We start from the raw sequence: 72089 nt of genomic DNA, 5'->3' as shown, positions 1-72089 counted from the left end.
ATTTAGAATTAGTGGGCAGCCCTAAGGATGATAGCTTATGATGGGCGAATTTATTCGCCAGGCGCAAATTTGCAACGAATTTCCGCGTTTCACCAGCAGGAAAATGAATTTGCAGCGAAAATTCACCAGAGAAAAATCAACAGCATCAAAGGTTTTTGACAATTTAACAGACGCCCATTGACTTCAATGTGGGTCAAATTGTCGTCGGCATCAGAATTGTCGCTGGCATTGGAATTGTCACCGGCGTCAATTTTGACGCCCGCGAATTGACGCCAGCGTCAACATTTTCCCATCACTAGTGATAGCCTACAAACTTGTCATATGGGAAGTGCTTGTGTCTTGTATCAATACATCTGTTCCTCCTACAGTATAACTGTTCATTGGGATGAGACACAGTGGTGTGAAGGAACAGGTAAGCAAGTGACTAGTGAAGTGCTCTCTCCCTCCTTTTTAATTATACTGTGTTGGCTTTATTTCCCAACGCAGCCCCACGTGTTACTGTGCTTAAAGGAGAACTAAAGCCTAACTAAAAAATAGGCAAGAAATGTTGTACATATCTTCTTTTCTGCTGATTCACTGCACATTCTCTGTGCTGCTGTCACTTAACAACTCTGCATATACAGAATAGAAATATCAAAATATAAGGCTGATAAGTGATTAATATATAAACATATACTACGTCAGCTCAGAAACCAGTGCATCAGAATTTATATCACAGACAAAGCTACTTTTCATGAAAACGTTCGGATTGCTCGATTGTTTCGTGAAAACGTTTGACTTTCACAATTTTTTCATGAACTTTCCGATTTCAAATTTTTTTGCGAAATTATTGCTGTTTCTCGAATTTTGCGGGAAATTTGCGAATTTTTCAGCGAAACAAATCAGGAGAAATTTGCCCATCACTAGCCATGAATCATCACAATTAACAACCCTGTGATTTGGGCCTCCCTATTTACTACATTTTGTATAAATCTAGTCCCTCTGCCCAGTTCTACTGATGACCACTAATAACAACAAAACGTATTTGCTTTCCTTTAACAAACTGCTGAATTTCAATGTTTTCTAAAGCCGTGATGCAAGTCTCTTCTCCAGCAACATTAGCAGTGACGCCACAGACATGTAAGGGCTGCAAACACATATACTTCTGAGTTACCAAGAAGACATGACTAATACATCCGCATTAGGGAATATTGTCTCCATCATTTATTTATTGAGAAAATACGTTTTTGCTCCCCCTCCAGCAACATGAACTAAAATATTCAAATTAAATTATCATCTCTGTTCCTGTTGAGAGAGGGACATGTTTATGAATACATTATTATGAATGCCTCTTTTCTGCAAAACTTTGTTTTTAAAGATTCTTTTTTTAAAGTAACAGATCTTTTGGCTTTAAAAGCAACCAACCTTTACAGAAAGTAGCAGTTTTAAAAAAGACACATTAATAGACAAGTCTCTAAATTTGCTCCAGGTCAATTACCCACAGCAACCAAACAGATGTTTGCTTTCAAGCAGGTGACCAGTGAGTAGTTTTTATTAATTAGACCCTTTGTGAAGCTTATATGACTTTTAGAGTGTTTTATACAGGCGTATGTGTAAGCACTGCAAAATAATGAATATTGTAAAGTGGGTTTATTGTAAAAAATATTGCCAAGTGCTCCTTAACTTAGTTGGTGTCCACGACCGTAGGTTGCAAGAGTGCAGGGTCACCATCATGTGAGGACAAGCTGGATTTCTGTCAAGGACCAAGTCCAAATAGAGAGCTGGACTGCCAGGAATAAAGAGGAGCTTGGGACAACCAGGCCAGTTCTGGGTGGACCACAGTTAGGAATGGGTTGATCAGAGGCATGAACTCCATTCAGGGCAGCCATCAGTGAGCAACAGGGGGGAGAGTTGTAGGGGGCCCCAGCCACGCCGCACTTTCTTGATTAGCCGGGCCCCTCTGCTTTCTGAGAGCTGCTGACTTCGGGAAGGTAGAGCGGGAGCACAAGGGGAGGTATCTTCTGTCCATTACTTCCCCTTATTGGTCACTGAGTTTAAGTCCCGATTGAGCTGCTCAGGGATTGGATAGCTGAGGTTTGAATTTCTCCTCCAGCTCATCCAATCACCATGCAGCTTTACCAGGACTTGAAATTCTGTGACCAATAAGGGAAGAAAATGCTGTCATTGGAAGAAGATGCAGCCACCTGTGCTCCCCTCCTCCCTTCTGTAGTTGGCAGCTCACTGACAGCAGGTGGGCCACACTAATGAAGTAAGTGTAACATGGCAGGGCCCCCCTAAAGATAACCCTTTGTGGTCCCTGTTGTGTGGTGGGGCCCTGGGCACCATTTGTTTTTAAACTTCTGGGGGGAGCAAGTTTTTTTTACATGGACGTTTAAGGGGGGCCTGGCCACCAATTTTCTTATAACGTGGGGGGGGGGGCCCTGGCCACCAATTTTTTTTCTTCATGTGGGGTCCTAGCCACCAATATTTTTTAATGGGGGGGCCCTGACCACAAATGTTTTTTTTAATGGGGGGCCCTGACCACCAATATTTTTTAATTAACATTTGGGAACCATAGCCACCAATGGGTTTTTTGTTTGTTTTTTAGTGTGTGGTGTGGACCGGTGGGGTGGGCAGACCTGTAGGTGGGGCTTGTGGTGGGCGCAGCCCAGGGGGCCCAGGAAATTTTTTGGTATGGGGCCCTGCAATTTCTGATAGAGGCCCTGACTCTATTATGAAGCTTGATAAAGAACCAAGGAGGGTTCAAAACATTGCTGTAGAGAGGGATCCCCAACCTTTTTTACCCGTAAGCCTCATTCAAATAAAAAAAGTTGGAGAGCAACACAAGCATGAAAAAAGTCTCTGGGGATGCCAACTATATGCTGTGATTGCCCATTTCATAGACTGACGGCCTACAGGAGACTCTGTCTGTCTCTGACAGAACACATGGTTTTTATGCAACCAAAACTTGCCTCCAAGGCAAGAATTTAAAAATAATTACCTGCTTTGAGGCTAAGGGGATTGGAGACCATCCTGTTTCTCACAAGCAGGGTCGGATTGGGGGGCCCGGGGCCCACCTGGACTAATGTCCAGGGCCCCATCCGACCCCCTACTATCATGCGCAGGCATCGGTGCGCCTGAGTGAGGGCGCCGCTGGCCGCTCCTGAATGAATAGGTGCCGCGCGCATGCGAAGATAGCACTGCGCAGCGCCTTGATCTGCAGAGGGGACTGGCCCGGCGGGGGCCCATTAAGGCTCGGGGCTCACCAGGTTTTTTCCCGGTGTCCCGCCGGGCCAGTCCGACACTGCTCACAAGCCACTGGTTGGGGATAAAAAAAAGGCTTTTTAACTTCTAATGGAGTTCTGGCCAACATGTGTATTGGAAGGAAGCTTGGAATGTGCATCCATAAATGAACTTCACAAGAAGGTGTGTAATGCCTATGTTCCTGAACTCATCAGAGACATGGCCAGGCAGGTCTGCGGAGCCCCAATATTCCTGATGACAACCCTGCAAGAGTGAGCGATTAATTGGTAGAATAGGGCAGGATGGTGAAAGTAAATGTCTATTGCCCAACTTGCAGCCATTTAGTTGTAAATTGAAATACATCTTCCAACACACTCAGAAAGAGCCAAGATTTATAAAGGTTTATAAATTTAAGGGCCATGTCAGCTGCCAACAATAGGATCTGCATAGGAATTGACAGCTTTGGTTTAATACAGCACATCACTCATATTTGCTGTAATAATAACTGTCTAGCAGCCTTGCCAGGAGGGGTCAAGCCAACTGCACACTATGATACCTCAGTAGCTAGAAAAGGGATATATATATATATATATATTGCATCTCCTGGAGAACCACTAAATCCCAGTCTGTAAAGATAAAAGTGTCAAGTTCTAAAATCATAATCAGCCATTTTTATTTTGTTGCACGAGGGACAGTCTGGTCCATTACTTTAGTCAAGCTTCTATAAACCCCAAGGCAGAGCAAGTTGTATTTAATAAAAAAAACCATTCCATTTAGGGTGAGATAGGCTAAAAGGAGCCAAAGAGCCCTTCACACATTACATGCAGTATAAAGCTTCTATCAGAATCAGAAAGTACTCACGTGACTTATGTTACACACATCCAGTAGCACAAGTGATGGGTGAATGAATTTGCCTGGCACAAATTTGCGGAGGATTCCCGCGTTTCGCCACCGGCAAATAAATTCGCAAATCTCCTGCGAAAATTCGCCGGCATCAATTTCCGGGTTTTTTTTTCGTTCAAATTGCTCGATTTTTTCATGAATATGTTCGAATTGCTAGATTTTTTTGTGAAAACGTTCGAATTTCTAGATTTTTTTGTGAAAACATTTGAATTGCTCGGATTTTTAGTGTAAATGTTCAAATTGCTCGATTTTTTTGTGAAACCGTTCAAACTGCACATTTTTCCGTGAAAACGTTCGAATTTCACAATTTTTTCGTGAAAACGTTCCAATTTCACAATTTTATCGTGAACTTTCTGATTTCACGATTTTTCATGAATGTTTTTCAGCGAAACAAGAGAAATTCGCCCATCACTACTTAAAACCAAAAAATCTGAGGCTTTAACTCTCACTCAAGGAATCATGGATGGAGACATGGAAATCTATTAAAGGAAATGTAAACTCTCGAAAACAAATGAATGTAAAATTGCTCAGTAGCACTTCTGTAGTTTACATTAATCATTTTAAGGTATTAGCAGTTTCTGAACTGGTAATACAACACATATGAAAGGGGTCAGCTTCAAAATACTTTTTTTCTTAGAAAATACATTTTCAGCGAAGGTAGCCAGTCCGGAAGCAAATTTGTCCACTGGTTATACATGACCCCCACTGTTTAAAGTCGTACACATTTTTTTCAAATACTCAAGGTTTTTTCTCCCCCCATTCCAATTTTTTTGTATTTCATAAATTGTGAAAATTCAATTATAAAAAATGGTGAAAATATTTTTCTGTAAAAACCAGTGTTAACTAATTGCACAAAAATGTGCAATCTTGAATACTGTTAGATTGGACCCTTAGTCTACAGGTATGGAATCCGTAATCAAGAAACCCGTTAACTAAATAACTCAGAATTACAGAATGGCTGTCTCCCATAGACTCCGTTTTATGCAAATAATCAAAATTTTTAAAAATGATTTCCTTTTTCTGTGTAATAATAAAACAGTAGCTTGTACTTGATCCCAACTAAGATATAATTAATCCTTATTGGAGGCAAAAACCAGCCTATTGGGTTTATTTAACATTTACATGATTTTATAGTGGTCTTAAAGGGAATCTATTGCGAAAATGAAAATGTAATATAAGCTTGTAGGCGCCGAATGCAGGAAAAATGCAGCATGTTGCGTCTCAACCTGCGTGTGAGTACAGCTCCATTGAAAAAAGCTTAATGCGTCTTCAACCATTCGTCAGTAAGAGCCCTTAGACCTAACTGTCAATCAAAAACTGACCCCACTTACTGCATGAAGACAAAATGAAGAGAGACCGGTTGCTCAGAGAGGGAGAGTGAAGAGTAACTTGATTAGTTTATAAATGGTACAGAATATTTAATTGATTATATTTAGAAATTTTCTTATTTCAGCAAGATGAAGCTTATATAAAATTTTTATTTTCGCGATAGTTCCCCTTTAAGGTAGGAAGGTCCAAATTATAGAAAGATCCGTTATCCGGAATATCCCAGGTCCTGATTATTCTGGATAACAGGTCCCATACCTGTACTGACAACAGCACAGAACGTGAGCTACTGTGGGCATATTCTGCAGCACAGCTGTTCATCCCTAAAAGACTGTGGTGCTCTGTGGCACTTCTAGACTAATTCTTTGTTAAGCTTTACTTCTCCTTTAAGACCCAATTCATATTGTAGTTGCGTTTTTGGTTAACCCCTTCAGTGCACCAATGACCTCGGATGCATCACAGTGACCTGCTTTAACTGTCTGGAACTTGAAGCTTATCTGAATGTACTGCTAGAACAGTGAGTGCAGTTTTTATATCTGTTGTTTATGTATAAGTTGATAATAGTTGGGAACCCAAAGGATGTTGCCCATTTTCTCCCTCCCCATGTATTTTTCATTGTATAGAATGAGCAAATCAGCTGAGCAGCTGTTACCTTTGCCTCTGTGAACTAGACACAGAAGTAGTGGAAGAAAATACAACCTTCGGCTCTTTTGTACTCTCTCGGCTCCCCTGAATTTGCTTCCACTCTCTTATACACCCCAACTGTCCAGTTTTCAGCGGGACAGTCCCGCTTTTGACAGCGCAACCCGCAGTCCCGTCTTTCTACTGGAAAGTCCCGACTTTCTCTGCACTGAACAACCAGAAAAAGAAACAGTTTCTAACTTAATTGGCTTTTGGCAGAGAGCACAGGACAGCTAACGGGTGCAAATAAGAAACTTTGTTGCAATTTTGGGGTAAGCAAATAAGTAATTCTAACAATTTAGATAAGGAGGTCCCTTGGGAAAAGTTAGACTCACAGCTTAAAGGGCAATTCAACCTCATTAGAAAAATAAAATGTAAACGTTGTAGCCAATTTAGCATGCCTGATAAACTACAGGTACAGTAATGACCAGTTATCCAGAATGCTTGGAACCTGGGGTTTTTGCGAAACGGATCTTTCCATAATTTGGATCTTCTTACCTTAAGTCTACTAGAAAATCATATAAACATTAAATAAACCCAAATAGGCTGGTTCTGCCTCCAATAAGGATTATTTATATCTTAGTTGGGATTAAGTACAAGGTACTGTTTTATAAAAATGGAGTCTATGAGAGACCATTGCATAATTTGGAGCTTTCTGGATAACAGGTTTCCATAACGGATCCCATACCTATTTTTAGAATTCAATGGGTTTCATGCACTTCAGTCTGCCTTGTGCCATTGTTTGCTTTTCTTATTTGGCTCCACATGGGTTTAAATATCCCAGAAACAGACAAATCATTTTCTATTTGCATTGCAATAAATTAGTAATATTGTTTTTCTTCTCTACGATTCTACACAGTCTGCCTATGTGTATATATTGTAACAATTGCTGGATATGTTCATGCTGTAAGCTCTTGGGAACAGAACCATCTAATGCCTCTTTTCATTCCATAGCCAGTGTTTGTTAATCTACTTGAATTTCCCTGTTTTATACTTGTAAAGTAGTTTAACGTGCAGGCGCTATATAAATAAATGATGATAACAATGACATTCTCTAGATCCTGTAAGGGAGTAACATATTCTGCTTCCAGATTTTAGCTGACTCAGAAAGCAACTGTGCCTGTATTCGATAGCATCCATCATTCTATTATCTTCTCCTTCGTTTTATTCATATGTGGCTATTATTTCTCAGATGTCTGATGTCCCTGGTGTCATGGTTTGCTCATTGCCTTTGTAAAGAGAATGGTCCAATTTTTAGATATATTGTAGATGACAGAGGCATGATTAAGTTATGGATTGGATATAAGGACTGTAGGATTGGACAGAATTAAAAATAACCCAAAGGCTCTGGGGCTGGGGAAGTGGAGGTGATAATGAAGCTGTTTGCATCAATAGAGATTTCAGGGATATTATGGGTGTTGGAGTGAAGCGGACTATTCTTGATTGTCTTGAACAAATTTAAAGGGATACTGTCTTGCGGAAAAACATTTTTTTCAAAATTAATCAGTTAATAGTGCTGCTCCAGCAGAATTCTGCACTGAAATCCATTTCTCAAAAGAGCAAACAGATTTTTTTATATTCAATTTTGAAATCTGGCATGGGGCTAGACATATTGTCAATTCCCCAGCTGCCCCCAGTCATGTGACTTGTGCTCTGATAAACTTCAATCACTCTTTACTGCTGTACTGCAAGTTGGAGGGATATCACCCCCCTCCCTTTTCCCCCCCAGCAGCCAAACAAAAGAACAATGGGAAGGTAACCAGATAGCAGCTCCCTAACACAAGATAACAGCTGCCTGGTAGATCTAAGAACAACACTCAATAGTAAAAACCCATGTCTCACTGAGACACATTCAGTTACATTGAAAAGGAAAAACAGCAGCCTGCCAGAAAGCATTTCTCTCCTACAAGTCACATGACCAGGGGCAGCTGGGAAATTGACAAAATGTCTAGCCCCATGTCAGATTTCAAAATTGAATATAAAAAATCTGTTTGCTCTTTTGAGAAATGTATTTCAGTGCAGAATTCTGCTGTAGTAGCACTATTAACTGATGCGTTTTGAAAAAAACATGTTTTCCGATGACAGTATCCCTTTAAGGTAGCGATGGAACATCAAAGCTGGAATGCCTGAAAATACTTTAGAATCCAAAAAAAAAAATCCAGTAGGACACCAATTAAAGTTGCAAAAGTGCACCCGTTGTGCATGTGTCTATGGGCTGAATAAACGCTTCTGCACTTTTGCCATTTTAATTGGTGTGCTACTGGATTTCTTTGCATTGACTCCCTCTTTGTGGGAGACTGGTCTTCTCGAGTCTATGAGAGACCATTCCATAATTTGGAGCTTAACCGGACACTGACATCAGTGTGTGATATTGCTTGGGGTTTGAGCTCTTCACTCTTGTGTATGAAAATGCTGAAGAATCGGCTAAGAGACCTGGGTTGAAATATGTAGAACCAGTGCAGAAGTGTTATTGGAAGCCAAAGGTGATTACTAATAATAATAATATTAATACGAGACCTAGGTACTTTCACAGAAAGATCTAAAGGAGAAGAGGAAGCTCCATTGTAGGATACACGAAAAATTAAAAGGGTACAAGAAAAATAATTACAGGGCAATAGCATTAAGGGTAAGAGAATATATTGTGGTTGGATAAGGAGAGGGTGTACAGTAGTGTTAAATAATTGAAAGAAACTATGGAGCATTAATAAGCAGAGTTGGTTTTTAGCTCTAGATAAATGGCGAGTCATGTTAAAGCAGTTCCAGTGCATTTCTGTAGATGGAAACCTGATTGTAGGGGTTCAAGCAGACCATGATCAGGAAGAAATCAGATACACACCTTACTGTAGTGGTATAGTTAAAGAGAAACAGAGAACAAAGATGAAGGTTATCAAGTAAGTTATTTTCTGTATAGGAATAAGTAATGTGTGATATTTTGGGGACATTTCTGTTCAGGAAAGATTGAAGATGGATTACAGCATTTATGAAAGCTGGGATGGGTTTGCATAGAGACTATGGAGTTTTCAATAAGGAAGGTTGGTTGTTAGCAGCAATATCATTTTTTCTAACACCAAAGATGTCTTGATCAGTCAACATAGTAGCATGGGGTAGGGGAGTGTTAGAAATTAAACGTTGAGAAGAGTTGTGCAGGATCCCTAGAAAAGAAGTGTTTGATCCTGATCAGGAATTGGTCCCATGTCGTGTGACCTCATGTGAAAAGCTCTGGTCTGAGCCATGGTTGTGGCCTTGTGTGACATCTAGCAGGAGCAAGCTTATCAGTGGCAGAGGTAAATGTTTTACCATAAATGGTTAATGGTAATTAAAAGATTTAAAAAAAAAAAAAAAAAAAGAGAAATATGCTATATCTGCAGGTCTGGTTCAGATGAGCTTCATGGAGCTGCCATAGTAACATAGTAAGTTAGGTTGAAAAAAGACACACATCTATCAAGTTCAACCTTTCAACTTTTTTTTTTTAACCTGCCTAACTGCCAGTTGATCCAGAGGAAGGCAAAAAAACCCATCTGAAGCCTCTCCGATTTGCCTCAGAGGGGGAAAAAAATCCTTCCTGACTCCAAAATGGCAATCGCACCAGTCCCTGGGTCAACTTGTACTATGAGCTATCTTCCATAACCCTGTATTCCCTCACTTGCTAAACACCATCCAACCCCTTCTTAAAGCTATCTAATATATCAGCCTGTACCACTGATTCAGGGAGAGAATTCCACATTCCACAGCTCTCACTGTAATGGTTTGGAAAGGGTGCGAGTTCTGATCAATGAGGAAATAAATGGGTGGTACAGAAGCTGGGAATTGAGTAGAATCTATAGAATTTAAGATCAACTGAGTAACTATTGGGGCGGGTGAATCTGAGCCCATAAATAAGCTAAAGAAGGATGTTAGTGACAGGAGTTTAGAGACAGCATGGGCATTAGGGTTATTAATGGGGATATAAAATTCACTAAGAATGATAGTGGTATCATTGGAAAGCCAAGCAACAAAATTATCTAGAAACTATGAGGCTGGTCCAGCAGGAAGATATATAACTTCAATACTCAGAAATACAGTAAAAGATTAACTTTAAGGGAGAGACAAATCAAAGGAAAAAAGATGGAATAATGTTACTGCACAGAAGAAGGAAACGTACTGCACATCATGGTATAAGGTATCCTGGAGTAAGGCAATGTAGAAGCATCTCACCCTCTCATTATTTTATATCTGGGAACTTCTGCTCCAGGGGAATTTACATCAGCTGAAACCTGAAAAAACATGACTTGAAATTGTAAGAAAATTTAAGTTTAAGCCCCTGATTTAAATGGTGGTTCTGTTCAATTGTTTTCAGATTATTCACCAGAAATGTTTTTCAATTACTTTTTCATTTTTTTTTATTTTTTGCTGTTTTTTTTAAATTGTAGTCTAACGTTTATTGTTCCTGTCTCTGGTGTTTCAGTCTGGCAGCTCAGTAATCCACGTGCAGACTCTAAACCAGTGATCCCCAACCAGTAGCTCCTGAGCAACGAGTTGCTCCCCAACTGCTTGGATGTGGCCTCAAAGCAGCTGCTTATTTTTGAATTTCAACATCCAAAGAAAACTGTAGCACACCGATCAAACTTGTCTTGTGAAGAAAAGTGTTTTTATTGGCTCACGGCAGACATAAAGTTTGGCAACGTTTCGGGCCACGCAGGGCCCTTTATCAAGCCTAAACTTACATTCAAAGTACTGTGTTAAATACCAAAGAAAAAGAGGGAGGAGTGGAGAAACAATGGTAGTGATCCTTCACGGATTGGTTAAGATTCAATGCTAATATACATAATTAATTGATAAATTTGAATAATGGAGTGACACATGTGAATAATTTAGTGAATCCTCAGAGATAGGTTAAAATTCAAACCCTGCATACATAATTAGTGCAATAATCACAGACCATTATGTTTGATTGGAAATTTTTTGTGCACCCATATAATAAAATATCCATAAAAAGTCCATAAATAGCAAAAACAAAAAAATAGTATGAACAGAATAGTAGCCCCCTCAGGGCCCCCCGGCAGTTCGCGCGCCACTTATTCCCGGCCAGTTCCGGGCGTACGGAGGGGGGCGGGGCCGGCTGCGCGTCATGCGCCAGGGCCCGTCCCCCTCTAGTTACGTTTCTGAAACCAAGTATAGTGCCAAACAGAGTAGGGATGCACCGAATCCACTATTTTGGATTCAGCCGAACCCCCGAATACTTTGTGAAAGATTCGGCCGAATACCGAACCGAATCCTAATTTGCATATGCAAATTAGGGGTGGGAAGGGGAAAAAATTCTTCCTTGTTTTGTGACAAAAAGTCAGGCGATTTCCCTCCCCGCCCCTAATTTGCATATTCAAATTAGGATTAGGATTCGGTTCGGCCGGGCAAAAGGATTTGGCCGAATCCGAATCGTGCTGAAAAAGGCTGAATCCCGAACCGAATCCTGGATTCGGTGCTTCTCTAAAACAGAGTCTCCTGTAGGCTGCCAGTCCACATAGGGGCTACCAACAGCCAATCACAGCCCTTATTGGCACCACCCAGGAACATTTTTCATGCTTGTGTTGCTCCCCAACTCTTTTGACATCTGAATGTTGCTCATGGGTGAAAAAGGTTGGCAACCCCTGCTCTAAACTGCTACATTTAATTGTAGTAATTGTTACAGTTTGCTATATGAGTTGACACATTTCTCAGCAGCATCTGTGGAATATTACCAACTATTGTATTCATTCTAACAGCTGCTTTTAAAGTGATACTGACACATTCCTATAAAAATAGTGAAAAACGTGTCAGTATCAGTGAAAAGAAGCTGCACGTGAAATATAAGCAGCTAAAAGCTCCCCAAAGCCGCCCCCAGCCCGGCAAACCTTAGTAAAGGCGACTCACCTACACCATTAAATCATCTTTCTGAGTTGTTTTGGTCAAGCTAGGCTGGGGGCGGCACAATCCCTCCATAGGCCTGATACCGACACGTTCCTAATTTTATAGGAATGTGTCAGTATCACTTTAATGAAACTCAGGGATTCTGCTCAGACAAAAATAAATCGTATCGCTTTATGTATCAATTAAATACAGTTACAGAGTCACTGCTTCAGAAAGATAAGAAAACAATGATAACCCGGTTTAGAATAATGACATCCTTTGGCTTGATTTCAGTCGAGGAGAGTTGGAGTGACTGAAGTTACTGTTTATACAAGTTGTTCCAGTTAGATAATGATCACAGAGGAGAATAGTGGGAAAGGATGGTCCTATGGTTGCTGGATTCATTTTAATGAACAGCAACAATGAATGCGGATAATTTGTTTACTCAAAGAAATTATTGCTGCCTTTACTCTTAATTGGCAAATAATGGCGGTGCAAAGCTTCACTGAGAACTAAAAATGAAATCAAAACCTTTAACTACTGCAAATGAGGATTGCAATATTACAGGTCTTTTAACATCTAATTACATAGCTCATCCCTAACATCCCCTATACACAGAGCTCCTCCATCTGGCCTTGAACATGTATGCAACTAATTCAACCTATTGGTCAGATATTACATTCACAATTATTATTATTATTATTATGTATTGAGTGTAAAACAATTTGTTAAATGTGAAAAGGTTAACAAAGCTGTGTCAAAACAGTCGCTTAAAGGGAAACTCCACCCAAGAACTGTTTTTGTGCAATGAAAGAAAATGACCATGTTTAGTAGTTTTGAAGTAATCTGCAAATGTAACTGCTATTGAAAATAATGTCTGCTTGTCCATGGCTATTTAACGCACTTCTGATAGTAACATAAGCCTGGTGAGTAACAGACCGAGAAGAGAAATGGCTTCTGCTGTATTTCGTTATGTAATAACAATGGTTAGCTGGCCTTCTCCTTTAATATATCTGATACTTATAGGAGAAGAATGTATTTCAATTTTTATCAAGTAACGGTAAAGTCATTTATAGGAAGTAGAGCTGTGTCTTAAAATATTTACAGTGAATTATTTTCATTATTAAATATGCCTCTACATTTTTGGAGAAAATAAACAAAGATGGAATAGAAATGGATGGATGAGAACCGACCATTAAGAAGAGAATTCAGAAATAATACAATAAATTTATATCCTAGATCTCCAAATTGCCCAAACTTTACAGCTGGTGTGAAGTCCCCAGATACGAACAACATAAACTGAAATGCGATATTCATAACTATTGGTCAAAACTATGGGAAACCATAATTTACCAGCACTGGCATCAAGTATATTTTTAGCAGTTCGGTAGCGACCCCAGGGGTGATAAATGTCAACTGATTCATTGCTGCTGACTTGCTCTTCCTCCAGAAACTATACTGACCAGAGAAGTATTATGGCATTATACAAATAAACTGTTTGAATTGTTTTATGACAGGTTAAATCCAGCTCCACCTAAATCCCTTTCTGGTACAAGATTTTGAGATGATGGCTTGAATTAATAACAGTGTCCACAAAATGGCGCCTGCCTGCTTGCTATAACTATGAGCTTCCAGACCGAAGGAAACCACATTCAAATAATTTATATAGTGTTAATAAAGTTTATTTGCTTGACTAATGTGATAAAATGGTATTTGGAATAATTTTTTTGCGAGACAGGTCCCCTTTAAGCAAGGCATGACACTATTTTGCAGAGAGAGTAAGTGTTTGCATTATGTCTTTGCTATTATCAAACAGCTTTAAATCTCTCTAAAAAGATTCTTGTTTGGCTTTAAAATATCAATGGCATTTGAATGGTATTTGACAGAGATTGTTATTATACACTGACAGGAGCACAGTGCAGGCATTGGTTAACATCTGGAAAACCATCTGAATTTTCCATTTTATAAGAACACCATATATCTTTGGAGGTTCTGCTTGCCCAAGAGAATGCACTAACATGATTTATTATAGCTCTCCCACTAACTTCCACGTATTCTCTATTCAGTCAAATGATGCCCAATATATTCAGCATTACTTTGTTTATGGTTGTTTTTGAGCCTTAGGCATTGTTTTTTATGAGTTATATTTACAGTCCATTTTTAACTATTTGGGAGAACCTGCTGCTGCTTAAATACAGTATTATGTGATGTTTTATGGGTAATCGTATTTCCATCTGAAAGTACTACAAGCAATGAAAGCTACAGAGAAAAGCACTATGGGGTAATGAAAGTTACAGAGACATCATATCATGGGGAATTCTTTAGAGTATAAAATTCCTTTCTCTTTACAACTGAAAGTTACATTTTATGAGGTTTTTAAAGGATAAGTAAACCTTTAAAATAAGTGAATGTAAAATTAATGAGGGAGCTATTCTAAGCACTTTTGTAATTTACATTCATTATTTATTTTGTTTTTATTCCAAGATATTAAGGGATACGTGTGCTGTTAATATGAATGAATTTTGTTACAACAGCACCACCTACTGGTCATTTTCCCACCAGTCTGACCAGCAAGTAGTCAAGGAAGTTGTCAGGAGAAAGAAAGAGGCTGCTCCGATGTTCTTCTTCTTAGGAAAGATGTGAGAAACGGTCCTAATTGTTTTGGTAAGCAGAAGAACATCAGCCTCTTTCTTTCTCCTGACAACTTCCTTGACTACTTGGTGGTCAGACTGGTGGGAAACTGACCAGTAGGTGGTGCTGTTGTAACAAAATTCATTCATATTAACAGTACATGTATCCCTTAATATCTTGGAATAAAAACAAAATAAATAATGAATGTACATTGCAAAAGTGCTTGGAATAGCCCCCTCATTAATTTTACATTCACTTATTTTAAAGGTTTACTTATCCTTTAAAGTGTGGTAGGAGGACAAAGTAATGCAATTATAACACATTAGTATAGGCACATTTGGGTTTCTTTCTAAAGTAATATATTTGTGTGTTTATAAACAGTATAATACACAATATATATGCTGTAAGTAATATCCTTATAAATGGTCACGACTCAATTAAATTTGTGTTTTACAATAAATAATGTACCTCATTCTAAAATATGAGGATAATAGAAGTTCCCTTGATGTTCCATGGCCTGTGTAAAATCACACAGCCTTTGGCTTCTTGCTTTTATTTGATCCTGGAACTCCTCAGTGGTTTAAAATATCCTTATATTTTACAATGCGGGTACATTATTCCCCATAAATACTGTTTTAGTGATGTCATAATTATAATCCATGCTTCATGCATTATTAAAAATAATTTCCCCCAATTATAAAATATGAGTAGAAGTCACCCTAGAGTTACATAACCCGTAGAAAAGGATTATATTTATATAATACACAAAAGCCATGAATGTTATGTAAATGATATCCTTATAATACACAAAAGCCATGAATATCTTGTAAATGATATCCTTATAAGGATAAGGTCTGATGTCATCAGTTACAAACGGTGAGTTCTGATGTCATTTCTGTCACATGACTCACTGAAATTTGTGTATTATAATAAATAAAGTAGCCCCTTCGGCCTCGTGTTTTTATATGGTCATGAAACTCCTCGGTAACTTATTATATCTAGGGATGGGCGAATTTTTTCGCCTTGTTTCGCCGAAAAAAATGACACCCATAGACTTGTATGGCGTTGTGCGGCAAAAAAAAAAAAAAGACGCGCGTCAAATAAATTTCGCCGCGCGACAATGTTTTTTTGACGCCCATAGACTTTAATGGGTGTCGGGGTCATTTCGCCAGTGGCAAATTTTTTGGCAAAACTAAACGGGTCAAATTCGCCCATCCCTAATTATATCCTTATATTTTAGAAGAGGGGGTACTTTATTCACTATATAAACGGCGACTAGTGATGTCATCAGTTATAAACAGTGAGCAGTGATGTAATTTTTGTCACATGACTCACTAAAACTTGTGTATTATAATAAATAAAGTACCCCTTTTTGGAAAATATGAGGATATTAAAAGTAACGTCGGAGTTCCATACCCTGTATAAAAGCACTCAGCCTTCGGCCTCATGCTTTTATATGGTCATGGAACTCCTCAGTGACTTCTACAATGTAATATCCTTCTATTTTACAAGGTATATTATTCCCAGTATGTTTTAAAATTATTTACTCTTCTCCACTATTAATAGATTCTGTATGAATACAACAAGAATTAACACAGCCAGTGGTGCTGTAAATGTTATATACTATTGGTTAGGTGTATAACATTTACAATACTAATATATCATCGTGCTTTCTATAGAGAAATGGTATTTTGCTCTATGTCAATATACATCACATAACAATATAAATATGTGAAATAACAATGTCATAACGGACTTGTTGGAGATGCATTCCATTCCCCACTATCTGCACAAGCACTGGCACATCAGTTTATCTTCATCTTTCCCACAAACATATTAAATAAGTGGCCCAATACTGTAAATGGAAAAATATAGGTGCCAATGGAGTAATAAAATTGTTAATTTTGTTCTTTTACATGATTGTGGTGAAATATGACAATATCAAATTCTTTCTATTAGCAGTTGTATTAAATAATAGCATTCTTCTATAAAACAACTGCAATTTTATAAGGGTAAACTATATTTGCTGACCACTCACAATTGTGAATGTAGTTTAAAAACAACAACAATGGGTCTATTTAACCTCATTTGGATCATTTGAATTGTTTTATTGTTATTGTTTTCTTTTTACTTGGTAAAGAAAAAGTCCCTCATTACTATCTCATTCAGATGTAGCGGCAAAATTGAAAGTGTGACTGCCACTATTATTTCTCAAACAATTTCATATTTCATTCAATCCATACCATGTTAATTTTGTTTAAATATTAGATAGGTTGGAAAAATACAAATTCAAGGTTTTTTTTTATTGATCAGAATGTCTTTATTTGATAATTCCTTCTGCATAAATGTGTAACATATAATTACAATATTACCGTAATGAATCTTTTATAGAGATATATAGAATACACACAAACCAAAATCAAATGGAATAGACTGTACACCTATTCATATTACTCCACCACCTTTTGTATCATATCTCATTCTCCTTCTAGATTGTAAACTATTACTTCCAGCACCTAATTTAAATCCCCAATTTTTCTAGCACAATTACTGTAGGAATGGGATATATTTTGTAGAAAGCTTGGGACTTTCCAGGCAATTGGTCGTTCTTTAATGCCAATATACCATTCATTATGGGGTTTATTTATCAAGGTCTGAATTTATCTCAGTATATCTAATATCAAACTTTGATCAACTCCGAATTCCTGAATGGACCTTATTTATGAAGAAAAAAGCCTGAAAAAATAGGGTCGGGCAAAACTTCTGAGCTTTCCCTGAAAACTCTGAACTGTTCGGAGCTTTCTGCAAAAACTACGATTTTTTCGTAGTTTTCTGCGCTGTAACCCAGAAACCATTGGTAATTGGTACGGACATCATCGCAGACACTGGGACCTTCCCCACTGACTTATACAGGCCCTCGAGAGCATTTAGATGCCTGGGTTTCGGATTCTGAGTTTTGAGACCATCGGACTTTAATAAAAATTAAAAAATGTGTTTTTCCTGCTCCGAACACTACGAATTTTTCGAGGTTCAGATATTTGGAGCTTTGATAAATAACCCCCTAAGACTACTGAATTTTATTTATACACTAAAAATATCATTGAATTTCGGGCCATCTGCATGGATTTATGCTAGATTAAATACCTTCAAATACAAAGTACTGTATTATTACAGATAGGTATTTGTCTAAATAGGACACTATGGGAAAAGGCAAATGCCATATAACAGACATCACTGAATAATGTTATCAAGATATTAGATGCCACATTATAATGAATATTGTTTTGTGCTCTGTTGTTGGTTATATTAATCTACAAAGTTCTGGAGCAATGCATGACACTCACTGTCACACATTAAATAATAAATTATTACCAGCCATGACCTCCAGTAAGCCTGGTACAGTTACCCAGTCCATTAGCAGAAGAAAAACAAACTTGTCTTTCTGTCCACACCAATAGAAGCTTAGTTGTAATTAGTGGTGTAACTATGTGGAGCTGCCCCCCAAACAAATCTTTGGAGGGGCCCAGCATGCACAGCCAACCCTAACCAGATCCACTTCCCCAGCTATCAGATAGGACAGCAGCTGGGGAGACTGGATTTCTACATTATATAGAGGAAATAGACCCTTGGTTTGGACCCTCCTACATCAGTTTACCCCAAGGGGCAACGTTTACCAAAGGATTAGATGCAAAACTACAACTAACCAGTTTGTAAGCTTGACATCAATGATTGCTGCTTTGGACTTCATATAAGGAGTGAGGATTCCACAGCACTAAATCGTAACGGTACATCAGTATCCAGTGATTCAATCTCACAAATAAATGATGCGTAACAGGAAATTTGGGCATTTGTTAGAAAATATGGACAACATGTTTTGTTCCTTTGTAAACCAATATACAAATAATGTAGTTAACTGGGTATATTTATATATTTTGCAGTTTTTATTTTGTTTTTTTGTAATTTTATTTATAGAGCTTTGTTTTCTTCTTACCTGTTTATATATATATATATACAGTATATATATATATATATATATAGAGTACAGTAAGTATGGGGGTTGCAGGCAACAGAAAAAGAAACAGGCAGTAAGTTGAATGGCAGAATGGAGGAGAAATAAGAGAGGGACTGGATATAAGAACAGGTTAAAGTGCAACATTAAAATGACCCATATTACAATATTAACTACTGTATGTAACTATGTTATCTGTCTTTCCCTTTACTACTCCTCCTGAATACAAGTACTATTACAACAATGTTCTCCTTCTGCCAGGATGTCAAGTCTTTTAGAGTCTTTTTGGGCAGAGCTCTCTTTGCCTCTGGTACTAAATACTGGTGGGTTTTCGTATGTTTTCTGTTTTGTTTAATATATACAGTACACGCATTTATTGTACAATGCTGCGGAATATGTTGACCACACTTGTTTCAGGGTAACCCTCTCATAGACTGGAGCACAAATAAAAACAGTTTGACAACCTGGTGCTGAACTGCACCACTTCAAAACTAGTGTAACTAGAAAAGAGAAAGCTAGAGTTGACTGTGGTAAATACTGCTGAGCTGGGATCAGCTTGTGGCCACTTTTCTTAGGAAAGACTATTGTGCCTACTATTTTTGAGTAATACTGACACATTCCTATGAATTTTCATTAACATTTTAAGATGCTGTTTGGTGCCGCCCTATTTTTTGATCCCCACCTTGTACTTGTTCAACCCAGAGAGAAAGATACATTTGGCCAAAATGAAGAAGTATCAAGCTTTCATTTATTTGTCAAATTATTAAAAAATTTCCTGCTGTCGGAAAATGTTCCTGCTGTCAGAGAAGTTCTGATAAATGTTACAATAGATTCAACAATTGAACAAATGCTACAAAAGATTTAACCATCTGGGTTCCACAGTGTGATCTGTAATACATCAGCCCAAAGTGTTTAATTAACTAGCAATAATCAATATTCCTTAGGTGTGAGCTGAGAGATAGTGAGAGGCATCTGAGGATCTGTTTCTTCTGATTAGTCTTTTCTGTTTATTTGTACAAACTGATGAGTATGAGCGCATGCATGGCATGCTCTATATTTGCAGTAAATCTGCTTAGCAGCAGAGGTTGCATCTTCACGTTAATAAAAAGGTATGCAGAAAGCTGGACAACCTCCATAGTAATTAAATCTATAATGAGGGAGTAATTAGCTGTCAGACATAAATCAGCCTAATGTATATTCAAATTGTGGAGTAACACAGAGGCAGAAGTTAAATCACTTGGCTTTAGTCTCCAGCAAATGAAAAGAACAATTACATAGAAAAAAAAGTTAAAGCTTAACCAACTGGGAAAAATATTATGCACCTAAGCTTTTCTACTGAAATTTTAATTTAAAGGTGAAAAGTACAATTCCAAAACAAAATTGCTTGTTTTTCCAATTAATGCTTAGATAACACAGGCAACATATACAAATGAAGTTATTGCTGCAGCAACAGAATAATCCCTATACACTGTGAAAACTGTAAACAAAAGCTGTCCAAGGTTCTGCAAAAGAAAGCATTCTTCTAATACAATATGGCCAAACTGTGCTCAGTCCGATCACTTGGTTAATATCCTCAGCATGCATTGTTTTTGATGGCCTTTCCACTATACTTAGTTACTCTCTTTGACTTTTTGGAAGGTGGTATACAACCATACCAGTGGGTTACAGTTCCTTGTTTAGCCTAGCTAAACAAGGAACCATCATCGGCCATTCATCCTTGGAATTCACAGGGCACCTTCATGAAGCCTTAGTTAAGATACTTGAGAATTAGTAACACCTTTCCTTAAATCTGGATGCCTTTCTTGTCTTGTTGCCCAGCCTCCCCTCTACCCTGCTTCTTCTTTGCAGGCTCTTCTTCCTCTACCTATCAAACTGCAGCAGCTGCTCATGTGGTCTAGCCTTGGATTCCTGCTTCATTAATTTATGGGGGGAATCCATAGTCTGTAGTGGCTCTTTAAATCAATGTTCCATTCCAGTCCAGTTGCATCCTTCACATTTGTCTTCTGTGATGTCTAAGGTTGTCTATGTTATTGATTGCCTATCCAGTCATTGGCCAGAGCTACATCACTCTGTGAGAAAAAAGAATCTCTGGTAAGAGTATCTTTCATTCAACTCCTACTGCTACATCTTCCCTGTGGCCACCATACAGCATCTTTTTTAATAATCCATGAAATTGTATTCAATTCGGCTCTCTCCTGTGGAAATGATTTGACATAAAACCACAGGGCTATGCTTTTAAATTGAAAGAACTCTTTTTCCACACAATCTATGTCAAGCAGAGGAACTTACAATCCTACCTATGAGGAGAAAGCCTTCGGCAAGCTACTTTGTAGGGTAAAATAAAAGATCTAGGGTAAAATCTCATTGTACAGTGTCAGACAGGGCCTCCTAGGATTCACCAGAGAACATGGCATCGAGGGCACACACTCAGAGCAATTATATTTAGACAGTAATACATGTCATGGACAATAATAAGAAAAAAATAAGAAAGAGTTGATTTGCATTGTTTTTGGCTGGGCCCACCTTGAGATCTTCTGTTATTCTGGTATGCCAGTTGGATCGTGTCCTTGTGTATGTTTATCATCACTATTTTCCTTTAACTTCAAGACTTCTAGGTTGAAGTCCTTGAAGAACCTAAGAATTGATCATGATTTTGTGTAGCTCATTGACATTCATTCTCATATTTGCACATTTTATCTATGTGGTGAATAGGAAGCCAGTGGCTCGAGTCTTTTTTTTCCCTTTGACTATAGTCGGAACCATGGAGGTAAAATGCTGTCCAATTACAGAAGGCACAATAGACAGTTTGTTGGGTTTCTGTTGAGATCTGTCTCCCCTAGAATCTTCACAAAAATAGTGTTTGCCAACTGCACATTTGAAAACATTTCAAAGAACTGAGACAAGGATGTACTGTATTGTTGCAAAGTAAGGCAGGACTTGAAGTGCTGTTACATTGAACACAAGATCACACAGACCTGATATCAGTAGCAGCAGAGAACAACTTGAAGGTATCACTGACCTTGTGAAGAAACTCTGTTGGCTTGTGTGTATTCCACCCTTGGTCTAGAACACAATTCTTATCAAATCCTCTATGCTATAAAGGAAACTCGCCAATTTAAAGAACGTGGCCCTATTTCTTTCTAAGGGTTGCTTATAAAAGTAAGTTGCAGCTTGGAATTCCCTACTTCATACCTAATTAAATTAACTTGGGTCCTGATAAAATTGTACCATAATGCTATTGTAATGCCAAATAAAAAGCTTGGGTTGTAACATTTGTTATTTTTGTTGAAATTTTAGAATGCTTTTTATTACTATGGTACAGAATTCATCCTTGGAAGTGACATACACTCCGTTCAATGGAATCTGCCAAACGCGGTTTAAATCCTCCACTCTTTTCACTTATAATTAATTATGATTCAGACAAAGAATTTCCATAATAATGGATTAAATGAGAGTATTTAATTACAAGATTATGTGCGTTCTACAAACACTAAACTGAGCAGCATTATACTCATTTATTATGATTAAAATGATTAGTTTCTCAATTACTTTCTTATTTTCCGTGCCAAAGTGTATTTTTTGCCAACAATAAACATTTCTCTGTAAGAAACTTGCTTTAAATCTATTTATGTTCGATTTTCTTTGTGTAAAATACACAGCAAATACAAACGTAGCTTTAGACCAAAAATGTAAGCTGCTATTAATTCTATAAACAGAAGATGAACTAAAGCTCTGAACATATGGCATTGTGTAATGCATTTCAAACAATATTACTGTTCGAGTTAATAGAGAATTCGAAATAATTCCACACATACCGCTAAAATCCAGGTAAAAAATTGTTGTTTATTTAGGTAAAAAATGTTAGAATACTTTAAAGATGATTATGTCCATATATTTTACTTGGAAATAATGTCATTCCTACACATTTCTAATCTAATCTAAAGTGGTGAGAGGGTCATACAATTTTCATGGTAACAGATGCAGTATATATATATATATATATATATATATGTATTTCCCTTGTTTGTTATATATATATATATATATATATATATTATATATATATATATGTGTGTGTGTGTGTGAGTCAGCTTGCACACTTTCTGTCTGGGTGCCAGGCTAAATGACTGAATATTTAGTTAAACTTAGTACAAAATGCCTTACCTTACATACAGTTTATGTATGCCCATCATACTTGTAATGAATCACCCACGGTATACTGCCAAATATGAACCTAAGACCCACCTGCAGGAAATGCCTCACTCCTCACCAGTAAGTGACTTCATTTCCCCATGGAAACATGAAAACAACAATATAAGTATTAAAATTAGCCCAGATGTAAGAAGTGGGACATATAACCCAGAACAAATTCCAAGGAGGAACCGGGAAAGATTAAGTGTAGTTGTGGCATAGCCTGGTCAATAACCCAACAGTCAGCACAGTAAAGAATCAGAATCCAGAAGGGTAGTCAGTAATCCAGCTAGGTTCGATTTAGGCAGCAAAACAGCAATGGTCATGGACAGGCAAGGGTCAAGAATAGTAAATCAGATGAAGATCGAACCACCTCAGAATAGACCTACGTTGGGCAGTGAAAATAGAGCGCAGCACCTTTAAATATTTGAATTTCACACCATGTGATGACTTCACGTTCCGCATCAAAATAATAGGGCATGCGCCTCAGTATGGATCAACTCGCAAGGGATGAGGCCGTGAGTCTCCGCAGGTAAGGAGTGCAATTGGAGAAGATGCAGTATGGAGAATTGCAGCTGTTGCACTAGAAAACACTGCATTCTTTGTAAAAACATGCCAATTTATAACCAAAATTACACTTTTCACACTAGACTTGCATTCATAGAGCCACCCCCCCCCCTAGTTATTTTATACATGTTTGTGCTAAGAAAACAGGTTGCTTTTGGTTGATGACTGCCGGCAGGATTACAGTATATCCCCCTGGAAAATATCGCAGATGGCTTATCTCACGGTCATTCTCATTTCAGACAAGCACATGAACTTGTGTCTTATCTTAATCTGTTTCTACTGGCACTACAGAGCGGGTTTTGGGTGTGAACTGTAGGCACGTTAAACATTTAGCAAAGATTTTGTTGTTTTTTAAACAAGAACACTGTTGCCTGCCAAAGAATATCGTTGCCTGCCAACAGATTGTAGTAAATAATGCATGCAAATCAGTAAAGCACATATGAATCTAGTATCTTTATTTACTTTGGACATATTGAGTTAATTTCTAAATCTAATGTTAGGACTCTTAGGGTTAACAGTCCTTGTGAATGGAAATCCCCTACAAATGCTATTCATATGTTATCTAATTTACATATCTTTGCTATTGGCCCATAGAGTTAGTGATAACTTCCTGTCCCAATTTAATATAGTGATTGGAAAGGGCTGGTTATTCCTCTTTGGACTACAACTTCTGGACCAGGGGGTGTGACAGGGCACCCTGGTGTCAACAAGACCTAATAAAGAGTTCTACCCTAGTGGAAAAACTATTCTTGAGAAAGTTGAAGAACAGGGACCCAATGAAAAGGGTAAAGTCAGTTACATGTATGTTCTAGGAGCATCTTGTAAGGCAACACTAGGAAGAGCAGCTTTGTGCTCCACCAAAAGGTTTGTAACTGACGGAAGCTCTCCTTAGGCATCACTGTCCTAAAGTGCAGGGACCAGAATACTGATGTGATTCAGGCTTAGTATATTACTCCCTGAACCATTTATGCTGAAGGGTAGTGTTAAAGAGGTGTTCTCACAGTTGTTCCTGGATTCCCTCAAAGATATTAGGCCAACAGTTTCATGCCTAACATCTCCACATGACTGTATCTGACTGTACATATCTTCCTCAATTGATACTGTGAGCGCAAGGCCTTTTTTATTTTTTCAGTAAACCCTTTCTGTTTCACTTGTAAACCCTTTCTGTTTCACTTGCAAGGACATCTTGCATCCTATTTTTGTTTCTTTACAGCAGCAGAGAGGTGTAGTTGCATGATACCTGCCCCCTTCCTCCTTGCAAGGGCCCATCTGGGTAAAGGAGTCCAGTGTGACCCATGTTCTACCATCACTGGCTGGACAAGGCACGTTAAGGCCAAGACAGGGTTACAACAGCATAGTTGGAAATCTGAAAAATACATTTTTATGCATGAAATTGTATAATGTAAGAGAGACATAAATTAAGCAATAAAAGACTGACTTGATTATATATGTAAGATTTTTGCAACAGAACCTGACAAGGCTAGAGAGACTTTAAAGGCTGAGAAGAGAAGATAAAGAGGAAGCCTAATCCAATATAGACAGATGGATCATAATAGTATAACATAAGACAGCACAACTTCATACTTGAATAATATAGCACTGCTGGAACACTGTACTATTGGTTGGTGTGGAAATTCAGTTAACGGTCTGAATGTTCTAGATAAGAAAGACATTTTCGGTAGAAAAGGGCAAGAGGGTGATGTTGGAATGAAACACCTTGTTTAATTCAAGAACAGAATTTCAGGACCTGGGCCTGAACAAGGTAGCAATACAATCAAATTAATTCAAGAAGATTCTATAAAGTACAATACACTTTTTTTATATATTTTTTAAACTGTCTAAAAGTGGTAGGTATTCACTGGGTTGATTTCTACCATTTTTGGTACTGCTTATGCCCCCACTGGCATCAGACCAAGCCTAGGATACTTGTAGACTCATTTACAAAAATAGGAGGCACTGAGTAGAAGAGTGCCATGTATTCTTTGCACTTTACCCCGTTTACAGGTAAACTTTTTGGCTCCTAAGCGCCATTCATTTCATCTTCCATTATCTGCACATTTAGGGGGTTATTTACTAAAATCCAAATTTTTCTGTAAATTTATCATTAAAAAACCACAGAAAAAACAGACAGAAGCTGCAACTTTTTCGAATTGTCGCACGAAAGCCACGACTTTTTCAGACTGTCGCATGAAAAATTTGGTTTTTTTTTTGGATTTGACGCCCGTAAAGTCCTAATTTTCTGTGAAATCCGTAGAAAAGTCCAAAAATGTTCAGATTATCGTACAAAACCCAGCTCAGACAAAAATATCTTCAAATTGCAAATGGGACATCTGCCATTGACTTCTACATGACCTCGACAAGTTGAAGATGGAGTATTTTCGGATTCTGACTTTTTGCAGTGTCGGGGAATAATAAATCTCGATAAACTCCACTAAAAATTGTAATTTTATAGTTAAAAAAAACCTAAATTTTTTCGAGTTTGTACCATTCGGATTTCAATAAATAACCCCCTTACAGTTTTTAATCACTGATGTTAAAGAATATCTTTTTTGAGATATGTAATAAATATTGTTTTATGAACTGTCACACACACAGGAACATATTTCTATTATGATTCTTATTGGACTCTGATCACAACAAGAGAGCTGTGTCCTTAGAGCCTTACTTAATGCTGACTGCACTGTTTGTGTATCATTAGTGAAAATGTATTTTTTTGTGTATGGTATTATATATATTTCCTAGCAACACCGTATTCTTGGGAGACTTATTTATTTTAGTAATAGGCAACAACTATAAGTAGAATACAGTACATACATATCTAAACAAAAACAAAACTAAACAATTTATTTAAAAGCAAAAAAAACAACTTTGACTTTAAATGAGTCTTCTTTAACTGCCTGTCTGCATTGTCTGTTTGAAAGAAACATCCCTACAGCACTTTCGAAAAATTATTTCCAGCTTTTCGTCAGTTATTTTGGAAATAATTCTGTGGGTCTCCAGACCCTTAACCCATGTCTAGTGTTACTCTCAGGGGCTCATGCAGTTTACCAGATTACCTTCCCAATGACTAAACTTTTTTTTAATTTGCATTCCAAAATATTGAGGATGCCTATATGATATACTGAAACTGCACATCAGTTCCCGAGACGTCTATGCCCTGGACTACAGAGCCATCACTGGGGCTTATTTATCAACACTGGGCAAATTTGCCCAAGGGCAGTTACCTATAGCAACCAATCCGTGATTAGATTCTTAGAGCCAGCTGCAAGTAGAACAATGAATGCAGCAATTTGATTGGTCGCCATGGGTTACTGCCCATGGGCAAATTTGCCCAGTGTTGATAAATGACCCCAAGTGTGTCTTATGTCTGATATTACCCCTGAAATAACTGTTCATTCCATAGACTGGGTCATAGCTGAAAGCTAGTGACAGAATGAAACCTTTTCTCTACCTCTACTTCTATTAAAGATGAAAATAAAATTAGAGTTCTGTTGTACTAAGTTCCTGGTGCACCCTTCTTCTGTATTTCATATTTTTCCAGTTCAGCTGCATGATACATATAACTACTATCCCCACCCCGTTTCTTCCACTCATTCAATGTTGCCATTATTGGGTTTATCTGTCCTTGTCTGTTCTTTGCTGCATGGTCTGCCTCATCATCCGCACAGACTCATAAGCAAGTCCAGACACAGATCAGAATTCTCACTTGGATAGAACTTCCTGCCTAAATATGTGGGGTAGCTGAGAGGTTATTAATTGGGACATACTGTACAAGAGAACTGAATATTGGAAATGAGAAGTATAGCAGGATACCAGGTTACATATAAAGAGAGTAAAGGCACCAGGAAGTGCAGAACAAAACATAGTCATATGACAGAGCACAAAGGAGAAAAAGAGAGCAAAAAATATATATATACGGAATAAGACAAAGGGGCAGATTTACTAAAGGGCGAAGTGGCAAATGCTGGCAATAATTTGCCAACGTTATGACGCGCAGGGACATCGCAATTTACTAACGGGCACAGGTGCCAATTCGCTAGCAAAAAGGATAGGCGCTATCGGTCATTCACTCTATCACCAGGCGACAATTCGCTCTGTCGAATGTACGTTACTCCGCAAATTCACTAAAATTTGGATTTTACTGAAAGTTACTTATTTCGCCAAACTTGCCTTCGCCAGCTCAGAACAGGCAAAGTGCATTGGAATGCATAGATCTTCCTCAATCTTTTGTTACTTACATAATGTGAGTGGAAAATGCATCAAAGTTCAAAAAACGGTGGTGTCTTTTCCTTTTTTCAGAGTGATAGCCTGCAAAAGTCCTAAAAATATTTTTTGGGTAACCGGTTTCCCCCGTACATTTTCTAACATATAGAACATAAACTATACAGTGGGCTCATGTGTAGGGCATTATAACAACTCTATTGTCTTTATTAGGATTCCCTGGACTTGTGTAATTAACAGTGGAAATGTAATGTATTTGCTGCACCATATAACATAAAGATGTCCATTCAACTTTAAATTTCCCACCGTATGCAAATTAACCTGAATTTGTGCTAGGCAGAAATGAACGCTATTGAATCTTCGATTTGAATTACTTGCATTGCCGAAGTAACGCTAACGAAAAGTCGCCAGCGTTCGGCGCCCAACAACGAAACTCCCCAATTTAGTGAATTAGTGTTGGCTAAGTGAATTTTCGCCTGGCAAGGTGTAGCAATGGTTGCGTATCGGTCGCTGGCGACTTTTTGGCAGTTAGTGAATCTGCCCCAAAAAGAGAAAATTATGTAGACATTTGAAAATGGCAATAGGGTATAAGGTATCTGTAAAGGTTGTTGCGTAAAGGCAGAAAGGCATTTAAAAACTACAAGTCTCTGGGGACAGAAGCTGCATTTAATGAAAGGATATATATTCGGAAGGGGTTAGAGAGCAGTGAAGATGTGGAATTCTCTCCCTGAATCAGTCATACTGGTTGATAAGTTTGATTGCTTTAAGAAGGAGTTGGATGGCTTTTTAGCAAGGGAGGGAATACAGGATTATGGATAGTGATGGGCAAATCTGTCCCGTTTCTTAAGAAAATTTGCGAAACAGCAAAAACGAAACGCAATTAAGTCAATGGGCGTCAAAATTATTTTGACATGCGACAATATTGACACTAGCAACAATTTTTACACGCGCAACTCTTTTGTCAAAATGCATTAAAGTCAATGGGCGTCAGAATAATTTTGATGTGCAACAATTTCGACAAGTGGCAATTTTTTTGTCACAGCAAATTTTCCCACAACGAATTTTCGCAGGAGTTTCGCGAAAACAGTTTTTGCCAAAACCTGGAAATTTGCTGCAAATCCATGCCTGCCGAATACATTCACCCATCACTAGTTATGGAAGATAGAGCATAGTCCAAGTTGGTCCAGGGACTGGTCCGAGTTGGAGTCAGGAAGGAGTTTTTTCCCCCTCTGAAGCAAAATGGAGAGGCTTTAGTTAGGCAGGTTATATATAGGCAGGTTATATATAGACTTAAAAGGTTGCACTTGATGGACGTGTGTCTTTTTTCAACCTAACTTACTATGTTAAGACAATATTTACATAACATCTGTGCTGAGTAAGTGGGTAATACCTGCCTCCCACAACTCTATACTTTCCTCCATGCTATGCCTACCATTATCAAAATGAGTGCTCTCTCCCACTTTATCACATTTCTATACAGATGGAGCAAAGCAAATGTGCTCCCTTCCATTCCTTCTAAAAAGTCCAATGGCACTGGTCAGCCTACAACTGCACACAAAGTGGATTTTGACACAAAAACACAAGAGTAGGCATTATCATTTTGAACCTTGCCCTGAGTGTGCTCAGGGTGCCACCATTCCTGCCAGTGCACTTCTAAGAAGAAGCAAATCAGAGTGTATCAGGTTGTCTCCTCCTGAGTAGAACAGTCCTGTGTGCCATTCACCTTAAAATATATACAGAATATACAGAATGCACTGCCTATTCCAAATACCAAATCTAACAGGCGCAAGAGAGTCTTGTACCTAATTAGATAATTACAGGGCTCCCTTGAATACCACACAAAAAAGGCCTATGCTAGGGGACTCAACATCTCACTCATGTGCCATCCTTCCAGTATGCATTTCTGGAAGGCATTGGCAGTTCTATATACACATTGCATACACTTGTTAGTATGAGGCAAAACATCCTGATGTACAAGTTGCACTTTGAGCTTTTTTCCTTTTTTACAATGTGTCTCTGGTCCGTCCTAAGTGAGCCCTATTTTCAGCTCCTTTCACAAGGCATCAGTCACTTTTAGATGTCATTAGTCACTTTCTTCGTTTATTTTCTGCACAATGAGCTTATGATCTGGCCTTTTACTGCCAAATATTCTACTGCTTTGACCATTTGAAACTGACATGCCTTTTAAGATACTAATCATTTACACATTCAGGGAATAGGTCACTTTTGGTTGTACAATGCATATTTTCTTTAGAAGGACTAAATACAAGCTATTACACCAAACGGTTTTATATGCAATAGATATACTATCCTGTAATTATTCCAAAACGTCAGTTATCTACCACCCACCCACCCAAGGTGCTGGGAAATTATACAGCAGCAGAATATACAGTATATGATTAGGCTACGATTTGTCTTCTCTGTGGGTCTTGGATACATTTGTAATTTTATGTTCCAGTTCCCTTGGCAAAAAATTAATATTTGGTAGACTGACAAAAATCCCTTAAAGGACCAGTAACGTCAAAAATTTTTATAAAAAAATTCGTTCTAATACAACGAAAAAAAAACACTAACACAAATTAAAATTTAAAATAGCAAAGCCTTTATTAAGAAATAACTTACAGAAACTCCACTTCCTGTCCTCTTCAGAAACGGCGAAAGGGCGACCATCCATCTGCAGCGCTCGATTTCTCCTCCTGGCTATACACTGACAGCGTGTCCTCTGCCCGATCGCCTTCTCCAGCTCTTCTTCATTCAGCAGCAGTAGGAAGGTGATGTCTCCCGCTCCAGGAATGCAGCCCTGACTGCCCCGTGCCCACTCCGTCACTGAAAAAGAATGCGTCCAAGGAAGAACGCTTCCAGGCTGCTGTTAAAACAACAATCCCGTAGGATTCCTTTTCTCCAAGAGTAACGATCCCTACTCGCTCCCAGTCTCTCGTGGCACCACTGCCTGTCACTCGCCGGGACATGACATTTGCTGGAGACGTTCTGCTTCCACCTTTCCTTCTACAACTCTGCTCGCTCTCCTGTCCCACACTGTCGGCATCCGCTACTAGCTGGACTGAGCTTGGCTGCGCAGCGGAGGGCAGGAGCCTTGAAAGGCTGTTGCGGGGGAGGACGAGCCCCAAACCTGTGGATAGCAGTGTGCAGGGGGGAAGTGATGGCCACAGCTGCCTCTAACCCCTACCTCCCCAGCAACAGCATCGGTATCCATTGTGCACTCAGACTCAGGGGGAGGAATGCAGCCTGGAAGCGTTCTTTCTTGGACGCATTCTTTTTCAGTGACGGAGTGGGCACGGGGTCGGCAGTCAGGGCTGCATTCCTGGAGCGGAGGAGCGGGAGACATCACCTTCCTACTGCTACTGAATGAAGAAGAGCTGGAGAAGGCGATCGGGCAGAGGACACGCCGTCAGTGTATAGCCAGGAGGAGAAATCAAGCGCTGCAGATGGATGGTCGCCCTTTCGCCGTTTCTGAAGAGGACAGGAAGTGGAGTTTCTGTAAGTTATTTCTTAATAAAGGCTTTGCTATTTTAAATTTTAATTTGTGTTGGTGTTTTTTTTTCGTTGTATTAGAACGAATTTTTTTATAAAAATTTTTGACGTTACTGGTCCTTTAAGCAATCTCAGATCTAACAGCTAGCATAACAATTAGACATGAAGATGACTTTCAATGATGAGTGCTTTCCACAAAGTAAAAATATGACATTTTTGATGATTTTATATGTTGATTACAAAAGCAGTATGGCATATATGAGGTGCATGGGACAGAAGGTAAATATAAAGAATACAGAACCTGCTTATAGATTTTTCTTTATTTTAACTAAGTGGGACAAATTCTTGTATTATTATTTTAAACGGCTGAACTAAAGGTGGCCATACACTATAAGATGTCAAACGAGCGGATCTTGACCCGATATGACCACCAACTGGGGGCGAACGATCGGATTACAATATACGAATAGGCTCCGAAGAGTCGCAGGACCACATCAAGTAGCCGATGCGGTCCTGGATCGTACAATAAATCTAACTTGACCGATCGATATCTGGTCAATTTTTGGCCTGATATCGATCGGGAGGACCCGTCTGGAGCCCCCACACATGGGCAGGTAAGCTGCCGAATCAGTCTAAAGGACTGTTATCGCCAGCTTTAATCTGCCCGTGTATGGCCACCTTAACAGACCAAAGTGGAAGTCATTCATTAGCATATCATCTAAAGACAAAGGTCCTGAATTGAATGACTCTACAAGGGGGTACATTTACAAACAAAGAGCACTGATTGGATGCACATGGACTTGTTTGGTGAATGATAGTATTATTGCAGGTATCCTGACACAACTTGCACTAGTACAAATGCAAAATTAGCTAAAGAAACTTGACAGATACCATCAAATTCACTCACTACCATTCAGTTGTGTGTGGACAGAAGCCATTAAGAAAACCCAAAAATGCTCTAACCCAAAAATGCTCTAATTTGTCTAAGAGTACAATTCATCGGAGCAGGCTGAATGGGTGCATTGGTGCTCACTGTAAATTGCTAAGGAGCCTATAAGAATGTAATTGCTCAGTTTTGCATCAATGTAAGTGCTTAGGAGATAACAAAACAAGTTATTCTAATAGCCTACCTGTGCAAGAGGACCTACACATCTTTATATTCTCGCTCCACAAAAAGATTTTCAATTGCTACAGGTATGGGATCCATTATCTGGAAAAACGTTGTCCGAATTACGGAAATCCCATCTTCCATAGACTCCATTATAATAAAATAAAATTCTCTGTGATAATAAAACCGTACCTTGTACTTGATCTAAACTAAGATATAATGAATCATTATTATTGATTTATTTAATGCTTAAATGGTTTTCTAGTAGACTTAAGAAGATGCAAATTATGGAAAGATCCCTTATCCGGTAACCTCAGGTCCCGAGCATTCTAAATAACAAGTCCCATACCTGCATTAGTAAAACTCTCTTTTTGTGTGCTCTCTGCTTAGATGAACCCCAGTAATTCTAGCCCAGATAGTAATGTCTCATTTTGTGTCATGTGATGAGGTTAAGCAGAGAAGAAACCATTTTTGTTTTGGTAGCTATACAGACATAGGGGCTAATGTAAAGAGGCTGAGTTTGCTCCTGGCCTGTTAATCCATAGCAAACAGTAAACATTTGAAAGGTAACTAGACCTGGGCAAACAATATACCTTTTATTTGTCGGTGGTGTTCCCTGGATGCTTTCTACTACTAGAGAATAATGAATACAAACAACAGGCAGGTGTTCACGGAGCAGACACTCATTTATAAAAACATGTCGGAATGTGACACCTTTGCCTTTACTAAATAATGTCATTTTCTTTTGAAAATATTAAAAGCCATAATTGTAGAATAAGGATAAAATGACATAAATGATCGTTGGCCAATAGTGAGAAAAGTTAAAATCTGTTTGCAGAAAAGTACTAGCGTGAGCAATCAATTCTTCTTTCTGCAGGGATAAACGAGTTTAAATTCAAATAAGACATTACCCAACACTGTTAGTAAACTGATATTAAACAATGGGATTTGGTAAGCGAACAGTCAATCTTTACAAGGCTACTGCAACTGGATGTTTTAAATCCAAAACATAATTTTCAAATATGTGAAAAAACATAATTTTTATATAATACAGTAAATAAAGGGCACACTACAGTTTGTATAGTGTGTGTTTAATATATATATATATATATATATATACACACACTATATATACACTATATATATATACTGTATATACTGTATATATATACACTGCATATATATCCTTTTTAGTGCAGTAGAATGCTTTCTATTCTTTCTTTTAACACACCTGTCGTCCAGTAGAACAATGGTACATTTGGTCCCTTGTAAGGTAGTGGAGGAAAGGTCTATGTAACTGAACTTTATCTCTCTCTATATATAGATATGAAACCTGTTATCCAGAATGCCCGAGATCTGGGGTCTTCCGGATATGGAGTGGATGCTGCTTTTGCTTAGCTTGTCTAACTAGTATCTCCTATTAGTATATTTTAGCAGAAGGTTGCTGGTCTCCTTACTGTCCAAAACTGGGACCTTTTGCTTCAGGCTTCTGGCACATCTACCCTGGACTATATGAAAACCAGAGAGAAAGAGCCATATGCTCCCTTAGACACTGGTCACACTACCCCTGGGCCAACTGGGAAACTGTCCGCCAACGTGGCATAGGTTAAAGACTTCCTAAACAATGATAGAAATTAATCCTTTGGGTCCCCCACATACATTTCAGTGGAATTGGTGTACACGTAGCTATTTACCTAGTAAATAATCTCTGTATGAATATAAAGCCACCTTAAGTCTATGATCATGAATAATATCTATAATACATCATTAAGTTGAAAGACTAATGCTAGCCAGCTTTTTTTAGCTTTAAAATTGTAGGGTTTTCCAACGGCTACCATTAATGCTTAATAAACCCCCATTAACCTATAATTTTATAAATGAAGACTTTCTCTATTAAACTGGGAAAAAACATATGACATCCCTAAAGGATGGAGGGTCTGACAATATTGTTAATTTATCATGAAATGGTTTCTAGTACACTCTATAAATGCAGTCACATTCAATCTGTAATTTCCTCTTTGGGAGCTCTTCTAGCCCTGCTATTTTGGATCACCAAACCATAAGGGAAGTCTGAAAGTCTTCTAGCATGACATATTTATATAGAGGGGAGATGAAAATTACTGGTCTGTGTTTTTGGCATTTTAGCTTGTCAGCATTTCCGTAAATCAATTTCAGTGCAATGGTACTTAATGTATCCCTAAACCATTTCCATCTTTCTCAAACCTCTTCTCCCCTTCTTATCCTTCTTCTTATCCTTTTCCATGTTACTTGTTTAACCCCCTTCTAATCAGGGAATTAAGTTCAGTTTCTTTACTATGGTTTCAAGGCATGTTACATTAAATCTATGGAAGCAAAATAAATTAGCATGTCTGGAGATAATACTCATCCAAACGCAAACAAAGGGACATATTCATAAAATATCAAACTAGGGAAGTGTTGTAGCAACAGGGTGGAGCAATGATTCCATTTTGACTATGTTAATATATGGCGCAATTGCATACGAATTGCGATGAAGTGTGAGAGCAATTGTGCTCACTTCAAACTGATGCATTGGCCACAATTGCTTTAGGAACAGCAACCTCTTGCGACTGCCACAATGTTGGAATTATGAGTGAAACACTGCATTATGGGAAAAAAACATGCCACTAGCACCTGAAATTGCACTTTACTTAATGCCCTTGCAGACCTAAATGAAGTGTAACAAGTTGTACAGGCCCCTTGAAAGCAGCACTGCAGTAAGTTTTGAGCATTTACAGCATTTACAGCAGAAAATGTAAAGTTTGGTGATAACTTTTATTGGCTAACTGAATAAGTAAAATTTGCAAGTTTTCAGAGGACCCAGGCCCCTTAGTCAGGCCCCGGGCCTGGGTGCTTGGAAAGCTTGCAATTTTTACTTATTCAGCTAGCCAACAAAAATGTATTATTAGACATTTTGGGGCAAATTCACTAACCTCCGAAAATTCAACAGCGACGGCTTCACTCACAGAGCAGCACTTCGACTGGAAAACGCTAATTCACTAAAATCCAAAGTTGCGTCCAGGTCGCTGAACGCTGGCAAAGTTGTGCTAGCGTTACTGCGCCAAGCGAATCAAAGTTGTGCTAGCATTGGATAATTAGCATACGGCGGGAAGTTAAAGTTCAATGGCCGTATATGTTGCAGCAAATACATTACACTACACAAGCCCAGGGAAACCTTAATAAAATAAAGTTGTTATATTGTCCTACACATGAGCCCAGTGTATAGTTTATGTGCCATATGTTAGGAAATGTAGGGGGGAAGCTGGCTACCCCAAAAACATTTTACACTCTTTTTCAGCCTATCACTCTGAAAAAGGAAAAGATGCCAGCGTTTTTTGGGAAAAAAATCAACAATTTTTTTAGGAACTCCTATCTACTCTATTGCACTTCGCCTGGTCTGAGGTGACGAAGGCAAGTCTGGCGCAAGAGGTAACGTTCATTCGCCAGAGCGCAAATTTGCCAGGCGTTAGGGAGTGAAGTACCGCTAGGGTCTATCTCCTTCGCTAGCGAAGTTACGCCAGCGTTAGTCACTTACCCTTTAGTAAATTTGTGAATTTTTTCAATGGCTAACACAGTACAACATCTTCAGAGCATACACCGTAAATGCAAACTCTTATAAGACAACTGTTTTAAGAATCATCTGATTCAAATGAATGCCTAAACAAATCAGGATAAAGCTATCAGCTATAGACCAGGGACTCCATATAGGCAAGAGAATTGGCTAAAATCGGTGAAACGTAAGCAACTAATAACCTACTCATTTGTTTCAAAGTGGTTTATATTATCATATACAACTCCTTTAATGACAAGACCCTATATCCTCAGCACATGATGGTATACTACTTTGTTATAGCACTTATCTCAAAAGGAATGGCATTTTTGAGATTTTGCTTTCCATACTATGCTAGATTTGATCAATCCTAAACCTTTGATGTTATAAATCTAAAACAATGTTTGTAAATTGGGCATAGGGAGAATCATGAATAAAGTAGGGTTGCCAAGGGGCGTTGGACCATGCTATGGCTATTTACAATCACCATGCTTTCACATTTTTCTGATAACTATTAAAAATCCAAAACTGCTATGTGAGTAAACGTGACCTATTGAATGGCTATTGTTTGCATAGTCATTATAACATTTAGAAGATTAAATTAGAAGAAAGCAATTGTCATATCTCCGTGACAGACAAATGACTCATAATACATACAAATTTTAATTTACAACTGTTTTCCTGAATAACAAGTCCTATATTATTGCTGGATTATTAACAATGATTAAGTAAGGGCAAAAGCATTTTAAAACACGTTGCATTTATTTTTAAAAGCAAATGTTCGCTATAACCAATGTGTGTAAAAATACTAGGGATGCACTGAATCCACTTTTTTGGATTTGGCCGAACCCCCGAATCCTTTGCGAAAGATTCGGCCGAATACCGGACCCTAATTTGCATATGCAAATTAGGGGCGGGAAGGGGAAAACATTTTTTACTTCCTTGTTTTGTGACAAAAAGTCAAGTGATTTCCCTTCCCGTCCCTAATTTACATATGCAAATTAGGATTCGGTTCGGACAGGCAGAAGGATTCGTCCGAATTCTGCTTAAAAAGGCCGAATCCTGGATTCGGTGCATCCCTAAAAAATACCCAGTCAGGACTTAACCCACAATAAAATACAAATAAATACATTGTTATATATTATTTCAGTATAGTTTGAGGAACAGGCCATCCTCTTTGCGGCTTGCAGATATTTTACTAGGCGATTCAGCTGTACTAATAGGCAGCATTTTGTCCAATGCTGAGGCTGATCAACTTTCAGCAATTGAATGTTATTTCAACAAACATTTGATTAGTTACTTTGGTTTCAGAACTAAGCAATAATGTTGCTCCTTGTACTATATAACCTACACATATGAACCAGCTGGAAAAACAGAATGCTCAGGACCCGGGGTTTTCTAGATAAGGAATCTTTCTGTACACCATAAGTCCGATATAACAGGTGTAATATCTTTCTATTTCAGTTGGTAAAGCCCCAAATCCATGATTTTCATTCGGAATTGGTCAGAATCTAAGGCTTCAGCAGGATTCAGACAAAACCCAAGTGCTTCCATCCTATGCATGACAAATTTGCATTGGCAAATGAGGGCTTAAAATCAGTTTGCGATTTAGCCAAATCCTGCATGACAGATTCCAGATTCACCAGATCCCAAAAATACGGCTCTGGTGTAGCCCTCATTTCAGTGGCCAGAACTGATTGAGTAAGAAAGAAACTCTTCCCTTTTTTCTGGACCAAAATAGTCCTAATACTAATCATAATTGTGCAGCATTAAATTTACTGTTTCAGTTGCAAATAGAGGACAGTCTAACTGTGAATGCTTGCCATCAAGTGAAATTCAGAATCTCCCACAGACTCCATTTCAATCAAAAAGTTTACATTTTTAAAAATGATTTCCTTTTTCTCTGCAAGTATCTTGTACTTAATGCTAACTAAGCTATAATTAATCCTTATTGGAGGCAAAACACTCCTACAGGTATGGGACCTGTTATCCAGAATGCTCGGGACATGAAAATCACATAAACATTAAATAAACCCAATAGGCTGGTTTTGCTTCCAATAAGGATTAATTATATCTTAGTTGGGATCAAGTAAAAGGTTCTGTTTTATTTTTAGAGAAAAAGGAAATCATTTTTAAAAATTTGGATTATTTGGATAAAATGGAGTCTATGGGAGACAGCCATTCCATAATTCGGAGCTTTCTGGATATTGGGTTTCCGGATAAGGGATCCTATACCTGTATTAGGTTTAATTAATGTTAAAGATATGGAGATCCAGATTACAGAAAGATCCCTTATCCAGAAACCACCCGGTCCCAAGCATTCTGGATAACAGGTCCCATACCTGCAGCTGTAGTTCAGATTACTTGTTTTGGCAGCAAGTTACATCTCATGAACACTATTAAATCCCCATGATTTGTAGGGGCAAGAGTTATAAGTTTAAAGTTGCCCAAAGCAGCTCCATAGCTCATGGAGTCTGTGTCAAGTCCCTTGATGGCGGCATTACTAGGATGCTGACAATGCGTTTAACAGTACTAAGTGTAGGGGCCCCTATAGGTTAATGTGCCCTGCAGCTTTAAGGCCCCCACCTTTTTCTTAGAGTGATCTGCCAGGAGAGGTGTGACAGCTTCCTGCTACACTGCACTATAGTGTGTGTAAGGAGTGGCCTCTTCCTCTTTGGCCTCTGGATGCTGATCCAGCTGGATGTGCTCAGGGGGACTGAGTGCAATAGGCCCAGAAGAAGTCATGTGTCCAAGTCGGGGACCAGGTAACCCCGTGAATGAGGAACAGATATACTAGGGCAGACTTGTCATAGTCTCTCTAGGAGAGAAAGGCAGATAGGATAGAGAGAAAGAGCAGCTGAAGCTCCAACAAGGATTTGCAGTAAGGGAGTAGCTTCCCAGAGGCTCTGGGGCAAATTCACTAAGCACCGAACGCTAGCGTTAGTCATTTTCGTTACTGCGCAAATTCACTAACGAACACTGGCGTAGTTTCGCTAGTGTTACTTCGCACCCTTACGCCTGGCGAATTTTCGCTAGCGACGTAACTACGCAAATTCACTAACTTGCGCAGTGTACTGAACGCTACCTTTTACGCTAGACTTCCTTCGCCTCCTCAGACCAGGCGAAGCGCAATAGAGTAGATAGGGATTGTTTCAAAAAAAGTCAAAATTTTTTCTGTCCCAAAAAACGCTGGCGTGTTTTCTACATTATGGGTGATAGGCTGAAAAAGATCAAAAAATGTTTGGGGGCTCCCCTCCTTCCCCCCTACATTTCCTGACTCATGGCAACTTAACTATACAGTGGGCACATGTGTAGGGCAAAATAAAAATTTTATTTGATGATTTGAAGGTTTCCCAGGCATTTGTAGTGCTGATACGTATTTCTCCATTGAAATTTGAATTTGGCGCCGTATGTAAATTAGCCTTCGCTAGCGTAACTTCGCTTTACATAGCGAATCAACGCTAGCGCAACTTCACAAACTTATGCTACCCCTGAGCGCAACTTCGGATTTTACGGAGCGCTGGCGAAACTACGCCTGGCGAAGTGCGGCGAAGCTGTGCCTGGCGCAACTTTGAATCTTAGTGAATTTGCCCCTCTGTGTGTTGCCTCCAGTCAGGGACCTCAGTGAAGAGGGACTGTAGGGTAGAAGCTGACAACTTCCAGGAGGGAATGTGTGTGAATTCTGCAAATGCCTAATGGAGGCTCTTCCTCATGAAATGTCTGTGTCTGCTCTAGGTGAGCCTGCCTGCAGATCTGTGTGTCTATATGCTGTTTTCCCCAAGCTCCTGCGTGAGTACAAACCTGATATCACTTGCTTCGTGTATAGTAATAAACCTTGTTCTTGTTTTATTAAGAACCTCCTGGCGCCCAAGTCTTTTGTTTATTACACAGTAGCCTGTGGGAGTTGTAGTTACACTACACCACACCTTTAATCTTCCATATAGCGAAGGCCCTAGCCTGAAGTGTTAGAGTCACATGTAACCCATGCTCTAGTGCACTAGCTGGTGAATTAACCCCATATGGCCCAAATACATAAGCATGCTCAATAAGCACATGCAGGAACTAAGAATACCCTGAACACATATGACATTGTTAAACCTGGTAATACAGAGCATTAGGGATGGGCGCCCATAGACTTGTATGTCGTTGTGCGACAAAAAAAAGATAAGATGCCCAACAAAAAAAATTTGTTGCACGACAACATTTTTTTGACGCCCATAGCCTTTAATGGGCATCGGCAACATTTCGCCGGCGGCAACTTTTTGGCGAAATGAAACGGGTCAAATTCGCCCATCCCTACAGAGCATCAATCAGGACCTCCTCCTGTCTCCCCATAATCTGCTGAGTCTGCACTCACTGTTTTCCACCCTTTCCAATAATGGAGGAGAAGGAAAGGTCTTTTAACTTGGGGGTGACAAAAGTTAGGCACCCCCCAAGTGATCGCATGTACTTACCTGAAACCCAGGAGAAAACTGCACAGGCCTGGGATTCTTCCAAGAGCACCACAGAGCGATCGCCTTACGCTTCTTCTATGTTCAAATTTCCCGGGGTAGACGCACAGTAGAGTGTTAAAGGAGAACTAAACCCTAAAAATTAATAGGGCTAAAAATGCCACGTTTTATATACTGCAATTATTGCACCAGCCTAAAGTTTCAGCATCTCAATAGCAGTAATGATCCAGGACATCAAACTCGTCACAGGGGGTCACCATCTTGGAAAGTGTTTGTGACACTCACATGCTCAGTGGGCTCTGAGCAGCTGTTGAGAAGCTAAGCTTAGGGGTCGTCACTAATTATCAAGCAGAAAATGAGGTTGGACTGTAATATAAGATGATGCTACAAGGCTGAATATTAAATTCTGATGCTAATTGCAGTGGTTTCTGTGCTGCCATTTAGTAATTATCTGTATTAATTACTAATCAGCCTTATATTGTGACATTTCTATTCTATGTGTACTGTATATTGTGAGTGGGTCCCTAAGCTCAGTAAGTGACAGCAGCACAGAGCATGTGCAGTGAAACAGCAGAAAAGAAGATGGGGAGCTACTGGGGCATCTTTGGAGAGACAGATCGTCACTGCTAAAGGGCTGTGGTTGCCTTGGGCTGGTACAGAAGCACAAAACATAATGTACAACACTTCTAGTTACTTATTTAGTTTAACTTTCCTTGTCCTTTAAAGTTTGGCTTTTAGTGCTACTCTGCATGCGCAGTCGCAAGAAAAAAGATGAAGCCAGAAAAAGATTGATCCGTGGTACTCGCTGAAAGAATCCCGGCCGGTGATAGGTTTTCTTCTGATAGGAGCGCTGGCCTGGGGTTTCAGGTAAGTATATGCGATCACTTGGGAGTGCCTAACTTTTGGTACCCCCAAGTTAAAAGACCTTTTCTTTAATGGAATTTACTGAAAGCAGTTCAGGAAAACATTATCCTTATTGCTAGCATCTATCCCTTGTCTAGCCCAGTTGCAGTCACAATATATTTTTGTGGTAAGATATCAATTTGACTTCTCTAAATGTTTAAATGTGTGTTGAATGCACTGTTAATGTTATACAGGTAAGGGATCCTTTATCTGGACACCTGTTATCTGAATGATGGAAAGGCCTGCTCCCTTAGTATCCATTATAAGCAAATACTCCTAATTTTAAAAATGATTTCCCTTTTCTCTGTAATAAAGAAACACTAGCTTGTACTTGATGGTAATTAAGCTGCATAAATCCATATCAGGGGCAAAACATTACTACAGGTATGGGACCTGTTATCCAGAATGCTCGGGACCTGGGGTTTTCCGGATAACGGATCTTTTTGTAATTTGGGTCTTCATGTCTACTAGAAATTAATTTAAACATTAAATAAACCCAATAGGCTGGTTTTGCTTAAAAGATATAATTATATCCAATAAGGATTAATTATATCTTAGTTGAGATCAAGTACAAGTTAGTGTTTTATTATTACAGAGAAAAAGATCATTTTTAAAAATGTGGATTATTTGGATAAAATGGAGTCTATTGGAGACAGCCATTCAGTAATTCAGAGCTTTCTGGATATCGGGTTTCCGGATAAGGGATCCTATACCTGTATTGGGTATAAAAAATAAAATAGTATCTTGCTAACATTTTAGAACTCAATCAAGCCAATAAAATGTGCAGGCACTGTCATACATTCTATGAGGAAACAATAAAACGGCTGCAGTGGTTGAACATTCCCAATAACAGATTTCTGATATAAAGCAAGATAAATGCATTGGCTGAAAATTGTTGTGTCTGAGGGAACAGAGGTGCTGTGCCATTATAGGTGGGCGATTGTTGCTCAAAAATAACCTCTATGCCCCACTCTCTCCTTTCACTGTTTTATTTTAGGCAGAAATAAAGGAACAGGCAAATGGCCATGTGAATGTATAATCATTCAGAATTCTGTGAAAGGCACCGAAGGGTTTGTGTTAACAATATATATTATTAATATATATCTGAAGTTTGCATGGGATGCACTCTTTTCACAGTTTTTTTTAGATTCTTATGAAACTAAAAGCTTTCTCTCCAAAAGTGAGTAATGGTATTTATTTGTACTGCACCTAATGGCCATAGATGCATTTAGCATTCGATCCATGGCATCAATTATATACTTATGCAGTTTAGCTCTGAGTTTCATCAGTAGCAGTAAATGAAAGTTTGTTGTCTGGTGCCAATATAGTGTGGAGTGATTCAGCAGCCCCTTTTTCTGGTGCAGACTCGCTGTCCGAAGTCCCCAAATAAATGACATTCCAGCGTCCATTGGAAAAATGGATGTAAATGCCCTTCTCAAGGCTTGGACATGGGTATATAAAGGGTGCTGGAGAAGGCTCAGAGGCATGCTGTCTGTTCCCACTAGGAATATTCCTAAGGGATACTGTCCTGGGAAAACATGTTTTTTTTCAAAATGTATCAGTGAATAGTGTTGCTTCGGCACTAGGCCAGAAAAAATGTTTCTTAACAGTATTTATTTCAGCTGAACAGTTTCACTGCTTCATTTCAGCTGAGAAGAGTTGACCTGCTGACAATTTGCTGCTGTCATTGTGATGTCATCAAAATCATCTTGCTCTTCTAACTGATTTCTGCTATAAGTAAGCTTCACTGCGAAGCTAGAAATAGAAACAACTAAGCTATGTGTATTTAACTTAATTGTGATTTAAACAGCAGAAAAATAAAAAAAAAGAATAAATCTGACCCTAAACATACTATTAACATAAAAGGTGATTTTTGTTTTATCTTTACTTCTAAGTTACTACGAATTATTTTATGGCCTTTTCCTCTTAAATAGCATTCTTAATCAAGTAAAACCATTAATACATAAATTAATGTCATGTGATGTAGCTGAAAGCATATCTGATGAACATCTTCATTCAGTCCTTGCATTGTGCCACCACTGTATAATGTCATTCTGACATCATTTATAATGTCATTATGACATCACCTTATAGTGTCATTGTGTGATCACTTTATGTCATTGTGACATCACATGGTAAAAGCTACTTTATACACACCTGCTAGTAGAAGGCTTCAGTACATAGCAGTACTTCAGCGAGTGAAGATGAAGCTACTGTTACTTTTTATCAACATTTTACTTTTTATATCTTTATCTGAGAATTCCATACTTGGAGGTAAGTACTGTTTGTATAAAAAAAATGTCATGTATGTAATACATGCTATTGCTAGATCAGGGTTTTTTTGTATTTCTGTCCCCAATTGAACACTCCTAGGAGCTTACCTTTATTAAGCAGCTTCCATTTAGTGCTTCATTTATTATTTTACACTTATATTCTATTAAATTAGGAAAGTGATTTAGATGATGAGTGTGCTGTCTATAGCATTACCTATATTTTCTTATGATACATTTTATAGTAATATGCAAAAAATAAATCTAGCTAGGCATTTCTTGTATTTTAGATAAATGGCTCATTGAATTGACATTTCTATTTAATGCACATATATTGCATTCTACTGTATATGTATTTGGATTCTATATTTCACACAGAGGTTTACTCACAAATACACATTTTTAACATCTTCTTTTATTTTTTAGCAACTTGTGGGATACAAACTGTTCCAAAACATCACCACCGTGTCCGCCGTATAATTGGAGGGATTGATGCACAGCCAGGAAGTTGGCCATGGGTAGTCAACATTCAGATGCCAACCAAAAATGGCTATGTAACTGTTTGTGGTGGAACAATCCTGGACAATCTCTGGGTTCTGACTGCAGCTCATTGCCTTTATAAACTCCAGAGGTAAGATATTTCCAGGTGCATGTAACAAATAATTGAAAAGAGAAGTTGTTTTTCAATTCTGCTTTGTTTGAAGGACATTTCTCTAACCCAGCTCATGGGTAGACGTTTGGGCAATTTAATAATGTTTACTTTTTTTTAATGCATTAGCTACACCAATTTAGCAAGAATTGTGTTAGGAGCAAATAGAGCGTCAGAACTGGGACCAGATACCCAAATCCGAGCAATAGAAGAATTTATCCGACATGAACATTTTGAGTATGAAACCAAGAAAAACGACATTGCCTTGATCCGTTTAAATAAACCAATTGAGTTCAATGACTACATACAGCCGGGCTGTTTACCGCCACAATCTTCTAATGTATCTGAGATGGATGACTGCCACATTGTAGGATGGGGTGTTCTGCAGGAAGAACGTAAGTCTTTGGGTTGTTACGTTATCATGGACAAATCACTGCTCACTCTTACTTACTGACCTATCAGTATCAACCTCATTGCTACTAATTTACATTATAGTTTCCTTCATACCTAGACAGGCTTCATTAGGCTTCACAGGCTGTCATTATGTTACACTTTCTTTATCTATATTACTCAAACTTGCTTGTGAATCCTGTGTAGAATATTACAGTTTAAGTGATGTGCTATAATTAGCTGTTGCTCATAGTGGGGTTATGGGGTAAATAACTATCAATGTGACACAAACTACAGCAAACATTTCAGATTGTGATATTTCATGGATTCAGTAATTAGTGCCAGTCAGTGATCATGTGACCTTTTTCCCCCCTAAATCATTAGACTACACACTACCATCAAAAACCTTGAAGGAAGCCCGAGTGGAAATAATCAATGGCAAGCTCTGCAATGACAGCAACTGGTACAATGGAACTATATACGACTACAATATATGTGCAGGCTACGAGCAAGGAGGCAGTGATATCTGTCAGGTAAGCTTTATACATATTTGGTTTGAGGACTAGTTCAGCACTAAGGGACACAAAAAGTTACACAGTTAGGTAAAGATTGGGAAGAGGTTGGCAAAAACATGGCCCAGTTAGAATGTTGGTGGGGAAGGATTGGCACAGGGTGAGCAAAACAGAATTTTCATTTCAATTATCTTGTTTTCAGGGTGACAGTGGTGGACCTTTAATGTGCAAAAAGGAAAGAGCTGCTCTCTATTATGTATTTGGAGTAGTAAGCTGGGGAGGAATCTGTGGCAAATGGCATCAAAATGGGGTTTATACCTCTGTCCAGCATTTTGAACAGTGGATCCTAAATAAAATCAACAGTTCGCAAGATACAACAGATGATAATAAGGAGGAAACCTCTGAAGAAACTACTAAAAGCCACAACAAAGATACGGAATCCAAACTTGCGAAAATTAATGACATACTTAGTGATGAGAACACAGAATACAAAACAAATCGAAGGAAATCTGTGCTTAAAATACGTGCTGCACGTGGTAAATTTAATAACATGGAAACCTCGTCTAGGAAAATAACCACTGGAACGATGCAGCAGGAAAACACACATTCTGGTTGGCTGGCCAGTCATGCACCTTCTCAACTAGTGTTTCAAGTGAAGGCTTATATTCTGCTCATTGCTTGTCTCGTCCTTATGTTCCTGTGCTTATAACTGATATGTTGGAAACCAAATTCTGTTGGTACTTTGTACATCTAACCTGCAGTGACTCCAGCAGTGACTGTCCAATGCCATCTACCCACTCCCCCCAAGAATTATATTTTCCTAATAGTCCCAAGCCCGCCCCTGGGTTTGTAAGGCTAGCCTGATTAAAATGTAATACTATGTTAGCCAATCAAAATACTAAAACTCTAAATTAAACAGGAACAATATGTCAGCTGCTGCACTGCATGGTGGAAATGGTTTCCTTCCTCTAGATATATGTTTTTTATTTTGCCTGTCCAATACCCACTCCCCCCAAGAATTATATTTTCCTAATAGTTGTCAAAATTATACCTAACATTTAATAAAAAATTATTATAAATATATTTGTGTTACGAATATTCTTTATTTCTGTTTTTTCATAAACAAGAGAGCCTGCAAAAATACAAATCAACAGTCCTGGTGAGATTTTCCCTCATCTTTACTTATACACCTTTGCGCATGTTTTATTTTTCTAAGGAAAACATTTCTATCTACTTCAAAGAAAGATTTCCTATGTTTTTACCATCTATTTTATGCATAATTTTATTTAAGAAGCAGTTGTATATTGTACAACATACAAATATACCACTCCCTCATGAACGCAGCAACGAAGAACACAAGCAGCACTATATTCACAAAGGAAGGGCAGGTGGGAGCACAAGGAGCTGCATCTGTTGGTTGTATCAGCAAGACAGGGTACAAACTGTGATAAACATGGTGACTTCTGACTGTTTCATGATCCACCAAAGGAACATGACTCTTGGGATTTTGCCCTGCATTAATTAGCTTCAAGTGGTATGCTATACTAGCCAGCTGTCATTCAGTCCATACTGTGCATCAGTCTCAGTGCATGCATCAGCTCGGGTACCTAGTGTTGGTCTTGGTGCAATCATGAACACATTTGGATGCACCCCGTATGTCGGCACCCATCTGCACATATTTTGCCGCATACACATACCGTGTAAATAGACACCGTGGCCTTCATTTGACTGTGAGGCGATTGTCTCTTTAGATTGACAATGAGGGGCATAGTTATTTACAATGGAGACAGTCACCTACAAGTTACTCATCTCAGCGTGAGTAAGAGAATACACATATTTTTGCAAATAAAGGGCCAAATTCAATTCATTGAAAAAAAGTTTTATCATGTGAAAAGTGATGTACAAGATTAAATATGAGATGCAATTCAATTCAGAAAAATTTTATATAGTCTATGGGAGATGGCCTTTCTGTAATTTGGGGCTGTCTTGATAATGGATCCAATACCTGTATATAGTAAAACCCCCACTTTACATCCTCTGATTTTAAGTTTTCCCTCATCTTACAATGTTGTTTTGTGGTCCCACTTATATATAATGCATAATACATTTCCCTGGATTTTACGCCATTTTTCTGGTAAAATGGGGGGTTCTACTGTATATATATATATATATATATATATATATATATATATATATATATATATATATATATATATATATATATATATATATATATATATATATATATATATATTATGTCCAAGGTACCTGCACTCCAACCACTTCGATATTTTCACGGGTGCTTGGTCAAAGTAATACTGTATAGTCATCAAAGGATGGACCAGCACTGATATGTGAATAAAAGCACCATTATTTATCAGAACTGGAGTGCTGGTCCATCCTTTGATGACTATATATATATATATATATATAGAGAGAGAGAGAGAGAGAGAGAGAGAGAGAGAGAGGGGCCACATGTACTGGCCAACAGGCTGCTTGCTAGACCTCAACTGTAAGGATCCGCTTCCGCGTTCCTTCCAGCGCAGGCGCGCTCATCGGGGAACCGATGCTCTATTTAATCCTAACCTGTACTGTGACTCTTTGCCTGGTTATTAGGTTATTTGACTGAAACCCTAGCATTGTATTCTACTGATCTTCTGTGTTTGACCTCAGCTTGTTCCCGGATTGTCTTATTGCCGCCTGCCCTGATCTTCTTGCCTGACTACGTTTACAATTCTTCTTACAATTCTTCGCTGCCTGCCCCGACCTCGGCCTGCCTGACTTCGCTTCTGCCTGAACCCTCTGTACTTCGCTTTGGCTACTCGTCACTTCACTTCTCCCTGTTCCACTCCAGGTGGGTTAGTGTTGTGCGAGGCGCTTGTGGGTTCGTGTTCTACAAGTTCCTGCTCCTTCTTCGTTGGATCAGACGGTAAGCCTGACACTCAACAGTATACTTTAAGGGATACTGTTGCAAGAAAATATGTTTTTTTTTCAAAATGTATCCGTGAATAGTGTTGCTTCAGCACTAGACCAGAAACGATGTTTCTTAACAGTATTTATTTCAGCTGAACAGTTTCACTGCTCCATTTCAGCTGAGAAGAGTTGACCTGCTGACAATTTGCTGCTGTCATTGTGATGTCATCAAAATCATCTTGCTCTTCTAACTGATTTCTGCTATAAGTAAGCTTCACTGCGAAGCTAGAAATAGAAACAACTAAGCTGTGTGTATTTAACTTAATTGTTGTCATAATTTAAACAGCAGAAAAATAAAAAAAGAATAAATTTGACCCTAAACATACTATTATCATATAAGGTGTTTTTTGTTTTATCTTTACTTCTAAGTTACTACAAATTATTTTATGGCCTTTTCCTCTTAAATAGCATTCTTCATAAAGTAAAACCATTAATACGAGAATTTAATGTCATGTGATGTAGCAGAAAGCATATCTGATGGACATCTTCATTCAGTCCTTGTTTGCATTATGACACCACTGTATAATGTCATTATGACATCATTTATAATGTCATTATGACATCACATGGTAAAAGCTGCTTTATACACACCTGCCAATAGAAGGGTTCAGTACATAGCAGTACTTCAGCGAGTGAAGATGAAGCTACTGCTGCTTTTTATCAACATTTTACTTTTTCTATCTTTATCTGAGAACTCCATACTTGAAGGTATTTCTATACAAAATGTTCATGTACACAATGCATGCTATTGCTAGATCAGGGTTTTATTTGCATTTCTGTCCACAGTGGAGCACTCCTATGAGCTTACCTTTAGTAAGCAGGTTCAGTTTAGTGCTTCATTTATTATTTAACACTTTTATTCTATTAAATTAGGAAAGTAATGTAGATAATGAGTGTGCTGTCTATAGAATTAACTATATTTTCTTATTATACACGTTCTATTAATATGCAAAAAAAAAAGTATTTAGGCATTTCTTGTATAATGGCTCATTGAATGGAGATTTCTATTTAATGCACATATATTGCATTTTACTGTATATGTATTTGGATTCTATAGTTCACATAGAGCTTTATGCACAAATACACATTTTTAACATCTTCCTTTATTTTCAGCAACTTGTGGGATACAAACTGTTCCAAAACATCACCACCGTGTCCGCCGTATAATTGGAGGGATTGATGCACAGCCAGGAAGTTGGCCATGGGTAGTCAACATTCAGATGCCAACCAAAAATGGCTATGTAACTGTTTGTGGTGGAACAATCCTGGACAATCTCTGGGTTCTGACTGCAGCTCATTGCCTTTATAAACTCCAGAGGTAAGATATTTCCAGGTGCATGTAACAAATAATTGAAAAGAGAAGTTGTTTTTCAGTTCTGCTTTGTTTGAAGGACATTTCTCTAACCCAGCTCATGGGTAGACGTGTGGGCAATTTAATAATGTTTACTTTTTTTTTTTTAACGCATTAGCTACACCAATTTAGCAAGAATTGTGTTAGGAGCAAATAGAGCGTCAGAACTGGGACCAGATACCCAAATCCGAGCAATAGAAGAATTTATCCGACATGAACATTTTGAGTATGAAACCAAGAAAAACGACATTGCCTTGATCCGTTTAAATAAACCAATTGAGTTCAATGACTACATACAGCCGGGCTGTTTACCGCCACAATCTTCTAATGTATCTGAGATGGATGACTGCCACATTGTAGGATGGGGTGTTCTGCAGGAAGAACGTAAGTCTTTGGGTTGTTATGTTATCATGGACAAATCACTGCTCACTCTTACTTACTGACCTATCAGTATCAACCTCATTGCTACTAATTTACATTATAGTTTCCTTCATACCTACACAGGCTTCATTAGGCTTCACAGGCTGTCATTATGTTACACTTTCTTTATCTATATTACTCAAACTTTCTTATGAATTCTGTGTAGAATATTACAGTTTAAGTGATGTGCTATAATTAGCTGTTGCTCATAGTGGGGTTATGGGGTAAATCAATGTGACACAAACTAAAATAAGCATTTCAGATTGTGATATTTCATGGATTCAGTAATTAGTGCCAGTCAGTGATCATGTGACCTTTTTCCCCCCTAAATCATTAGACTACTCACTACCATCAAAAACCTTGAAGGAAGCCCGAGTGGAAATAATCAATGCCAAGCTCTGCAATGACAGCAACTGGTACAATGGAACTATATACGACTACAATATATGTGCAGGCTACGAGCAAGGAGGCAGTGATATCTGTCAGGTAAGCGTTAAACATATTTGGTTTGAGGACTAGTTCAGCACTAAGGGACACAAAAAGTTACACAGTTAGGTAAAGATTGGGAAGAGGTTGGCAAAAACATGGTTCAGTTAGAATGTTGGTGGGGAAGGATTGGCACAGGGTGAGCAAAACAGAATTTTAATTTCAATTATCTTGTTTTCAGGGTGACAGCGGTGGACCTTTAATGTGCAAAAAGGAAAGAGCTGCTCTCTATTATGTATTTGGAGTAGTAAGCTGGGGAGGAATCTGTGGCAAATGGCATCAAAATGGGGTATATACCTCTGTCCAGCATTTTGAACAGTGGATCCTAAATAAAATCAACAGTTCGCAAGATACAACAGATGATAATAAGGAGGAAACCTCTGAAGAAACGACTAAAAGCCACAATGAAGATACGGAATCCAAACTTGCCAAAATTAATGACATACTTAGTGATGAGAACACAGAATACAAAACAAATCGAAGGAAATCTGTGCTTAAAATACGTGCTGCACGTGGTAAATTTAATAACATGGAAACCTCGTCTAGGAAAATAACCACTGGAACGATGCAGCAGGAAAACACACATTCTGGTTGGCTGGCCAGTCATGCACCTTCTCAACTAGTGTTTCAAGTGAAGGCTTATATTCTGCTCATTGCTTGTCTCATCCTTATGTTCCTGTGCTTATAACGGATATGTTGGAAACCAAATTCTGTTGGTACATCTAACCTGCAGTGACTCCAGCAGTGACTGTCCAAAGCCATCTACCCACTCCCCCCAAGAATTATATTTTCCTAATAGTCCCAAGCCCGCCCCTGGGTTTGTAAGGCTAGCCTGATTAAAATGTAATACTATGTTAGCCAATGAAAATACTAAAACTCTAAATTAAACAGGAACAATATGTCAGCTGCTGCACTGCATGGTGGAAATGGTTTCCTTCCTCTAGATATATTTTTTTAATTTTGCCTTTCCAATACCCACTCCCCCCAAGAATTACTGTATATTTTCCTAATAGTTGTCAAAATTGTACCTAACATTTAATAAAAAATTATTATAAATATATTTGTGTTACGAATATTCTTTATTTCTGTTTTTTCATAAACAAGAGAGCCCGCATAAATAGAAATCAACAGTCCTGCTGAGATTTTCCCTCATCTTTACTTATACACCTTTGCACATGTTTTATTTTTCTAAGGGAAACATTTCTATCTACTTCAAAGAAAGATTTCCTATGTTTTTACCATCTATGTTATGCATCATTTTATTTGACTGTAAGGCGATTGTCTCTTTAGATTGACAATGAGGGGCATAGTTATTTACAATGGAGAAAGTCACCTACAAGTTACTCATCTCAGCGTGAATAAGAGAATACACATATTTTTGCAAATAAAGGGCCAAATTCAATTCATTGAAAAAAAGTTTTATCATGTGAAAAGTGATGTACAAGATTAAATTTGAGATGCAATTCAATTCAGAAAAATTTAATATAGTCTATGGGAGATGGCCTTTCTGTAATTTGGGGCTGTCTTGATAATGGATCCAATACCTGTATATAGTAAAACCCCCACTTTACATCCTCTGATTTTAAGTTTTCCCTCATCTTACAATGTTGTTTTGTGGTCCCACTTATATATTATGCATAATACATTTCCCTGATTTTACATTTTCCTGGATTTATATATATATATATATATATATATATATATATATATATATATATATATATATATATATATATATACCAAGTCCAAAGGTGCACTCCATTGACTTTGTAACAACCTGGGTGCCAGCACAAAGGTACTAGATATTTGCAAGAAGAGCCACACTCACAGGATTTTCTTTGCAGTCAAAATTGTGTTTTATTCCACTCAGTGGAATAAAACACAATTTTGACTGCAAAGAAAATCCTGTGAGTGTCGCTCTTCTTGCAAATATATATATATATATATATATATATATATATATATATATATATATATATATATATATAATATATATATATATATATATATATATATATATATATATATATATATATATATATATATATATAGGGGCCACATGTACTGGCCACCAGGCTGCTTGCTAGACCTCAACAGTATACTTTAAGGGATACTGCTGCAAGAAAATATGGGTTTTTTTCTAAATGTATCAGTGAATAGTGTTGCTTCAGCACTAGACCAGAAACGATGTTTCTTAACAGTATTTATTTCAGCTGAACAGTTTCACTGCTCTATTTCAGCTGAGAAGAGTTGACCTGCTGACAATTTGCTGCTGTCATTGTGATGTCATCAAAATCATCTTGCTCTTCTAACTGATTTCTGCTATAAGTAAGCTTCACTGCGAAGCTAGAAATAGAAACAACTAAGCTATGTGTATTTAACTTAATTGTTGCCATAATTTAAACAGCAGAAAAATAAAAAAAGAATAAATCTGACCCTAAACATACTATTAACATACAAGGTGTTTTTTGTTTTATCTTTACTTCTAAGTTACTACAAATTATTTTATGGCCTTTTCTTCTTAAATAGCATTCTTCATAAAGTAAAACCATTAATACGAGAATTTAATGGCATGTGATGTAGCAGAAAGCATATCTGATGGACATCTTCATTCAGTCCTTGTTTGCATTGTGACAACACTGTATAATGTCATTGTGACATCATTTATAATGTCATTATGACATCACATGGTAAAAGCTGCTTTATACACACCTGCCAATAGAAGGCTTCAGTACATAGCAGTACTTCAGCGAGTGAAGATGAAGCTACTGCTGTTTTTTATCAACATTTTACTTTTTCTATCTTTATCTGAGAACTCCATACTTGAAGGTATTTCTATACAAAATGTTCATGTACACAATGCATGCTATTGCTAGATCAGGGTTTTTTTTGCATTTCTGTCCACAGTGGAGCACTCCTAGGAGCTTACCTTAGGTAAGCAGGTTCAGTTTAGTGCTTCATTTATTATTTTACACTTTTATTCTATTAAATTAGGAAAGTAATTTAGATGATGAGTGTGCTGTCTATAGCATTAACTATATTTTCTTATTATACACGTTCTATTAATATGCAAAAAAAAAGTAGCTAGGCATTTCTTGAATAATGGCTCATTGAATGGACATTTATATTATATTTATATATTGCATTTTACTGTATATGTATTTGGATTCTATAGTTCACATAGAGCTTTATGCACAAATACACATTTTTAACATCTTCCTTTATTTTCAGCAACTTGTGGGATACAAACTGTTCCAAAACATCACCACCGTGTCCGCCGTATAATTGGAGGGATTGATGCAGAGCCAGGAAGTTGGCCATGGGTAGTCAACATTCAGATGCCAACCAAAAATGGCTATGGCTATGTAACTGTTTGTGGTGGAACAATCCTGGACAATCTCTGGGTTCTGACTGCAGCTCATTGCCTTTATAAACTCCAGAGGTAAGATATTTCCAGGTGCATGTAACAAATAATTGAAAAGAGACGTTGTTTTTCAGTTCTGCTTTGTTTGAAGGACATTTCTCTAACCCAGCTCATGGGTAGACGTTTGTGCAATTTAATAATGTTTACTTTTTTTTTAATGCATTAGCTACACCAATTTAGCAAGAATTGTGTTAGGAGCAAATAGAGCGTCACAACTGGGACCAGATACCCAAATCCGAGCAATAGAAGAATTTATACGACATGAACATTTTGAGTATGAAACCAAGAAAAACGACATTGCCTTGATCCGTTTAAATAAACCAATTGAGTTCAATGACTACATACAGCCGGGCTGTTTACCGCCACAATCTTCTAATGTATCTGAGATGGATGACTGCCACATTGTAGGATGGGGTGTTCTGCAGGAAGAACGTAAGTCTTTGGGTTGTTACGTTATCATGGACAAATCACTGCTCACTCTTACTTACTGACCTATCAGTATCAACCTCATTGCTACTAATTTACATTATAGTTTCCTTCATACCTAGACAGGCTTCATTAGGCTTCACAGGCTGTCATTAAGTTACACTTTCTTTATCTATATTACTCAAACTTGCTTGTGAATTCTGTGTAGAATATTACAGTTTAAGTGATGTGCTATAATTAGCTGTTGCTCATAGTGGGGTTATGGGGTAAATAACTATCAATGTGACACAAACTACAGCAAACATTTCAGATTGTGATATTTCATGGATTCAGTAATTAGTGCCAGTCAGTGATCATGTGACCTTTTTCCCCCCTAAATCATTAGACTACACACTACCATCAAAAACCTTGAAGGAAGCCCGAGTGGAAATAATCAATGCCAAGCTCTGCAATGACAGCAACTGGTACAATGGAACTATATACGACTACAATATATGTGCAGGCTACGAGCAAGGAGGCAGTGATATCTGTCAGGTAAGCGTTAAACATATTTGGTTTGAGGACTAGTTCAGCACTAAGGAACACAAAAAGTTACACAGTTAGGTAAAGATTGGGAAGAGGTTGGCAAAAACATGGCCCAGTTAGAATGTTGGTGGGGAAGGATTGGCACAGGGTGAGCAAAACATAATTTTCATTTCAATTATCTTGTTTTCAGGGTGACAGTGGTGGACCTTTAATGTGCAAAAAGGAAAGAGCTGCTCTCTATTATGTATTTGGAGTAGTAAGCTGGGGAGGAATCTGTGGCAAATGGCATCAAAATGGGGTATATACCTCTGTCCAGCATTTTGAACAGTGGATCCTAAATAAAATCAACAGTTCGCAAGGTACAACAGATGATAATAAGGAGAAAACCTCTGAAGAAACTACTAAAAGCTACAATGAAGATACGGAATCCAAACTTGCGAAAATTAATGACATACTTAGTGATGAGAACACAGAATACAAAACAAATCGAAGGAAATCTGTGCTTAAAATACGTGCTGCACGTGGTAAATTTAATAACATGGAAACCTCGTCTAGGAAAATAACCACTGGAACGATGCAGCAGGAAAACACACATTCTGGTTGGCTGGCCAGTCATGCACCTTCTCAACTAGTGTTTCAAGTGAAGGCTTATATTCTGCTCATTGCTTGTCTCATCCTTATGTTCCTGTGCTTATAACGGATATGCTAAAACCAAATTCTGTTAGAACTTTGTACATCTAACCTGCAGTGACTCCAGCCCAAGCCCGCCCCTGGGTTTGTAAGGCTAGCCTGATTAAAATGTAATACTATGTTAGCCAATGAAAATACTAAAACTCTAAGTTAAACAGGAATAATATGTCAGCTGCTGCACTGCATGGTGGAAATGGTTTCCTTCCTCTAGATATATGTTTTTTATTTTGCCTGTCCAATACCCACTCCCCCAAGAATTATATTTTCCTAATAGTTGTCAAAATTGTACCTAACATTTAATAAAAAATGATTATAAATATATTTGTGTTACGAATATTCTTTTTTCTGTTTTTTCATAAACAAGAGAGCCCGCATAAATAGAAATCAACAGTCCTGGTGAGATTTTCCCTCATCTTTACTTATACACCTTTGCACATGTTTTATTTTTCTAAGGGAAACATTTCTATCTACTTCAAAGAAAGATTCCCTGTGTTTTTACCATCTATTTTATGCATAATTTTATATAAGAAGCAGTTGTATATTGTACAACATACAAATATACCACTCCCTCATGAACGCAGCAACGACGAACACAGGCAGCACTATATTCACAAAGGAAGGGCAGGTGGGAGCACAAGGAGCTGCATCTGTTGGTTGTATCAGCAGGACAGGGTACAAACTGTGATAAACATGGTGACTTCTGACTGTTTCATGATCCACCAAAAGAACATGACTCTTGGGATTTTGCCCTGCATTCAAGTGGTATGCTTCACTAGCAGTACACTAGCCAAAAATAGTGAATTGGGGAAAGGTATTGGTACTGGCCTCCTCCACCGCCAGTTATATATGTACTTGAAAAAATAATTGCCAATGCCTGTGAGTCAAAAGTGGGGTTTTCCCAGATTAATTGAAGTACTCATGAAACAAGGGTTACGATCAGACGTTTCGGGACAATTGCTTGCCCTTCTTCAAGTGAGGATTTATTCAGTCCATACTGTGCATCAGTCTCAGTGCATGTATCAGCTCGGGTGCCTAGTGTTGGTCTTGGTGCAATCATGAACACATTTGGATGCACCCATGAATTTTGGCACCCATGTGCACATATTTTGCCACATACACATTTACACATCTCCTCTATATATATTTGTGTCTACTGTAACTTATTTCAATGGTTGCCAATTGCTATACAGTACATCTATTTAAAAGTCTATTCTAACTATTATAAATGTATTCTGTGCAAGTGCACAGGGTTTTTCATTTACAAGTTCATGATAATACAACTGGCATCTTTATAGTACCAGAGGTAAATTGATAGGACCACCATATTGGGGTTCACCTTGACAGAGTATGGTGGCTTGTTAGATTACTAAGACAAGCCATCATCATAGAATACAATCGTACTGTAGTTTGGAGCGTTCAACCCTCGTTAAGGTCTCAGATTCTCATACTGGAAGTCCCTCACCTGCTTCAGGTCAACTGGTACCTACAGAATAAGAAATCCAGTAGCACACTGTGGTTGATGTAGAAATCTTTAGTGATTCATTTATTTAGCCTAGGCTTGATGAGGGTCCAGGAGGGCCCAAAACATTGCCCTTGTTTTGTATATATATGGGCTAAATGAATCACTAAACCACAGTGTGCTACTGGATTTCTTACTCTGTATCTTCACAGAATACAGGGACAAAATGATATATACAAGAAATATATTCAGCTCTTAATATTTTCATTAGGCAAGTCCAAAGGGAAAAATTAAAGTAAAGGAATAATGGCCTTTTAGTTCAGGCTTTACAAAGCATACTTATTCATATTCAAGTCTCAGAGAGTAATTTTCCATAGCATGATGTATTGCTTTGATGTTGCTATACACTCTTCTGCATCAGTAACTTAAATGAAACATGATTCTGCTCACGAATGTGCAAAGAGCATCACTAACTGCCGCTAATTAATCTACAGAATGTTTTATAATGTACGTTAAGCATCTTTTCAGACACTTGTAAATGTTTCCACAAAGTCTACAAATCATTGTTCCATTATAGCTACTCTTTCAAATTGTCCAACTTAAGAAACAAGACATCAAAGGCAATGAAAAGTAGCAGGCAACAGTATATCACTTAAACGTCTAACGTAAGTTGTTTCGCTGTAGGAATCTGTATTTCTCAACAAAAACCAAAAAATATATATTTACTAGAAAAACATAAAGGGCAGATTTATCAAAGGTCAAGGTGAATTTTTGAATGCAAAAAATTTGAATTTCAAGCTATTTATTGTGGAATAGTCCAAGTTCGATTCGAATTTGAAAAATGCACTGTCTCTTTAAAAATTCGACTTCGACCATTCGCCATCTAAAACCTGCTGAATTGTTGTTTTAACCTATGAGGGACCTCCTAGAACCTATTTGGAGTCAATTGATGGACTTTTTTGGGAAAAACTTTGATTCAAATTCTATCGAATGCGCTATTACTTCGATTTGTGCGATTTGAATTCGGCCGAATACAGACAAAACTTCTACTTAATTTTGGTTGGTCTTTTTGAATTCAAATTTCGAAGTTTTTCAAATTCGAAACGTGAACCTTGATAAATGTGCCCCTAAATGTTGAGCAGGGTAAGAATGGGTTAACTTACCGAATATGATGGGGGGTCCAGGTGCTCAAGCCCCAGACCTTCAGCTCGGGGAGGCAAACTACATGCAAATATGTAAAGATAGGCTGGCACACACCCGACCACACTCCCTAAATTGATGCAGTTTAAAAAGTATTTATTTAAGCAAAAAACATCTTAAAAAAAATAGCCTTACACGTTTCGGGCCTTGTGGACACTTAGTCATAGGCTAACAAACATTTAGGGGCAGATTCACTAACTTCGAGTGAAGGATTCGAATGAAAAAAATTCGAATTTCGAAGTATTTTTTGGGTACTTCGACCATCGAATTGGTTAAATTCCTTCGAATTCGAACGAAATCGAACGAATCGAAGTAAAAATCGTTCGACTATTCGACCATTCGATAGTCGAAGTACTTTCCCTTTAAAAAAAACTTCGACCCCCTACTTCGGCAGATAAAACCTACCGAAGTCAATGTTAGCCTATGGGGAAGGTCCCCATAGGTTTGCTAACCTTTTTTTGATCGAAGGATTTTCCTTCGATCGTTGGATTAAAATCGTTCGAATCGTTCGATCGACTGAAAAATCCTTCGATCGATCGATCGCAGGATTAGCGCTAAATCCTTCGACTTCGATATTCGAAGGATTTCAATTCGAGGGTCGAATTTCGAAGTATTTTTAACTTCGAAATTCGACCCTTAGTGAATCTGCCCCTTAAACATACAGCCATATTTAAATGAAAAATACCCAACAAGAAGCATGCCCCAGACATTGGTATGTTCAAATGTTTGTTAGCCTATGACTAAGTGCCAAGAAGGCACAAATGCGTAAGGCTCTTTTTTGGGGATTTGTTTTGCTTAAATACTTTTTTTTATATATATATTTATATATATATATATATATATATATATATATATATATATATATATATATATATATATATATATATATATTTATTTTTATTTGCAGAGAAAAGAGACAAGGAAAAGAAGTATTTACAAACTTGGTTCTAGGTCTGCAGTCACTGGACATATCCCAGCCTGCAGAAATGTATAGGCACGGTATAGGCACTTAAATTACTTTTTACATTTATTTATTTATGGAGTGTGGTCTGGTTTGGGCCAGCCTATATTTACATACTTGAAAAAATATATACGCATATAAATGTCTACATTTTTGCATAACCTTCCATGCAGCCACAAATTCAGTCTCCAAGTAGGCAATAATAGAAAAAAAAACATAATACCTACAGGATATTAGGAAAATGAATTTCTGGGGTCTGTCTATGTCCTGCACCTCACAAGGGGCAGAGCGCAGCACTGGCAGTGCAAGACATGCAGGTTAGGAGACTGGTATAGTGGACACCCATGTGCTTTTCCTCACCTGACATCATGTACTCCATGAACACAATTAGTACTACATTAATTTGAAGAATGCCCCATTCCCACATACAGAGCATAAAGTGCAAAAAACATAGTTTATTGCATGCATCCTGCCCTGGTTGTAGTAAATGACCCCTCTTTGTACAATAGGACTTTATATATGACTAGCTATAGAGTTTACATATAAGCAGTCCTGGATTAGCCCATGACTCCCGTTTATGTTGCATATGGTTCAGTCTTTCTTAATGACTGATTGACAGTTTGATCAGACAAATTGTTTAGAGAGGGGGGGTAAACACATACCACTGGACATAACGGTTAAATGGAAAATTATACTTTGGGGTCAAATTCTACATTTTACTTATTTATGACCTGTATTTACAAGACCGTATATCCATTATTCAGTAACAGAATTTTTCCATCTTTGCTTTACTAATGCTCAAGCATAAAGGGAAGACTTGTAATAGTGTTTTGCATTTTTGTGATGTGCCTGCATTTCACTGTAGATTAGTAAAACAATATCCACAAAAATAAGCTTAAAGGAGATTTTTGAAGATGTGTAGTCTTGTACATTGTGGGAACATTTTACATGTAGGGGCAGATTGATTAAAGGGCTTTGAGATAACTTTTAGTATGATGTAGAGTGATATTCTGAGATAATTTGCAATTAGTGATGGGCGAATTTGCTTCGCCAAAAACTCCACGAATTTCCCATGAAATGGCGAAAAATTCACGAAACGTTTTTGACGCCAGCGACCATTTTTTTGGATGCCGGCGAATTTTCGCAGCCGTTTATTCAATCGCGCAAATTTGCGCCTGGTGAATAAATTCGCTCATCACTATTTGCAATTTGTTTTATTTTCCTACTTAAGGTTTTTGAGTTATTTAGCTTTTTATTCAGCAGCTCTTTTATCTGCATTTTATGTAATTTGGTAACTAGGCCCAAATTACCCTAGCAACCATGCATTGATTTGAATAAGAGACTGGAATATGAATAGGAGAGGCCTGAATAGAAGGATCAGTAATAAAAAGTAACAATAACAATACATTTGTAGCCTTACAGAACATTTGGTTTTTTTTTTTAGAAGGGAACAGCGACGCCCATTTGAAAGCTGCAAAGAATCAGAAGAAAAAGATAAATAACTATAAAACTACAAAAAATAAATAATGAAAAACAATTGAAAAGTTGCTTAGAATTGGTTGTTCTATAACATAATAAAAGTTACTTCAAAGGTGAACCACCCCCTTTAAAGGGGTGGTTCACCTAGGAGTTAACTTTTAGTATGATGTAGAGAGTTATATTCTGAGATAGTTTGTAATTGGGTTTCATTTTTAATTATTTAAGGTTTTTGAGTTATTTAGAATTTTGTTCAGCAGCTCTTCAGTTTGCAATTTCAGCAGTCTGGTTGCTATGGTCCAAATGAACCTAGCAACCATGCATTGATTTGAATAAGAGACTGGAATATGAATAGGAGAGGACCTTACTAGAAAGATGAGAAATAAAAAGTAGCAATAACAATACATTTGTAGCCTTACAGAGCATTTGCTTTTTAAATGGGGTCAGCGACGCCCATTTGAGAGCTGGAAGGAGTCAGAAAAGAAAATGGCAAATAATTATAAAACTATAAAAAATAAATAATTAAACCAATTGAAAAGTTGTTTAGAATTGGCCATTCTAGAACATACTAAAAGTTAACCACCCCTTTAAGGTTCGAATTTTTTTTTTTGTTAAAAACTCACAAATTCGAATTTTCAATCACCAACTCGAATCTGAATTTCGAATGTGAGATTAATCACACCTCAACCCTGGAACCCTAATTTGAGTATTCGCCACATAAAACCTGCTGAATTCATGTAAAAGTCAATGGCAGAGGTCCATTTGAAACTGTAAATTGCCTTCCTGACATTCAAGGTTTTTTTTTGGAAGAAAACTCTATTCGAATCCGATACAAATTCGTTTTTAACTCAATATTAGACTTTTTTTCATAAATAACCTCCCATTCGTTGTTTGAAATTTGAACTTTGATAAATCTGTCCCTAGATGTGAAGTTAAAATGTTTACTGACGGCAACACATCTAACTATAATTAAGATTGTTATAACTGTTCTGCAGAAAATATATTCCAGGATTCGGGCCTGGAAGTCTTAACCAAATGGGGAGAGAATACAACAAAGGGAGCTCCATTAAATGCCACCAAAACTCAGACACTACTACTCAATGACATTTTTATATATGCTACATTCAGTACTGTAGGGCAATCACAGGGCATGTGCTTTATACTGAGCAGTATTTACAGTTCTTGTTTCACCATCAGTTTTACTTTTTTATTTTTCTGAAAAGAGGCCTGCATGTCTCCACATGTCAACGATCACTGCATGGATCATAAAATGATTAAGAAATAGTTCATGCATACAGTAAATGTCTCTCAGTGGAGAGCAGCAACTGTAAAGGGATCCAAACAGAATATAAAATGATTACATCTTACTGCTTCATTGAGTTTTCCAACTCCCAATTCCTCCCTAAGGCTTAGACACCAGTACAAGAGTTACGAGGTCATGGAAATGCCTTCTTGGGCAGGTAGGAGGTGTCCTGTAAGAATTTGTTTTATTCCACTACGCCAGTACCAGCACTAGGTTTCTTAGTAAAACTGCCTCTTAATGTTCGTTCCAATTATTTTCATAATTATGATTCTTCATAATCTGAAAAAGTCAACTAGTACCAAGACAAAACATTGCAGGAGATGGGTGGGCAGGTAGAGGCACCCACAAGCACATTAGAGCCCTGTTTCCAAAATCTTAAATGAGCCTGATATTGAATTTGAAAGGAAGGGCTGGCATGTGCATATTATTGTGTCAAGTCTAATGTTTATGGCTGAAATAGAAACCTTCTTGACTTTCAGATATATGGTATATTAATATTGGCCCTTCATAAAAGTCTGAGATCTATTATCCAGGTGTTTCTGTAATCTAGATCTCCATCTATTAAAAACATTTAAACGTGAAATAAACCCATACTAGTAGCGTAACGCAATACAAAAAAGTGCCAGCTATATAACCCGTTTTCAATGCCCACGGTCTCTATTTTATTTGTATAAAGCTAGAATTTTAAAAGCTAGAATTTCAAACCTTGACATTTTTCCCTCATCTCAGAATGCCGCCATGTATACCTGATAATGTGTTTGCATTTCATGCACTTTATGTACTGACCACATGGTTCAGCTAGTTGCACCAGGTCAGGTTGGAAGTCCAGAAACGGATAATGATAAACTAGATAGCAATCAGTTGTGAAAAATGCTCAAAAAAAAAAAAAACAAGAAATAATATGTTTTAATATGTTATAGCTTGAATGCTGAAACTACACCTCCTACTGACTTTTATAGAAGTTGCCAAATATTTTTATTCTAATTATGGAAATACACAATCTTGAATTTCATTAAATATGCCTCTACAGGTGCCAGTATCATTAGGACATTTACACTATATAGCAGATATCAGCTAAGCTATGTAGAATACAAAGGCCTTACTGGCAGATAAATAGGGGTCAAATGATACCTACAAGCTATAAAATGAAACCTTTCTCGTTACAGGAGATTCATTGACTGTTCTTTTAATTACATTTTCACCCATTTCGTGAGGTATACAATAAGTCAGCAAAAACATACAGTAAATACATCTCCATAGAGTACAAGGTATATCTGACCTCTTATAGACTGGCCAAAATATACCTAGGCCTCTCAGAAACTGAAGTGCGGGGACCCTGATTCATGGGTTGTGGATGTCTAAACTTTTGAGCTGAGATATTACAATGTATACAAACTGAATGTGTCCCTCCAATATGTGTTCCCCAGAGTAGTCGCTGATAGGCCATACAGACCTTTTCATCATCCAGTCCTACAATGGGTGGCATTGCGATCGCTGCCTCAGGCAGTGTTACAACCTGAAACTCACCTGGTTCTACCCCTACAAAAGGATGTGTATGTGTTTCGGTAACATTGGCCTATCCAGAATGCTCGGGACCTGAGGCTTTTCTGATAACGGATCTTTCCATAATTTGGATCTTCATACTTTAAGGGGCCCATTTACTTAGCTCGAGTGAAGGAATAGAGGAAAAAAACGTTGAATTTCGAATGGTTTTTTTGGCTACTTCGACCATCGAATAGGCTACTTTGACTTCGACCTTCGACTTAGATTCGAATGATTCAAACTAAAAATCGTTCGACTATTTGACCATTCGATAGTCAAAGTACTGTCTCTTTAAAAAATACTTTGACCCCCTAGTTCGCCACCTAAAACCTACCGAAGGCAATGTTAGCCTATGGGGAAGGTCCCCATAGGCTTCCTAACAATTTTCTGATCGACGGATAATCCTTCGATCGATGGATTAAAATCCTTCGAATAGTTCGATTCGAAGGATTTAATCGTTCGATGGAATGATTATTCCTTCGATCATTCGATCATAGGAATAGCGGTAAATCCTTCTACTTCGAAGGATTCCAATTCGGCAGTCGAATATCGAGGGTTAATTAACCCTAGATATTCGACCATAAGTATATCTGCCCCTAAATCTACTAGCAAATCATATAAACATTAGATAAACCTGGTTCTGCTTCCAATAAGGATTCATTATATCTTAGTTTGGATCATGTACAAAGCATGGAAATAATTGTTAAAAATTTGGATTATTTGGATAAAATGGGAGACAACCCATACGTAATTCTGAGCTTTCTGGTTCACCTGGTTTCCGGATAACAGATCCCATACCTGTATACTATTTTCTACATGTCTGTATTGTACTCTATAATGTAATGTACTGTATAATCTATACAATTTTCTTTTTCTTTATTCCTTTCTGATACCTATGGTAACCCAGCTCAGCCCAGAGAGCCCAGCTCAGAGGGTAAGGCCAACCAGCCACTATACTATGCTGCTTCCATAGCAGCCCATTCACATTCCGCTGTGGATCTTATACAAACTTAAAGCATGACGTAAAAAAATCTAGAGAGAATGCTTCCCAGTAATCAATCACCTAACTGGGCTACCTGACATGCTGGCCACCCAACCACTTGGGGTCAGGTGGGTAAGTGTAACCAGGTAGCCAATTGTCACCATTCCTGCAGGACCCCTGCCCATCAAGAGCCTGTCTCCCTACCAGTTGGTTATTTAGCCAGGGGCGCTCCGCCAATGAGGCGAGCTGAGCCGCTCGCCTCAGGCGGCAGCGCCAGACAGGATTCCAGGGGCGGCAAAAAGCCGCTCCTGCACCTTTAAGAGCCGAATTTCCGGTTTTTAAACCGGAAATTCGGCTGCGCTATTGCGAGAGAGCGCAATTGCGCTCTCCGCAATCGTTTTCCTGCCTCCCCTCGCCGACAGGTAAGTCGGTGCGGGGGCGGCAATGCAGGAGCCGCCTCAGGCGGCTCCTTCCCCAGAAACGGCGCTGTATTTAGCCATATCAACCCTGGCCATAGTCCCCCAATAGTCCCCCAAGGCAAGCATCCTGATGTTGTTCTAGTTGTAAGCTATTTTTTTTACAATGTGTCTATTGAAGTATCTTTAATTAATGGTGCTGATTTCCACAACCACTGGAATCATTTTGCATGGCCACAACTGTGGTAGCACTTCATAATTAATGAAGATATCTTTTGGATCTTTAAGGTGTTGTTCACCTTTGAGATAACTTTTAGTATGATGTTGAGACTGATATTCTGAGACAATTGGCAACTGGTTTTCGTGTTTTATTATTTGGGGCTTTTGAATTATTTAGGCTTTTATGCAATAGCTCTCCAGATTCTGGTTGCTAGGGTCCAAATTACCATAGCAACCATGCACTGATTTGAATAAAAGACTGGCATATGAATAGGAGAGGCCCTTAACAGAAAGATGAGTAATGAAAAGTAGCAATAGCTGCATTTTTTAGGTGGGGTCAGTGACCCCCATTTGAAAGCTGGAAAGAGTAATACTTGGTGCTGTACACTATACACATATATACATATATATATATATATATATATATATATATATATATATATATATATATATAAAAATATATATTTATTTATTTTAATTATTATTTTGATACATTTTAAAAAAAATTTTTATCAGGTCTCCATCTAATACTTTTATCAAGACCCAGAACCATGTTAAAAACAGCAAAAGGAAAAATAGATAAAACTCACCCAACCACGTGCAGTTTCCCAAACATGCAACAGAAAACAGAACCCGGCACCAAGGAGAAAGAATATTTAATCACCTGGAAACACACAACCAGAAAAAAATATTATTAAAACATTCTACAGAGAAATGCAGAGAGAATGGCAACATCGAATCATAGTATATCATAGAGATATCGAAATATTGAACAAAGTCAAGCAAAATAGTAATATCTGAACTTTATTGTATCAGCGCTGATCTAAAAAGCATAGGAAATGCTCATTTAACCCTAGGGGTGCCAAAGTGCAACTTTTTAATCCAAATCACCTCCCTTTGAAGCAGAATCTTAGATCTATCCCCACCCCTTCTCAAGGGTGGTATGTGATCAATAGCTATATACTTAAATGTAGGCAATCTAGGGACATATTCAAGAAAGTGTTTGGCAACCGGTTTATTCGTTGTGCCATCCCTGAATGCAGTACTAATTGTGGAGTGATGTGCATCCATCCGCAGCCGCAGTATCCGCAGTATAGACCAAGTGGCATTTCAATAATGTGCCTTAATATTACTGCTATGGGATTCCTGATCGCACTGTGTTGGGGGGCCTCATTATTATTAATTTCATGATGGAGGCTGAGGGCCGGTGTCAATTTGAAAAAGGGCCGCAATTGGCCCCCAGGCCGCACTTTGGACCTGCCTGCTCTAAACATAAACCAGTGTAATCTAGTTATGCAGCCCCTGCATTTATATGTCCAGGGCTATATATTTATACAACATGTATATCGGTTTATCATTTGCTTACTTGAGAAACATCACAGAGTCAACCAAAGGGCTCCCAGTCCCTAGTGCTAGAGTTGACTGTTCAGAAGGGCAGTTAACTGATGACAACAGTTCCAATCAGTTTTAAAATTGAAAACATGTTATATTACAAATGATGGATGGCTACCTGGTCTATCTGTGTATTTCAACTTGAGAATAAGCATACTCTTTCCCTTCTGCCCTGCTTCAAGTGTTTTTTAAAGCCAAAAATGAATTTGAGGACATTCAATTTCTTATTAATATTTTTTTTGAAGTTATTAGTTTTAGGCAAACTATGACCGCAGTTGTGATTGGTTGTCAGCTGCTTATTGGATGTATTTAAATAAGTGCTGGAGTAAACAATAAGCAACTAATGAAATACATTAATAGCCCTATGGTACAAAATGTGTTTTCTCTGCTGGTGGGAAAAATGGAGGAAGAGACAATGGTGATACAGACTATACAGTAGGGGAATCTGCCTACTGCATACATGGGTTGGAATTTGTCTAGAACAAATATGTATTGGCCTGTATCGGGCTTTTATCCTCTGTCTGGCTGGTATAAATATGCATTATGTGCCATATGCCATAAAGATAATGGGATCCTGTTGAAATCCAGCTATAATAGTTTTGTCAGTCAGGTGTGGAAAACCTGTACAGTTATTAATTACTTTAAAGGACAAAGAAATCCCTATTCACTTGGGGGTGTCAAAATGTTAGACATCCCATATTGAATTGCTTGGTTTATTTTCAGGCTAGTGCTCTGGTTGAGGATAAAACTGCACTTGTCCCAGAAATTTTAATTGAAGTGCTGCAATGCCCACTATAGCAGGTTTTTTACTGTGATGCTGCAGTTGGAGCAGCTGCAACAAGGTTCAGGATTTTTAAGGCTTTTTTTAAACTACATTTAGGGGCAGATTTACCTAGGGTCGAATATCGAGGGTTAATTAACCCTCGATATTCGACCGTCAAAGTAAAATCCTTCGACTTCGAATATCGAAGTCGAAGGATTTTGCACTATTCCTAAAATCGAACGATCAAAAGAATAATCTTTCTACCGAACAATTCGAAGGATTATAATCCATCGATCAAAGGATATTCCTTCGATCAGAAAATTGTTAGGAAGCCTATGGGGACCTTCCCCATAGGCTAACATTGCCCTCGGTAGGTTTTAAGTGGCGAACTAGGGGGGTCGAAGAATTTTTTAAAGAGACAGTTCTCCGACTATCGAATGGTCGAATAGTCGAACAATTTTTAGTTTGAATCGCTCGATTCGAAGTCGAAGGTCGTAGACGAAGGTCGAAGTAGCCCATTCGATGGTCGAAGTAGCCAAAAAAAAACATTCGAAATTCGAACTATTTTTCCTCTATTCCTTCACTCGAACTAAGTAAATGGGCCCCCTAATATACATTAATACAATTGCTCTGTTGTTAGGGAAAGGTTCCCTCCTGCTTGTTTTATTAGCTGATTTTAGATGTGAAACAGAGAGAAATTAATTCAGATACAATAGATGTATTTATTATTAACGATTACCTTTGTTCCCTGCTGTCTAGACAACCAGACCAATAGCATAATAAAAAAGGCTTTCATTTATGCAAATAGCTTCTATTTCAAATGGCCACTGATACATTTCAAGGTTTGTTTAAAATGTCACAGCCATGTCACTAGCGAGGTACAGCCAAAGGGACATATGGTATTAAGAAGAAAATAATGCAGCACAGCAGTAATGGAAATTCTAAAGCTCAGAAGTGAAAAGCAGAACTATGTACAGGCTTATGTACAGGTATGGGATCCGTTATACGGAAAACCTTTATCCAGAAAGCTCCAAAGGACGGAATGGCTGTCTGCCATAGACTTCATTTTATCCAAATAATGCAAATTTTTTAAAAATGATTATATAAAAACAATAAAACAGAAACTTGTACTTGATAAAAACTAAGAGATTATTAATCCTTATTGGAGGCAACCCCAGCCTATTGGGTTTATTTAAGGTTTATATGATTTTCTAATAGACTAAAAGTTCCGTTATCCAGAAAACCACAAGTTCCAAGCATTCCGGATAACAGGTCCAATACCTGTATGTTGTGTCACTAAAACATTCACTTCACTTTATCAGAGACAAGGGACTATGCCTCGGATATTTCTGTACTGAGTATCAAAAGAAACGGTTCCATATGGGGCAACATTTATATATCAAACAAAGCATTTCTAAACCAAATGATTCACTCTTAGCAGTATGCTTCCCAGCTCTCTGACCCTGTTGAAGCAATTGCAATAACTCTACGGGGTGCAAAAGACTGTCAATAAGAGCAGGGCTCCCCAGTACCTTGAGTCAGTTGGTGGTCCCTTGCATGCACATCTGAATGGTGTAAAAGCTAAGGGACATCCAAATGGATGCACATGCTTCATCCCGTAGCCAGTCCTTTATGAATACATTGCTGCCAAAGGAAGCCAGTGATGTATTAATATGAAAGGTGTGGGCCCAGTGGCATAGTTACATGGTTAGATCAGGTTGAAAAAAGACAAAGTCCATCAAGTTCAACCCCTCCAAATGAAACCCCAGCATACATGCACACACCCCTCCATACTTTATATACATTACATATACCCATATCTATACTAACTATATAATTTAGTATCACAATAGCCTTTGATATTATGTCTGTCCAAGAAATCATCCAAGCCACTCGTAAAGTCATTAACTGAATCAGCCATCACAACATCAGCCGGCAGTGCATTCCACAACCTCACTGTCCTCACTGTGAAGAACCACCTACGTTGCTTCAAATGAAAGTTCTTTTCTTCTAGTCTAAAGGGGTGGCCTCTGGTACGGTGATCCTCTTTATGGGTAAAAAGGTCCCCTGCTATTTGTCTATAATGTCCTCTAATGTACTTGTAAAGTGTAATCATGTCCCCTCGCAAGCGCCTTTTTTCCAGAGAAAACAACCCCAACCTTGACAGTCTATCCTCATAATTTAAGTCTTCCATCCCTCTAACCAGTATAGTTGCACTTAGTCTCTGCACTCTCTCCAGCTCATTTATATCCCTCTTAAGGACTGGAGTCCAAAATTGCACTGCATACTCCAGATGAGGCCTCACCAGGGACCTATAAAGAGGCATAATTATGTTTTCATCCCTTGAGTTAATGCCCTTTTTTTATGTAAGACAGAACTTTATTTGCTTTAGTAGCCACAGAATGACACTGCCCAGAATTAGACAACTTGTTATCTACAAAACCCCCAAGATACTTATAAGGAAACTGCCAACACACTGACATTTAGGGGCAGATTCACTAAGCTCGAGTGAAGGATTCGAATGAAAAATACTTCGAATTTCGAAGTATTTTTTTGGTACTTCGACCATCGAATTGGTTAAATTAGTTCGAATTCGAGCAAAATCGAACGAATCGAACGAAAAATCGTTCGACTATTCGACCATTCGATAGTCGAAGTACTTGCCCTTTAAAAAAAACTTCGACCCCCTACTTCGGCAGGTAAAACCTACCGAAGTCAATGTTAGCCTATGGGGAAGGTCCCCATAGGCTTGCTAACCTTTTTTTGATCGAAGGATTTTCGTTCGATCGTTGGATTCAAATCCTTCGAATCGTTCGATTCGAAGGATTTAATCGTTCGATCGAACGAAAAATCCTTCGATCGATCGAAGGATTAGCGCTAAATCCTTCGACTTCGATATTCGAAGTCGAAGGATTTCAATCCGAGGGTCGAATTTCGAAGTATTTTTAACTTCGAAATTCGACCCTTAGTGAATCGGCCCCTTAGTGTATAACTTGCATTTATATTATTTTTGCCAAAGTGCATAACCTTATCAACATTGAACCTAATTTTTCTGCACAATTTAGTATCATCTGCAAAAATAGAAACAGTACTTTCAGTGCCCACCTCCAGGTCATTTATAAACAAGTTGAAAAGCAAGGGACCTAGTACAGAGCCCTGCGGTGCTTCACTAACAACACTGGTCCAATTTGAAAATGTTCCATTTACCACCACTCTTTGTAGTCTATAACTATATATTACTGGGCCCCACAGCAAATAATTTCTCAGACCCCCAAAATGTCTAGAGGTTGACCTGTTTTAGCAATATTTATTAAATACTGTATATAAATTAGGGCCTTTTGGGGGCCCCTATACCTGCTGGGCCCCCTTGCAGCCGCAGGGTCTGCTTTCTCTGTAGTTACGCCACTGTGTGGGTCCTAGTGCTGTATGCTACAGTAAAAAGATCAGCACCTAATGGAGAAAATCATAAAAGAGAAAGGTTTTGTCAAATCTTTCAAGGGTTGGTGAGGCACACACATGCCCATAGTTACCATTTTTTTTAAGGGGGTAGGCCCAAAGACGCCTATATGGTAAACACATTTTTTTTAGCAAAGCAAAACTTCCCTGCCGTTGCCGAATACCTTTCTTCTTTATCTGGTGGAAGTGGGTAAAATGGATTGATTTCATAGGCAGTACTGTGACCAGTAGTGCATCACACCCATGCACAGTGCAGCTTGATGATAGTTCATCATTGACATTTTGCCGATAGGTTGCACAAAATTGCATATACCGGTATGTAGCAAATTGTATTTTTTTCTGTGTTTACCCTTTTTAATAGGATCTAATGCTTTTTGTTTACATTTCACTGAATAAAACCATCAATATTATTTGAGTAGACTATTTGGGAAAGAACCTTTGGGTATTGCTAAATAAACATACTTAATGGATTATTGGGTAAATGATCAGAATGTAATGCTTAATAACTGTACCTGAAGTAACATTCATTTCCATTCATTCCAGGTGACCCCAATGCATTTTATGCAAGAAAAACGACACACCCATTGACTCCAATGCAGTTGACAAAATGTGGCCATTTTACAAATTTTACAGTGGTTTTGCAAATTTTGCAGCAAGATCAAAGTTTATATTTCTTCTTCAGTGTATAATTCTCAATTGTTGTCTACTTAACTGTTAACCAATGGTTTGCAAATAATGCAAGCTTGCATGATGATATCAGTGTGCTTATGGCCAGCTTAATGTCAGCCTGTCTTATGGCTTTATTTTGTGGTTCACTAGAAGCAAGTCAGTTGCATGTGTTGTTGCAATACAACTAGGGTTGCCACCCAGCCGGTATTTTACCGGCCTAGCCGGTAAAATACCTGCCAATGCCGGGGCCGGTATTACAAATTTACCGGCAATGTAGCTGCCGGTAAATTTGTAATACGATCAAAAGGAGCCCTCGGCCTGCCCCCAATCCCCTGCAACTTACCTTTTTTTTTTCCTCTTCTAGCGTCTGCGGGTCTCCGTCACGTGACCCCGCCCCCTTTGACGTCAAGTCTGCCCCTTTTGACGTCACGCCCCACCCCTTTTGAGGCCCCGCCCCCAGCAAAAAGAATTATAAAAGGTGGCAACCCTAAATACAACCCTTGAAGTAATATCTACTCTAGGAAAGTTTTATTCCTGGGCCTCTCTTGTTTTCCAAATTGCTAACCCATTTATAAAGGCAAGCTCAAGTACAATGTGTAGAATTTGGTGATATTTTGTCCACACTTTAATGCTATAAACAAAAGCATTTACTCACAGCCTGCTCTGATATGCTCTTAAATCACACTTATTTAGCGAAGCCTACCCTCATTCTCTTTAGCTACCAAATGCAATACTACACCTCTCACCCTGCTTATTTCTGATCTATCCAGAACCACACCTTGTGTCTCAATCCCTTCCCTTTTTAGATTGTACGCTCTTATTCCTCCGGTGCCCACAAGGTAGATCGGGATCTACCAGTAGACCTTTAGCTGGCGATCAGTAGTTCTCAAGACACTGTAAACAGTGTGACTAAATTACCCTCCTATTTCATGTATTTCATTCAGATATTAATTATTTTAAGGTAACATAAAAAAAGTTGTTTTTATGATATCAGTGATAT

The 72089-nt window shown here is 38.1% G+C and overlaps 3 protein-coding genes across 3 annotated transcripts; all 3 read left to right on the top strand.

The window, feature by feature from the left end:
• Window positions 1-43339: 43339 nt before the first annotated feature.
• Window positions 43340-45867, top strand: LOC121395264 (acrosin-like). The gene is made up of 5 exons (XM_041568304.1): window positions 43340-43409; window positions 43832-44036; window positions 44184-44449; window positions 44829-44977; window positions 45159-45867. Exons 1-5 carry the CDS (start codon window positions 43340-43342, stop codon window positions 45663-45665), a joined length of 1197 nt encoding a protein of 398 aa, XP_041424238.1. The 3' UTR covers window positions 45666-45867.
• An 847-nt stretch (window positions 45868-46714) lies between these two features.
• On the top strand, window positions 46715-50874 carry LOC108719674 (acrosin). Its single transcript, XM_041568302.1, has 5 exons — window positions 46715-46775; window positions 49043-49247; window positions 49399-49664; window positions 50038-50186; window positions 50368-50874. Exons 1-5 carry the CDS (start codon window positions 46715-46717, stop codon window positions 50872-50874), a joined length of 1188 nt encoding a protein of 395 aa, XP_041424236.1.
• Window positions 50875-52873: 1999 nt separating this feature from the next.
• Window positions 52874-55258, top strand: LOC121395263 (acrosin-like). The gene is made up of 5 exons (XM_041568301.1): window positions 52874-53015; window positions 53418-53628; window positions 53777-54042; window positions 54422-54570; window positions 54752-55258. Exons 1-5 carry the CDS (start codon window positions 52874-52876, stop codon window positions 55256-55258), a joined length of 1275 nt encoding a protein of 424 aa, XP_041424235.1.
• The last annotated feature ends 16831 nt before the right edge of the window (window positions 55259-72089 follow it).

This window comes from Xenopus laevis, chromosome 6S, assembly GCF_017654675.1.
Source record: "Xenopus laevis strain J_2021 chromosome 6S, Xenopus_laevis_v10.1, whole genome shotgun sequence".
In the NCBI taxonomy this organism is placed as follows: domain Eukaryota; kingdom Metazoa; phylum Chordata; class Amphibia; order Anura; family Pipidae; genus Xenopus; species Xenopus laevis.
This window is presented reverse-complemented; position numbering and strand designations above follow the sequence as displayed.

Excerpts from the sequence above, each read along its gene's own strand:
- LOC121395264 (XM_041568304.1), top strand. The coding sequence starts at position 43,340 with ATGAAGCTACTGTTACTTTTTATCAACATTTTACTTTTTATATCTTTA. Across the intron at positions 43,410-43,831 it reads TGAGAATTCCATACTTGGAG|CAACTTGTGGGATACAAACT; the intron begins GTAAGTACTGTT and ends TTTATTTTTTAG. Across the intron at positions 44,037-44,183 it reads TGCCTTTATAAACTCCAGAG|CTACACCAATTTAGCAAGAA; the intron begins GTAAGATATTTC and ends TTAATGCATTAG.
- LOC108719674 (XM_041568302.1), top strand. The coding sequence starts at position 46,715 with ATGAGGGGCATAGTTATTTACAATGGAGACAGTCACCTACAAGTTACT. Across the intron at positions 49,248-49,398 it reads TGCCTTTATAAACTCCAGAG|CTACACCAATTTAGCAAGAA; the intron begins GTAAGATATTTC and ends TTAACGCATTAG. Across the intron at positions 50,187-50,367 it reads GAGGCAGTGATATCTGTCAG|GGTGACAGCGGTGGACCTTT; the intron begins GTAAGCGTTAAA and ends TCTTGTTTTCAG.
- LOC121395263 (XM_041568301.1), top strand. The coding sequence starts at position 52,874 with ATGGTAAAAGCTGCTTTATACACACCTGCCAATAGAAGGCTTCAGTAC. Across the intron at positions 53,016-53,417 it reads TGAGAACTCCATACTTGAAG|CAACTTGTGGGATACAAACT; the intron begins GTATTTCTATAC and ends CTTTATTTTCAG. Across the intron at positions 53,629-53,776 it reads TGCCTTTATAAACTCCAGAG|CTACACCAATTTAGCAAGAA; the intron begins GTAAGATATTTC and ends TTAATGCATTAG.